This window comes from Barbus barbus (assembly GCF_936440315.1).
Source record: "Barbus barbus genome assembly, chromosome: 50".
Taxonomy (NCBI): domain Eukaryota; kingdom Metazoa; phylum Chordata; class Actinopteri; order Cypriniformes; family Cyprinidae; genus Barbus; species Barbus barbus.
This window is the reverse complement of record NC_136728.1, coordinates 8,972,045-9,041,815: the sequence shown is the minus strand read 5'-3', so window position 1 is coordinate 9,041,815 and position 69,771 is coordinate 8,972,045. Positions and strand designations below refer to the sequence as shown.

General features: G+C 37.1%; 3 protein-coding genes across 4 annotated transcripts; all 3 read right to left on the bottom strand.

Moving 5' to 3' along the window:
• Positions 1 to 9,118: 9,118 nt before the first annotated feature.
• Positions 9,119 to 48,023, bottom strand: dapk2b (death-associated protein kinase 2b). 2 transcript variants are annotated; one of them, XM_079414694.1, is made up of 12 exons: positions 47,918 to 48,023; positions 47,162 to 47,349; positions 29,646 to 29,867; positions 26,828 to 26,966; positions 22,005 to 22,134; positions 21,797 to 21,845; positions 21,664 to 21,690; positions 20,554 to 20,706; positions 20,037 to 20,082; positions 15,102 to 15,191; positions 10,860 to 10,931; positions 9,119 to 10,673 (listed from the first exon to the last, which is right to left on the bottom strand). In XM_079414694.1, the coding sequence occupies exons 2-12, from the start codon at positions 47,236 to 47,238 to the stop codon at positions 10,548 to 10,550; spliced, it is 1,131 nt and encodes a 376-aa protein (XP_079270820.1). In that variant the 5' UTR covers positions 47,239 to 47,349; positions 47,918 to 48,023; the 3' UTR covers positions 9,119 to 10,547. The 2 variants fall into 2 exon arrangements, with proteins under 2 accessions (XP_079270820.1, XP_079270821.1); XM_079414695.1 differs by lacking the exons at positions 47,162 to 47,349; positions 47,918 to 48,023 and adding an exon at positions 41,736 to 41,899.
• On the bottom strand, positions 16,442 to 19,474 carry LOC306868497 (death-associated protein kinase 3-like). Its single transcript, XM_079414697.1, has one exon. It carries the CDS (start codon positions 17,704 to 17,706, stop codon positions 17,176 to 17,178), a length of 531 nt encoding a protein of 176 aa, XP_079270823.1. The 5' UTR covers positions 17,707 to 19,474; the 3' UTR covers positions 16,442 to 17,175.
• Positions 48,024 to 49,763: 1,740 nt separating the features above from the next.
• LOC306868401 (TBC1 domain family member 2B-like) lies at positions 49,764 to 69,422 on the bottom strand. Its single transcript, XM_079414527.1, has 13 exons — positions 69,007 to 69,422; positions 66,570 to 66,714; positions 64,436 to 64,601; positions 63,032 to 63,204; positions 62,705 to 62,931; positions 56,688 to 57,074; positions 56,279 to 56,389; positions 55,876 to 56,072; positions 54,611 to 55,105; positions 54,369 to 54,486; positions 53,710 to 53,895; positions 53,273 to 53,394; positions 49,764 to 51,235 (listed from the first exon to the last, which is right to left on the bottom strand). Exons 1-13 carry the CDS (start codon positions 69,397 to 69,399, stop codon positions 51,040 to 51,042), a joined length of 2,916 nt encoding a protein of 971 aa, XP_079270653.1. The 5' UTR covers positions 69,400 to 69,422; the 3' UTR covers positions 49,764 to 51,039.
• Positions 69,423 to 69,771: the final 349 nt, after the last annotated feature.

The following is a 69,771-nucleotide window of genomic DNA, read 5'->3' as shown; positions in this document are numbered from 1 at the left end:
ATGATGGGATTTTTCATATTGATTTTTCACAGGTGTGAAATTTTAAATTATGTATTGTAGGGTATAAGGAAATGTCCATAAATGTAAAGGTCAGTGTCTTGGCAGAAAATTACCTTTAACGTTTTTCTATACAGAAAAAAGTACATACATGTATAAAAGTACTTTAATAGCTTTTATTAATGATCTTTTTTTAATTCAATTCTTTAATATAAACATTTAAACAACACAATTTTATTTGTTTAAATGTTTGATAATACATTTATGAATTTATGCAATGATGTTTACATTTTCTGAAGAAATGTGAATCATACTTGCCTGACTCATCTTTTCATAAATTCATATGTATGAGCCAAAGTAATTGGAAGCATGACTGTATATCCTGTACCTCTGCTTATTGCACTTCTGGTTAGATGCTAACTGCATTTCATTGCCCTGTACCTTACATGTGCAATGACAATAAAGTTGAATCTAATCTAATCTAATCTAATAATATAGTCATTTTGCAATGTGGTATTTTAATTATAGTTTGTAGAAATGGGATGTATAAATGTATTACACAAACAGACTAAATAGCTAAGTTGTGTTGATAATTAGCTATAATGCTAGCTAATAAGCACTTTAGGAATAAACTAGTCATTATAGTAATTATAATAATAAACATAGTCATTATAATAATAAATAATTAATTATAGGTCAATATTATCATAAATGTAGACGTGTTAGTTGCATCTGTTCTCATCTGTAATTGGTCAAACAAACAATTAGCTCCGCCCCAAACTCACACTGTAGATTACTGGCATGTTGGCTGGGTTGGGATGATTGGGATATCTAACCAATAGGAGCTATGTTTAGGGCCACAGATTCATAATTTTTACATTTGGGGAGAAATCAAGCTCCTAATGGCATATAACAGACGTCTCTGCATATTGAATTGGGATTCTATAAAATAGCAACCTTTTTAAATATGGTTTTGAAGTCCGTTGTGATGCCAGTGTGTTTATATTGGGTTCTGATCCAAAGAGCAATCCATTGATGTGCAAAGAGAATGAAAGAGAATGAAAATATTGGCACAAGAGTTCATCCATGAGACTTCAAAAGGGGACATTTTCTATTTGCAGGAAGGTCAATCAAATGCAGCCTCATTGTAAATGGCTCAAATCCTCCTTTGAAAGTCTTTTGATAATAATTTATGATTTCACATGATTAATTTTTATTATACAAGACTTGTTTATTTCCAATTAAATAGAGAATTCAAGTGGGTAATAAATTAAGATTTTTTTTATGACTTGGACTTTCAAGATTTCGATTTTTAATTATCTAGTCATAGTGCTTTTTTATACACGAGCTGAATGTATTCAAAGTACTGAATGTCACCGGAGACCAATTAACAGAGCACACAACCAACAACTTGTGTCCAATGACAAATGCACAACCCATGTCGGTCATCTCAGGTCTTCAGAAAGAGCACAAAGACACAAAGTCATCTCCCAAAGAAGCCTGAGTGAGGACAGGACTGGGTTGAGAAGGCTGACTCATAGTTATTTATACCAATTTAGCTCTTCCTCCCTTGTGGGAATATCCTGATTGGACTGAAGTTGTGTGTCTGAAAGTCTGATGCTCTCAGGGAGAAAAACAACTGTGTGCATTACTCCTATTATTTCCCAAAAGATCTGAATATCAGGGGGCTACCTATACTGTATTAGCTACAGCTATCACTGATAAACAAGTCACAAAAACATATACAGTATCTGGCATTAAATAATTATTTCACGAGTTTGCCTGCACATCCAGTACTGCTGGTGTTAATGGTAAACGAACTTAGCTTGCTGTCATTAATGGAGGCTCGAACACAGAGTTCAACCCCCCATTTCGATACTACCTAGAGGGAGAAAAACAGGAACAGAGGAGGAGATGGGGAGGTGGAGGGATGCCTGAAGAACTGATGCTGGGATGGTGCAATCAAAGAGAGCTGCTTATATAGGCTCGTAATGATGATTGACAGGACTGAATGATTAGGCTCCTCCCAAACCTACGTTTGGAACTTCATATTTTGGGGATTCACAGATACTGATACGGTTAAGCCAATGATTATTTCAACATTATGGCTGATAACTGATATACAGGTGCTGGTCATAAAATTAGAATATCATGAAAAAGTTGATTTATTTCAGTAATACCATTCAAAAAGTGAAACTTGTATATTAGATTCATTCATTACACACAGACTGATATATTTCAAATGTTTATTTCCTTTAATTTTGATGATTATAACTGACAACTAATGAAAGTCCCAAATTCAGTATCTCAGAAAATTAGAATATCAATTAAGACCAATGCAAAAAAAAATGATTTTTAGAAATGTTGGCCAACTGAAAAGTATGAACATGAAAAGTATGAGCATGTACAGTACTCAATATTTAGTTGGGGCTCCTTTGGCCTGGATTAGTGCAGCAATGCGGCGTGGCATGGAGTCGATCAGTCTGTGGCACTGCTCAGGTGTTATGAGAGCCCATGTTGCTCTGATAGTGGCCTTCAGCTCTTCTGAATTGTTGGGTCTGGCGTATTGCATCTTCCTCTTCACAATACCCCATAGGTTTTCTATGGGGTTAAGGTCAGGCGAGTTTGCTGGCCAATCAAGAACAGGGATACAATGGTCCTTAAACCAGGTACTGGTAGCTTTGGCAGTGTGTGCAGGTGCCAAGTCCTGTTGGAAAATGAAATCTGCATCTCCATAAAGTTGGTCAGCAGCAGGAAGCATGAAGTGCTCTAAAACTTCCTGGTAGACGACTGCGTTGACCTTGGACCTCAGAAAACACAATGGACCAACACCAGCAGATGACATGGCACCCCAAACCATCAATGACTGTGGAAACTTTACACTGGACCTCAAGCAACGTGGATTATGTGCCTCTCCTCTCTTCCTCCAGACTCTGGGACCTTGATTTCCAAAGAAAATGCAAAATTTACTTTCATCAGAGAACATAACTTTGGACCACTCAGCAGCAGTCCAGTCAAGACGCTTCTGACGCTGTCTCTTGTTCAAGAGTGGCTTGACACAAGGAATGCGACAGCTGAAACCCATGTCTTGCATACGTCTGTGCGTGGTGGTTCTTGAAGCACTGACTCCAGCTGCAGTCCACTCTTTGTGAATCTCCCCCACATTTTTGAATAGGTTTTGTTTCATAATCCTCTCCAGGGTGCGGTTATCCTTATTGCTTGTACACTTTTTTCTACCACATCTTGTCCTTCCCTTCGCCTCTCTATTAATGTGCTTGGACACAGAGCTCTGTGAACAGCCAGCCTCTTTAGCAATGCCCTTTTGTGTCTTGCGGCTTGCCCTCCTTGTGCAAGGTGTCAATGGACGTCTTTTGGACAACTGTCAAGTCAGCAGTCTTCCCCATGATTGTGTAGCCTACAGAACTAGACTGAGAGACCATTTAAAGGCTTTTGCAGGTGTTTTGAGTTCATTAGCTGATTAGAGTGTGGCACCAGGTGTCTTCAATATTGAACATTTTCACAATATTCTAATTTTCTGAGATACTGAATTTGGGACTTTAATTAGTTGTCAGTTATAATCATCAAAATTGAAGGAAATAAACATTTGAAATATATCAGTCTGTGTGTAATGAATGAATCTAATATACAAGTTTCACTTTTTGAATGGTATTACTGAAATAAATAAACTTTTTCATGATATTCTAATTTTATGAACAGCACCTGTACAGCTAATACTACATTCTATACTTTTTTTGTCTATGGGCATTTACAGGGATAGTTCGTCCAAAAATGAATATTCTGTCATTAATTACTCACCCTCATGTCGTTCCAAACCTGTAAGACCTTGATTCATCTTCAGAACACAAATTAAAATATTTTTGATGAAATTTGAGAGCTTTCTGACCCTGCATAGACAGCAACGCAACTAAAACGTTTTGGTTTTTTTTACCATTTTAACTATTTTAAATATTTTAACAATGTTGCATTGCTTATGCAGGGTCAGAAAGCTCTCAAATTTCATCCAAAATAAATCTGTATTTGTGTTCCGAAGATGAACAAAGGTCTTACAGGTTTGTAATGACATGAGGGTGAGTAATTGATAACAGAATTTTCATTTTTGGGTGAACTAATCTTTTAATATAAAACAATAAAAATCTAAAATCAGATGTTGTAGGTAAATTTAGGCATCCTGACATAACGTACGGTATTAAAAATGGGTAAATGTCTTAAAGATTACATTGAACAGATATTCAGCAAAAAATCTGATGTTGGATTTAATATCACTATTACGTTTTATTCAGTGTGCCACGTGCCGTTTCTCAAATTATTTTTTTCTCAGAATTTGCTATAATATTTCACAAATAATTACAAAGGAACTGCAAGTAACAAACAAAAAGACTGAAATAGTATTTCCTTGTAAAACATACTCTGATAATCTTTTTTTTTTACAGTGAAGAGAGCTCACTATTGGAAGCAAACTTTAGCCGTTTTACCTTTCTAGGCCATGTTTTGGTGTCTTCACCACAGATTCGCAGTCATGCCTTTAACCCAGATAAAGCCAAAATGCCTAATGGTCCCCCAGAGATCTAATGCCCTAGATATGTCTTCCGCCCCATTTCCGCCAGAACAAGAACCCTAAATCAATGCTATTGAGAAACCAATTAATCACTTTTCCAGCTGGGTCAATAATTTTAATCTAACAATACGATTAGGAAAGGAAGACAGCAGTGTCCTGAGACTGAACTTCTGGACAAGTGTCCAGGGGTTGTTTATCAATAAAGTAAGCTGTAGCTAGATGCTCTCTGGGCTAATTTATTTTATTTTTCGGCTAATCTAAATCCCTGTTTGAGCCAGTACAAGGCAAACAAAACTGATCCCAGACTTGCACATTTAGCCCACCAATACGTGGCGCATAAACAGGTAGGGAACAGAGCGACCTGAGCGGACATGTCCATTAAGAATCTATTCTAAGAATAGGATACACACACAAGTCCTGAATGAATAATGGAGAGGGCCCTCCAGGATCTCATCTCCTCAATGCAGTCATCTGACCAGAAACCAACCTAATGATCACACACACTGAGCCAAAGGATGTCATGCATGATTAATGATGAGCAGCTCCTCATCTTCATATATTTCAGCAGCACTCAACCATCTACAAATCCAATTCTGATATCAATTTCAATCTAACACGTCAAATGTAGATGAAGATGTCAAACACATTATTTCGTCTTTAATAGGAATAGCAGTCCAGTAGTTGTTCAACTACTAATTGGCTGGTTATTGAGATGGACTAGTTGTTGTTTTTTTAAATTTTATTTTTGGTGAAGCTCTAAAGGTTGAAAATTCTTTACCTTCAGTAATACATCAAAACAAAATTATATATATTTTTAATTGATATATTACACATTTCATGTAGTTTTCAATAATTGACCTAGAATAAAATATGCGCTGTTTTCATAAATCTGTTTACCTTATAACATATATGGCATATTAAATAATATATATGGTGTATTTAAATGGACTCACTAATCACGAACAAATATGAAATAGGGTCATTTGTTTAGCATTTGTCAGAACTGGCTGTTCAGTACATCGGTGGGATTTCCATGCTATCCAAGTCTAACATTTGCTTACTAGCATGCTGCCCACGTCCAGATGGTAAGAGTTTGCAGTGCGGCCCAATAAGATCTGGATCACACAAGTGTTTCCCAGAGATCCTGTGTAGTGGCTCCCCATGTTCTGTTCTTATATAAACCCTTTGTTCCATTTTATCTTGTTGTTGCCTTGTTTGAAATGAACAATTCTGAATCAACAACTTACCTGTCAGGCACTCTAAAATGTCACCTTTCCATAAGTACATCATAAAATAATCAAAATAATAGTCTTCTCTGGGCTGAATACAAAGGCTTTGGGTAAGGAGAACGTGAGGCACCTGTGAAATCTTAACAAATACCTCACATTTGTTTGGGACTCTCACTTAAGAAAGAAACGGCTTCGCTTAAACTATAAAATAGCCTATAGCAAAATATAAACATGTCATGTCAAGCCACTTGCTAAATTACCTGTGTAGTAATACTGCTACACACGACGAGAATTAAGTTTTAAAAGCTGAAGTCGTCTCTCACGATGAATGTCCTCGTAGAAATCCGCTTGTCTCGTGACCTGCAGAAATTCGCGAGTTTAAGAATGGCGGGAAACCGAGATGATGTAATCATGCGCCTCTGTTTTGGCCAACAGAGGGAGACATTAGTTATGGTTTCAGTGATACTGATAAGTTACTGAACTGGCACAGGGATATTTATTTTCAAAACGAGCTAATATTTAATATGTGTTTTTACTAGAAAACGTCTTTCCTAATTTGTCATACATTATCACTACGTAGTCTACCAACTATCTTCATATAGGCTAGATATAAAATATATATTAAACTTAGAAAACAAATCTTACAAACATTTTTGATAAAACTAGATTTTCTGTCTGACTCAGTATGGGGACAACCAATAGGAACTGAAACTCAGTTAGAAACCATTATCTATTAATTCATGCATTCATAGCAATGAATGCTAGATTTGCTGCTATTTGTAATATAAATGTGACACTATCTCACAGTGTCTGATTGAGAGGCCAACACAAAAACACTAATTTTGTTAGAAAATGCAAGTAGTAGGCCTATGCGATTGCACCCAAACATAAAATGAATTAATTTGCCCATAAATCAGTTTATTTTTGTCCTAGCACTCAAAAACCAGTGTACTGAAATATGGGAGATACTATGTCTAACCACTAGGTGGCAATGTTATTACAATTATCACACTTCTAGTGTGTGCTGCTGATGTTTGGGTATGATCGTGACTTGAGTGTTATGAATCACTTTAGTTATAGTTCACTGAGAGCTCACACTGGCTATAACATATTTGTATAATTATTAGTATAGACCTAAGGCAATTTGACTTGTTTATCTTGGTAGGTTAACATTTCACTTCACACGGTATGTTAACATTGTTTCAGTTAGTTAGCAAGATTGACTGCGTTTGAATAGAAATAGGCAGGCCTATATCTGTTTTTCACATTTTATGGTTTTTATCGAAATCCAAAGGCCCTTTTAAGTAATTTGGTGTGTTTGATTTATACAAGGTCACATGCAAATAATTGGTAGAAATATGTACAAGTTCTTAAGTAAACAGTAACTCATAGTTTTAGGAATACAGGTTTGCTAAAGACAGTACGCCATGGCCTAGGGCAAAAAAAAAAAAAGATATGTTAACATTTCCACAGAAGCAATGAAATCGTGATCCACCCACCTTAAGCTTACGGCAATATCCCAGCAACTGCAATTCATCTTTTGTTTATAAAAAATAACAGATCAGTTACACAGCCCCCTGTAAACTGATCCGAGACCAGTTAATAGTTGCTTTAATGATGCAATCATTGTTTAAAACAGCACATTGGAAACAGATCATAATTACTGATTTCTTCCATAATTCGACAGAAATATAAGCCGAAGGCCTCTTCGGAAATACTTCTGTGGAAATGTACCGTAGCTAGGGCGTTCTTAAAACTGTAGCATGAAGAATCATTGTCGAAATGTCTGAATGAAAATAAAAGAACTCTTATGAAAGCAAACATGAAATGACACACAATGCAGAAATGCTTCAACCCAAAGCTCTTATCATATAAATAATCATTGATAACATGCCAGGTAAAATACAGGCTATTCTTCAGGAAAGAACTCAATCAGTATATTCAATGAAACAAAAGACACCAACCCAATGTGAGTCATTGTTAATGACATTATGACATTCACAACTTCTGGAATCTCATTGAATAACATGTTGGCTGGGCATAACACGGTACATTACCAGGACAAATTGGATGGGATAATGAAGGATTACTGAATATTTAGGCCAGTGGTCTGAAATGGAACACTATTGACACACTTGACAATATTCAGCTCATTATTAGGAGTGAAATAAGCGAAAATCCATTGCAACACGTAACAAAAACATTCTTCACATAAATAGCAAGGCAAGAATAAGGAAACACTTGTTCAGTTTCTAGAGTACTCCTTTCTCTGTCCAGCCTGATTAGGCAGGTGAGATAAAAACTGGTTCACTTCTTCCGCCTGATGCCTTCTATTACCACTGGCCTACTTCTCTAATGGTAGTTTATTTAGTTCTGGTCTAGTTTGACTCATTCAGCCTACTTGAGCCCAAATAACACTGCTGTTGTGAGACGTGGACAAAATTCTCTCACCAACAGACTGATTTAGACACAAAAGATTTGATTGCAGTCAGACGATGAATGATAGTAGACCAGCTCAGTCAATTCATGTACCATTCCAGTCTTTACAGATCTTAAAAATGAAATGTTTTAAAACGGTGTAGACAAACACACATTCTTTACAAAAAAATTATATTATTATTAATAAATGAAAGTGTATGAATCAAACATTTAAAGATATTATTATTATAGATAAGGTTATTAATATATCAACTAACTATATATTGTACAATTATTAGGTAATAGTCAACGTATTATTAAAGTTTTAATGTAAGGATTATTCAAACATTTAATATTTTAGAAATTATTATTCTTATTATATAATATTAACAAAATACTAAGGATATCTAGTCAGCACACATGAACTCTGTCAATACTCTTTTAAAAGCATCCCATGATGCACCTCATGAAGATTTAATGAAATTCTTATTAAATTACAATTTCCTGACCTCATTAGTGGATCATAAATAACCAAACAAGAACATCAATAAATATATGAATAATTTATTACTTCTACTACTTGAACAAAAGGGGCATTTTTTATTCTTAGTAAACTTTTTCATTTCACATTAAGTGTGAACAACACAAGTACAGTGTCGTATCAAGAGTATAAAATATATGGATATAAGGGATTTCTTTCTTGAGGCACATTTTATGATTACTTTCCACTTCTGGTATAAATCTGGCAGATTTATACTGGTAAACAATACAGTTTTGTCCCCAAACACCTGCAATCATGTGACTGGTGCACTGATGTAATTGTAAATGAACATGCATTGAACGTACAAACAAATGTATTTAAACACTTGTATGGAATGTATAAATATGCACTGCAAAATGGTTTAAAATCAATTAAGGTTTAATACTTTATCAGAAAGAATATTTTTTCTAACAATGTTTTAATGAAATAAAAATAACTTTTGAGCCCTCTCATTTCTAAGCCCATTGTACAGAATACATTCATACAGAACACAAACTCTTCTGATGGTGAGGTATGTGAAGCATACTAACAATCACATTCAGGCTCAAGGCACTGTATTACAAACAATATACATAGAAACAACTATAATGTTCTTTAAACTTTTGACCAATAGGTGGCGCAGTCCTGAAACGTCTCAAGTACCATAATGTCCCAATGATACAAAGTTTCATTTCACAATCTGACAGAACTGCCCACAGTTCCAATGTGTCCTTCCCTAACAGAGGGTTGGACTTTTCAATGCACCAAAAAAACACAATGATGTAGCATTATATCTGCCCTGATTTCAATAAAATACATTTTTGAAATCAAAATGAATGGCACCTAATACATTATTAATTGTATATTATATTACTTTACAAGTCATCGTCAGGCTTGATAAATGACCTAATTTTAATACACTTAAGCGCAAATACACTTAGTATAACACTGGATTTCAAATCCACCCCATTTCGCTCTGACTTCGTCAAATGCTAATTTAAAAAGGTGCAGTCACATTAGTGAAATTTTTCACTTTCAAACCAAGCAGTTTTCGGTTGATTACTGCAGTGAACCCACACACAAAATTCCTCAGCACAGTAGCAAAATTTCGCAAGTTCATTGTGAACTGTCACTAGCAGCGACATATAAAGCTTGGCTCACAAGTCATTTTAAAACCAAGTAGCTTACTTAATTTGCGTGAGAAGCTTGAACCTGTTGCGAAATCTGAAAATCTTTCACAACAGTAAATGTGACCGCACCTTGAGACAAAAATCTGCGCAATAAAACAATAAAATTAACAAATCTCATACAGAATAATGAAGTTGGCTATATCGCTCATGCACTTTTGAAAGGCAATACAATTTGAAGACATTTCAATCAAGGAATACAACTATGTCGTGGCACATATTACACCGCGAAGGCTCAAGGCAAAGTGGCGCGAGTGACGCTAAACGTAATTTTAACATTATACAAGTAAACTTTACTCACTTAAACTTGTAATATATCCAGTAAACTCTTCCTTATCCCGTTATGTACATTAATACATTTATACATGGCTTTAAACAACATGAATACATGTTTTCTTTCTATATTTGCCAACTTTCTGAATCATGTTTACAGACATGCTGATGAATAATAATTGCATCTCTATGAAGACAAACAAGCCACATTCAGACCTCAACATGCTTGCTAAAAACAACTCAGCTTGTGTGCATTTAGAAACGGCAAACTCGCTGCTGGTTCACCTCAAAACCAGCATACGGCTGGGATGTTTATATTGTGGACGTTTGGAGGAGCAGCAGGGGTTTCAGGAAGTGCTACTTCTCTTCCTGGTTCGAGGTTTCCTCATCATCACCTCCTCCTCTTGATCGCTCTCACACTCTCTTTCGAACATGGCCACCGTTCGACCTACATAGCCCATCTTGGGTTTGTCCTGTAAACGATATTGAGATGCATTCTTGAAATGGGATTCGACCGATATACAAACATACCAACACTCTGAAAATCTGGTCATATTATTTGACGATTTGCCTGGCGACTCCTGGATGTACTACAGCCTGACAGTTATCTATTTTGGAAATGATTAATGGAGTATAATTGAGCAGGGTCCATGAAATACCTGTGCTTTGGTGTGACCTTTCTTCATCATGCGTGTCAAGTGGTTGCAGAGGGCCACGATTCTGAAAGAAAGCTATTAGAGAGCAGGGAGAAAACTTAATTTTGGAACTTTTAGACTAAACACAACAAAGGTTCAAAAGTCTGGGGTCAGTAAGTGTCACGTTCCCTCTCGGGACACAAGGAGCGAGGAGACGTAGGGTTCCAATAATCACATTTATTAGGAGAGACACACAAGGAGACGAGGAGCTTGGGGAGAGACGAACATCAACGACGTTTAAGACCGGACACAGGGGCTAGGAAACACAGGGATTATAAACACAGGGAAATACGGAACAGGTGTGGACTAATCAGAACACAGGGCTAGGGACTAATTAAACTAATGGAGACAAACGAGGACAGGAACAGGAAGGCCAAATATGGGCACAGGAGGAGGGGAAACACAAGACAAGGACTGACATTACGCCCCCCTCCGGAAGGCGTGTCCTCACGCCTAACACCATCCAATGGGGAGGGGGGGTGGGCGCTCTGGAGGCCTCCAGGGCGGTGCCCGTTCCAGGGGCCATGGCGGGTCAGGGGACTCGGGAGGCCATGGCGGGTCAGGGGACTCGGGAGGCCATGGCGGGTCAGGGGACTCGGGAGGCCATGGCGGGTCAGGGGACTCGGGAGGCCAGGGCGGGTCAGGGGACTCGGGAGGCCAGGGCGGGTCAGGGGACTCGGGAAGCCACGGCCTATTTTTTTCGGGTCGTGTGGCCTTGGCCCTTGGCCCGGCCACACAGGCTGTGACCCTCTTACCCCCCCCCAAAATTTTCTTGGGGAAGCTCCCCCCTGGGAGCCACAGAGGAGCGGACTCTGTCGGGCGCTCTTGCAGCGCGGACTCTGTCGGGCGCTCTTGCAGCGCGGACTCTGTCGGGCGCTCTTGCAGCGCGGACTCTGTCGGGCGCTCTTGCAGCGCGGACTCTGTCGGGCGCTCTTGCAGCGCGGACTCTGTCGGGCGCTCTTGCAGCGCGGACTCTGTCGGGCGCTCTTGCAGCGCGGACTCTGTCGGGCGCTCTTGCAGCGCGGACTCTGTCGGGCGCTCTTGCAGCGCGGACTCTGTCGGGCGCTCTTGCAGCGCGGGGCTGGACAGAACCCGCGGGAACGTGCGTGGAGCCGGCACTGGAGGGCACGTGCGTGGAGCCGGCACTGGAGGGCACGTGCGTGGAGCCGGCACTGGAGGGCACGTGCGTGGAGCCGGCACTGGGGGGCGCTCTGGAAGCGCGGACACTTGGGGGCGCTCTGGAAGCGCGGACACTTGGGGGCGCTCTGGAAGCGCGGACACTTGGGGGCGCTCTGGAAGCGCGGACACTTGGGGGCGCTCTGGAAGCGCGGACACTTGGGGGCGCTCTGGAAGCGCGGACTCTGTCGGGCGCTCTTGCAGCGCGGGGCTGGACAGAACCCGCGGGAACGTGCGTGGAGCCGGCACTGGAGGGCACGTGCGTGGAGCCGGCACTGGAGGGCACGTGCGTGGAGCCGGCACTGGGGGGCACGTGCGTGGAGCCGGCACTGGGGGGCGCTCTGGAAGCGCGGACACTTGGGGGCGCTCTGGAAGCGCGGACACTTGGGGGCGCTCTGGAAGCGCGGACACTTGGGGGCGCTCTGGAAGCGCGGACACTTGGGGGCTGGACGGAACCAGCGGGAACTCAGGAGGGCTGGACGGAACCAGCGGGAACTCAGGAGGGCTGGACGGAACCAGCGGGAACTCAGGAGGGCTGGACGGAACCAGCGGGAACTCAGGAGGGCTGGACGGAACCAGCGGGAACTCAGGAGGGCTGGACGGAACCAGCGGGAACTCAGGAGGGCTGGACGGAACCAGCGGGAACTCAGGAGGGCTGGACGGAACCAGCGGGAACTCAGGAGGGCTGGACGGAACCAGCGGGAACTCAGGAGGGCTGGACGGAACCAGCGGGAACTCAGGAGGGCTGGACGGAACCAGCGGGAACTCAGGAGGGCTGGACGGAACCAGCGGGAACTCAGGAGGGCTGGACGGAACCAGCGGGAGCTCAGGAGGGCTGGACGGAACCAGCGGGAACTCAGGAGGGCTGGACGGAACCAGCGGGAACTCAGGAGGGCTGGACGGAACCAGCGGGAACTCAGGAGGGCTGGACGGCACCAGCGGGAACTCAGGAGGGCTGGACGGCACCAGCGGGAACTCAGGAGGGCTGGACGGCACCAGCGGGAACTCAGGAGGGCTGGACGGCACCAGCGGGAACTCAGGAGGGCTGGACGGCACCAGCGGGAACTCAGGAGGGCTGGACGGCACCAGCGGGAACTCAGGAGGGCTGGACGGCACCAGCGGGAACTCAGGAGGGCTGGACGGCACCAGCGGGAACTCAGGAGGGCTGGACGGCACCAGCGGGAACTCAGGAGGGCTGGACGGCACCAGCGGGAACTCAGGAGGGCTGGACGGCACCAGCGGGAACTCAGGAGGGCTGGACGGCACCAGCGGGAACTCAGGAGGGCTGGACGGCACCAGCGGGAACTCAGGAGGGCTGGACGGAACCAGCGGGAACTCAGGAGGGCTGGACGGAACCAGCGGGAACTCAGGAGGGCTGGACGGAACCAGCGGGAACTCAGGACGGCGCTCTTGAAGCGCGGGGTTGCGGGGGTGCTCTGGGCTGAGGACAGCAGCAGTGCTGGGAAGAGTTGGGTGGCCGGAACATTTGGCAGGGTATGTGGAGGGTCCTGGCGAGCGGTGAGCTGGTGAGGCCGGGTTGTTCTCGGGTTGGGTTGGACGAAGATCGGTTTGACATTCTTCGACTTCGAAATCAATGCCATGTACATTGAGGACATAATTTATCAGCCCGATAAGGGAAAAACTGCACGTGGGGATATCGCAGCTGATGACATCCTTGTCCAACCCAAACCGAAAACACACACCGAGCGAGGCGTCAATCCAGCTCACCTCGTTGGAAAGCTCAAGGAACTCCTCAACATACTCTACCAACTCCCGACCATCCTGCCGCAGACACCAAAGCCTGTCCTCAGCCATAGTGTTGTTGTAGGTCCGGTCTTCTGTCACGTTCCCTCTCGGGACACAAGGAGCGAGGAGACGTAGGGTTCCAATAATCACATTTATTAGGAGAGACACACAAGGAGACGAGGAGCTTGGGGAGAGACGAACATCAACGACGTTTAAGACCGGACACAGGGGCTAGGAAACACAGGGATTATAAACACAGGGAAATACGGAACAGGTGTGGACTAATCAGAACACAGGGCTAGGGACTAATTAAACTAATGGAGACAAACGAGGACAGGAACAGGAAGGCCAAATATGGGCACAGGAGGAGGGGAAACACAAGACAAGGACTGACAGTAAGATTGTTTCCAATTTTTTTTTTTTTGGAAGAAATTTACTTTTTTGTTCAGCAAAGATGCATTAAATTGAACAAAATTGACAGTAAAGTCATTCATAATGTTGTAAAAATTTCTATTTCAAATAAATGCTGTTCTTTTGAACTTTGGTAATCAAAGAATCGTGAAAATAGTCACAGATTCTACAAAAATATTAAGCAGCACAACTGTTTTCATCATTGATAATAAGAAATATTTATTTTTTGAGCAGCAAATCACAGAATGATTTCTGAAAGATCATGTGACACTGAAGACTGGAGTAATGACTGGTATTTTAAATTGTAATAATATTTCACAATGTTACTGCTTTTTACTGTATTTTTGATTAAGTAAATACAGCCTTGGTGAGCATAAGAGACTTGTTAAAAAAAAATCTTACAGACCCTGAAGTGGTTTTGAATTGCTGATAATGACCCTAAAATGATACATAATTTCAACCCCATCATAGTAAGACTGAAATGCATATGCTTATAACTTTAACAAATACATGAGCAAATTCTAGTAGTATCACAGTTTCCATGTGCCTTATGAATAAATTCACACTTTAAATTGGAAAAACTAAATCCTCAAATAACATTTCTGTCTACCCTGTTAAATTCAAAATGTTTTAGGGCTAAGCAGGGTTGAATGGTAAAGTGTCTTATAACAGCTTTAGCTATAAAATATTATTGCATCTAGCCATATTTAGAGTCTTCTAATTCTAAGTCTAAGTCTTCTTATTGTTCGCATCCAAAAATGCTACAATAAGAGAAACCTCAAAAAGGCCACTGTCCCACTCCCCATGTCCCAACAGAGTTGAACAGAAAGTGCAGGAAAACATTTTGATGGCAAAGTGATGAGCAAGTCCTACCTGCCACCTCCTCCGGGCATATTGTCTCCTGAAGTTATCAATGTTCACCACAGATTGTCGTCGCACTAGGGCTTGTCTGGGGTTTACAGGCTAAAGGAAATACAATCACAGTGTCATAACCGTTCAACAAGAGTCTGTGGATTTCCAGGTGAAAAATCTTAGGTCTGATTGTTTATAAAATGAATAGCACACCTTTTCTCAATAAACCACATGATTTGAGGTATCATAAGCACGAACAGTGTTCACAGTGTCAACAGAATCCTAGCCCTAAGTATGAGCAACAGTAAAAGTGATGCCTTAACACATAATTGCGCAAGTTCCAAGAAACACACACCCCTAAGGGACTGAGTACAGTTCATCTCTTTCCATCCCACAATGCACCACAGCCAGCTGCAGGACTAATGATCAGAGGTATGTACTGTAATCATCATTCCAGTGCTTTATTCAGTATGGAAAGAAATAACATCACTGTTTACGTCAAGCAGCATGTTGGCATGACGTGCTGAAGAAAACGTCCAAGTGCTCAGGTTCACAAATCAATACACATATAACAAACATGACTTTTTGACGAATTTGACAACATGACAAAATTAAAGTATAAAATAACTAAATTACAGGTGCAAGAAAGAAAATACAGTTTAAAAGTTAAATTAAAACTGGCAATGAGCATGTAGTGCTTTAAATAGGTACATTCACAAATAAATCAGAGAACTTATAAGAAAGAAAAAAGAAAATTACAATTTATGGCCAAAATCATATTTCTGGCATCTGTAAACAAAAGAAAAACAACCCATGCATAAAGATGGAATGAAATAAATAATAAAGGCTGACATCATTTCAACTTATCACTATTACTGTTCAAAGAATGCTTTGTAGATGTTTGGTCAGTATTTGACTAGAAATGAAAGAAACACTGACAAGAACAACCATATTGATGAATATGGTGAATGCAATAGAATACTGTTGAATGCACCAGCACATGCATAATCTAATTATTTTGGTATAAAGTATTTACAAAACAAGTTACAAATAAACAACACAATTTTAAACTCTGCCTTTTGCAGGTACAATAAATTGAATACCAAACATGTCTCAAAAGTGTCTCAAACTAATGTTCTGTTGAGGTAATAATCTTTAAACAATAATTTAAGTGTTGGGATATAAACCTTATTAGCCTGGCTCATAAATATTAATAAGGTGGCAATGTTTGGTGCATTATTTGGACTTGCAGCTTGCACATATTTCTATTTCACTGCCTAAACAAATGCTGCTTTGTCTTAAATCATTGGTTCTTCATTTTTGTTGTTTTTTCTCTATTTTTTATTTTCTCTTTTCACAAAAACTAAACTCTTAAAACATAAAAGTGCACTGATGAGCTCAAGAATTTCTTAAAGTAGACCAGACATGTATCCACAGTTATAATGGTTGCCATAGGCATTTTTTTAAAGATTTATTTTTGGCATTTTTTGCCTTTATTAGGATAGGACAGAATATGAGACAGAAAGCAAAGTAGGAGAGGGGTGGGGGGATTAGTAAAGGTCTGCGAGCTGGGACTCAAACTTGGGATGCCCGAAGCGCAACGGCGCTATATGTTTGCGAGCTGACTGCGAGGCTATTGACGCCAAGGCCATATGCATTTTTAGCCTTATTAACCTAGCTTATGAATATTAATTAGGCTTCAGTAAAGGTCTTTAGAATTTAAAGGGAAAGTTTGTCAAAAAATTAAAATTCTGACATTATTTACTTACCCTCATGCCATTTTAGACCTGTAAAGCTTTCTTTCTTCTGTAGAACACAAAAGAAGATATTTTAAAGAATGTTCAAACATTCTTTGTTGCGACTGGACAACAAGAAAAATATCTTCTTTTGTATTCCTATAGAGGCTTGGAATGACATGAGGATGAGTAAATGGGTGAAATATTATTTTAAATAAATCTTTAAAGCTTTTAAAATATTACTATTGCCCAAAATGTTAAGGGACAAACTGAGAATTTTTTTTTACAGTGGTTAATATTTCTACTGAATTCACATCCTGCTTCTAATTCAGTGTATTACAACTGCAGTCTAATCTCCACTAGCTAGACTCAGAGATGTCTGGCTGCGCTTGAGGATGTAGTTCGCCATCACAGGCCCTGCTCAGTAGCTCCTTCAGGGCCTCGTTCACCTCATTGTTCAGAGCTGAGATGGATCCCAACCCGTTGTTCCCAGCCTCTGCGTTTAATGACCCCATAACCTCCTGTAACCATCTGAGTTCTCCGTTCAGCTCCTGTCTGAGGGAGCTCAGGTGGGCTTCTCTAGTCAGGTAGCGACTGTCGATGCTGGCTAAGCTGGCGTCTGTTGTCCTCAAGTCCTCCTGGATGCCTTTCCTCAACGCCTCCGCTTTGCGAAACTCATAGCGCACCTGCGAGAGCTCCTGCCGAATGCTTTCGCTTTCCTCTTTATACCAAGTTTCCTTCTCAATGTAGATGGAGAGAAGAGCCTCAACATCATCCTGAAGGGATTCGCGCTTCTGAGTCACATTTTCGAGACCCGTTTCCACCAACGAGATGTCCTCCAGAACGTTGGCGAAACGCTCAAAGTTGACATAGGTGTTGTTGGGTAGCATGCTGGAGTGTGATTGAATGGTGTACTCTTTCAGACGTTTGGTCTTCAGCTGCTGCGATTCCACTTTTGTTTGCACCTCTACGGTGGCGCTGTTTTCCTCTGGCTGTTCGTGGGTCTTCGCATAGAAAAATTATAGGAGGAAGGAGTAAGAAGGTAGTTCGCTTTTTCACCAGGATGACAAAGCACTCAACTCACGCAACAGGTAAGCAGCAGATCCAGGCAGGAGAAGTTAATGCAGGTCTCAGGATGTTAGGATGAGGAGAACAGCATGGTACACACAGGATTGAGTCGTCGATTAGAAGAGTTCATCAACATGCGATTGCTTCCATGATGAAGACTTGCATGCATACGTGCATCTAGTAGTTGGCCAACATGGTAATAACAGGATTTGCTGTTTGGACATGGGATAGTTCACCCAAAAATGATACTTTTGGCATCATTTACTCACCCTTGTCTCTTTAGGGATGTTTTTTTTACTATTAAATGAAAGTTAACAGGGTCCAAGACAACACTGGACCCCATTGTATGGACAGAAATAAAACACTTCTTAAAATATCTTCATCTGCGTTCCACCCCTGTTGAAAAAAACAGCATATGCTGGTTAGGTATGTTTTGAAGCATGGCAGCTGGTTTAAGCTGGTCCTTAGTTGATCATGAGCTGGTTTAAACTGGTCATGTGCTGGTCCTAAGTAGGGATGCATCGATCTGATACTCAGGATCGGTATCGACTCCGATACGGTCATTTTCTGCAGATCGGGTATGGGTCAGACGAGACCGATCCAAACCGATATTGTGCGTATACTATTGTGTGTTATTGTTGAGCCCCACGAAAGGCACAAAAACATTATAAAGCACCATAAAGTTTTTGTGCACTATATTTCAAGTGTTCTGAAGCTGTTACATAGTTTAATCTGAGGTACAGATGAATATTTAAGTCTTTAAATTCAAGTTCAGGTAAACTCTTCTCTCCGCCGCGGCTGTCTGTCATCCTCCATTCAGCAATCAAACTGCGTGTCGTGTTCGGTTACTACAGTCAAACTCTCTTCAAGAGCGCACAGTTACTGAGGTTTAAAACTGTCAAAAGAAAAGGCTTGATAAACTTAGGCACAGATTTAATACACTACGCATCAATATCTCTTCCCTTTGTACTTTGAACGTTTCTATGCGGACGTTTCTATGCGGACTCCGTGTCGCTTCAAGCGCATCATTCTGCACACGGGATGCGCAGAAGCGCTTTCTGCTGCTCTATATTGGAGCCTTACTTTTGCGCAATGAAAGATTATTAACAGTCTTTCTTGTTCTGTCCTATCTATCATATGTTGCTGCCTTCGTTACTGTGCAATAGATTTAAAAGAAATGCATTTTAATTTTATAGTAGCCTATACATTTATATATAAATGTATTTGCTTGTTTTTTCATGAATGTATTTTATAACAATTCAAAGAGCAATGTGTATTATTTGACCAGATTTAATCCTACACTTATTCACTTTTATTTGTAAATAAAAATGTTTCACTAGGTTTTATAAAATTATTGTGCACCCATGATTTTTCTAGAGTATCTTTTGCTATATTATAAACCAAGTTTATAATAGGATTTTTGTCATAGATTATGATTATATATTTTTTCATTTGTTATTTTTCATTAAAATTAAGTTATTGATATGTAGTAGATTGTGTTTAACACACAAAAGAGTAACACACACAGACACACAGAAGTATAGAAATTCTACATCGATTTAAAACAAAAAAACTGTGCTGGTATCGGATTGGATCGATATCGGCAGATACTCATAATTTTCAGGATCGGATCGGACCGGTTCTGAAAAAATGGTATCATTGCATTCCTAGTCCTAAGCAACTAGCTCCTGCTCAGGACCAGCTCATAAACAGCTTATAAGCAGCTCAGGACCAGCTTTAAACCAACTCATGATCAACTAAGGACCAGCTTAAACCAGCTGCCATGCTTTAAGACATACCTAACCAGCATATGCTGTTTTTTTTCAATAGGGGCAGAATGAATAAACAAAGTCAAGTTGGAAGTACAAGTTTGAAACACATGAGGGTGAGTAAATGACAACAATTTTTACTTTTGGGTGAACTTTGCCTTTAATTGTACAATTCAACTAGAGGCATATATATTACAGCAAGTTTTCCTGCCATTTGTGTGTAAACCCTGAGGTCAGTTCATTGTGTACACACCAGCAGAGTAAAGTTCAACACTCGTGTATGTTATAATGGCAGTAAGAAGCATTCATTTAAAAAAAGCCACATAAGAGTATATAAACATGCTTTCAGCTCTGTATGTTTCCAACTTAATCCAAGTGGTTACCTTAATCCAGGGGTGGCTGAGTGCGTCTTGTATTTTAAGCCTCTTTCTGCAAAGAAAACAAACACAAAGAAAAATGAAGGTAAATGCAAAAGAACTTCAAAACAGAAAAAGGTCAAGGAAACAGAGTACTCTGTAATGTAGAAACTTCATTTGGACATATACGTAGCAAGTCTATGCATGCCTTAATGAACACTTGATCTATGAGACATCATCGTAGAACATGACAGATACAGAACTGGCCTGAGACATTATTTAATATATTAAACGTGACTGTAATGAAAATTGCATGCTCATACCTGCCCAATATTGTAAAGTAGGCTTTTTTAAAGGCCAGTGACAGAATTGTTTTGATGTGTGTGCTTATAAGAAAACTACATAAAACTGGGATTTCCTGCAGTAAAATAATAAGAAATTCCACTTAGACTAATTTCTTTCCCAAAAAAAAAAGGCCCCAAAGTCTAGCTGAAGAGTTCACTGCTGTTTCTCATTTTGGCTGAACCCTGATTTGACCTCTCACCTCGTATCTTTCACCAGCAGCTGTCTGATGAAGCTTTTGGCCAGTTCACTGGTGCTGCCGAAGAACTCCTCATCGAATTCGAAGTCCACGGCTGAGATGTTTGCAAGAGTTTCCTGCTTAGAGTCACCCAGGAATGGCGATGCCCCACTTAATCTGAAACAGAAAGACAAATACTTGACCTGTGTGGAAGCACATTGGAAATTCCTGTTAATTCCTGAAACTGATCCCACAGTGGAATCAAACACGTGCTCCCATAGTTCATGTATCTGCTGTTAAGTGCCATAATTATATTCATAATGGCCATGGGTGGAACAGTATGGGTGCCACTGTCTGATAGCCCAAGGCTCAACCTGTCACTCATTATTCACTTTTATGGTGTATTGCTATATTTATTTACCTTTACAATCCTCTATGAATATATAAGCATATGAACTGTTAATTTCATATTTATTTAATACCTGTCATTCATATATATTAATTTATCTGCTAATACTTTTTAATAATTACATTTAAAATTAATTTAAATTAAAATAGTTATATATTTAATTATTAATATAATCATTAATTATAAACAACTGTATTTCAAAAACATAAAAAAATTCCCTCAAACTTTTGAATGGTAGTGTCATTTTAAACTACTGCAACTGCAAACTGCTGCATAAACCACTGAATTACATGACTAACTAATTTTATAATTGGATGTTGTTTATTCTACTATATAAAAAATTTAGGTGATCTATATTTCAAATAAGAGAAAATAAAATTTTACAAAATTATTGTCAGATTTATTAATCTAAACTAAAACGCCCTACAAACTGAGCATAAACTGAGTATCCTGGGTGTGATCAGATACTCATTTCATTAATAAAAAATAATGTTACACCCTTTATGGGAATGAACATTATTAGGAATAATAAAATAATCCTGATCATATTCACTTTGGCAATGGGTGTAGCATTATAGGTGTCATTGTGTCCCATTATGAGAACCTCTCATTCATTATTCACCAGTGTGCTTCATCAATACATTTGTTCAGCATGTGACTGAAGGAATCTATCAATCACTCTGTGAATGTCTGGATGTCCTGTCAGAGAAAAGATTCACACTCACAGGATGTATGTAATGACTCCGATGGTCCTGGAGGAAACAGAGGGGCGGAAGAGAGCACATGGTTAAGCCATAGCCGAGTATTGACGCTTGCTGTATGTAAAGTACAAAGCGAGATGTGCTTAAGAGTTCTCACCACATGTCTGCCTCTAATCCCAGCGGCTCATAGTTGACTATCTCTGGAGCTGAAAATAAACCAGGTTAGAGGCATCAGCTACATTTCATTCAAAACAACCATGTGGGATGTCCAAAGATGGCATAGAATTTCAGCAGCATCTGACACATCAGTAATATGAAAATGAATCACTTACTTTGCATTTTACATAATAAACTTTTGAACTTACCAACAAATTCTGGAGTCCCAAAAATGTTTTTGAACTCCACTCCGTCCTTAATCCTATGCGCCAAACCAAAGTCGATAAGTTTGATCCGTGGAAGTTGGATATTGTTATCCAGCAGCATGATATTTTCGGGCTGAAAACCAAACAAATTATCAATTAAAAGCCTGAGAAATGAAAATTTAATCAATTTACATTTCCATTGACATCATGGGTGTCACTCTATGACGGCATTGAACTGGTCATTCATTAAAAAAGAAAAAAAAAAGTCATTCGCAATTCTTGTTTATTACAATTATTTACAGTTCTTGTTTATTCCTACATTTGATTACATTTCAAATGATTATGTGAACATGTGAACTGTTAATTTCATGTTTATTTGTTTATCTAATTCATATTCTCAATTATTTGCCTGATATTTAATTTCAAATTTAATTTAATTTAATTTCTCCATGCATGGAATGTTTGATATTTTTATAATTGGATATTGGTTGTTCTACATTATACATTTACATAATCTATAGTTAAAAAAACATCGATTCTACAATCTAAATAGGGAGGAAAATGTAACTGAAATGAGAAAAAGTGAAACAAACATCTTGAGTTCACAAAACACATTGTAGCCTTGCAAACCTTTTTGTATCGTTCATGACAATGAAAACAGCGATGGAAATACAAGCTTTCTATTCTATCTCAGCAAATGCTACTTGTCATATGTGTGTCTGGCTAACCTCCACCTCAGTTTGCATGCTGATGAAGTGGCCAAAGGTTTTGTTTTATTCTGAGGGAAGTTGCGTGGGACTCAACACCTGTTACGTTCCCATATTAATGCCTCTACGTACTCAAGAGGTGAAAAGAGGCATCCAGCTGACTTCAAGTGTGGAGGAGGGCACACATCATGTTCCCGTAGGAGTTGTGCCATGTCTAGGATGTACAAATACAGATTTGCCTCCAAATCAATGTGAAAAGAAAGGCGAGAAAACTATATATATGTTAGCACCCTAAAAATGCTGGCTACTTGCAAAGTCTCTGAATTTAGCTGATAGCTAAATTAGCTACTTTTTAGAAACAATCCTTTCGTGAGCATGATATGGTGCGTTGTGTCAAACTATTAGTAAACATGTTTTTAGTGAGAAAGTTATGCTATGCTAATATCTTTTTGAGTTTGAGACATAGTTGCGTCTCAAGGATGTGTCCTCCAGAGGTCACATTTGAAGGCTGTGTACGTCACCGGGGCAGTCTCATTTAAGAAACGTAACCATTAAATTTCAAAGTAAAAAATAAATTACTGTATTACACCTCACGGAATAACAGTTAATTTTATTACAATTACTTTTCTTAAATAAGACATCCTTGATGATGTATGTAGCCTACACATGTGCCCTCTGTAGGACGCAGCCTCTGAAATGAGATGCAGCTTTTGAATGTTATGCTAAACTAAGCTAATCCAGTGACCTAATTAGTGGTTATATTAAATCTCAGAATTTAGCTGTTAGCTAACATGGATATTTTCTTTTGTGAGGAAGGACATGTTTTGTGTACATAGGCTATCAGTTAGCATATGAGATTTTGAACATGAGACTGTGTTATGCTAAGCTAAGCTACTATCCAATGAGCTGGCTACTTTCTATATCACTGAATTTAACTTTTAGCTAAAATAACTTCTTATAAACAACTCTTTCGTAAGCAGAGAATGACAAGTTTTGTTCATATAGTAGTTAGCATATGTTGTTTTGAGCAAGAGAAGGAGATTTGTTACGCTAAAATATGCAGTTACCTAATTAGTCAATAGCTACTTTCTAAATCTCTGTTAGCAAAATTAGCTATTTTTAGGAATGTTAATTGAAGTAAGCGAAATATAGTTATGAAAGTAATACCACTGAGTGAGCCTATTCACAGATAAAGATAAACAGTAAGATAAATGCATTAATTTGAATGAACAGCTGTTTCTGGTTTTATATTTACCCATCTCATGAACACTTGACAATAAAAGCGCATCACACAACTCTATTATACATTATTTATTCACCACACTTAGCCTACTTATTTTTTATTTATTTTTTTCCTTTCAAATATGCACATATCAGACCTGTATACACATAATTGTCTATATTATATATTGTGTTTTTGCTGTTTTGTACATTGCCTATTTTGGATATTTGTATATTATTCTTTTAATATCTGTGTCCTGTCCTGTTGCTGTCTTTCTGTTGCCCTGTGGAGCTTCTGTCACTAAAACTAATTCCTCGTAGCCTAGGAGTAAACATACTTGGCCAATAAAGCTCATTCTGATTCTGATTTTGTTTACATAGCAGTTGGCATATAAATACATTTCGTGCCAAGCATTCGTGTTTGTGTAAAAAGGCCTTCATGCTAAGAGGATATCCAGTGATATACTGCAATTAGTCACTGTTATGTCTTGACTAATAGGCTACCAATTATTTCAGCATGGTATGTTTTGTTTACATAGCAGTTAGCGTGTCCTGACTGGAGCAAGAGAAAGAGTAAGCTAAAGTAATATCTTTTAGGGATGCACCGATACCACTTTTTCCAGTACTCGCCCGATACCGATACTTAAATTTTTGGTACTTGCCGATACCGAGTACCGATACCGATATTTTTATTGTATTTTTACATTTTTTAAATATTGGGTAAAGAAAACAAATGAGTATGTAAAATGTTAGTTGATTAACTTCATTTATCAAATAGATACTGTCAAACAAAAATTTATTCAGACACCTTCAACATTTCTCACATTTTATTCGCTATAGTTTAGAAAATGCTAATAAAATATTACAAGAACTCCAAGTTAAACTGTGTCAGAACAAATTTAGCTTGATAATACCTTTCTATCAATCAATCAAAATTATTCAGACAGCTGTTGGTATGACAATATTTACACAACTATCAATACTTTGTCGGGCCACCCTTAGCCTTAATGGCAGCCTGTAGTCTCCTGGGCATGCTGTCAACCAGGTTCATGAAAGCCTGAATTTACATTTTTTCCATTACTTGGTCTGAATAATTTTTGGTCTCACTTTTGTATCCATTTTACTGGTAGTCCACTGTATGAAGACGTTTTGGGTATAATTTGTCACAGTTTACTTTATTTATCCTCAGTTGCTTAAATTAACTATAGTGTCCTGCACCCACTTGTAAAAAAAAATAAAAAATTTTATCTTGTCTCTGAATAATTTTTGGTTTGACTGCATATCCTTCGGTTATTTTTCACACTTAATTATGCCCATTAAAATGTAATTTACAATTTTTTTGTTACTTTCACTGTTAATTTTTTATTTATTTATTTGCTCTATGGTACATCATCTTAAATAGCATTAGAGCTGCTCCATTGCAGCGGCTCAGTGCTGTAACCACGCTTTTTGCTGTAATTATGCAGGGAACCACTCGTTATAAATCAATCATTTTCAGATATAGAATTTTTATTTTTTTCCCATCTGAAACATTTAGATTTCAAAGCCATATAATTGCAGAAACACGCATGAAGCAAGGAAAACACGCACAGCGCGCGCACTTATGTGTACCGGAGCAGATGAAAGGGACAGTTACAGAACAGCTTAGCGCATTTCACACAGGCTGATAGTTTCACTTGTGTTTCACCCGTGTTCAATGCTTAAGGTTAAAAATAAATGATGTTTAAAGTGAATGAATGCCCCTATATGTTGTCATATATTTACGATTTAGTTTTAATTCAAATGATGCGTGCCGAGCGAACATCAATAAAGATCACACCACAGAAGTGCGCGCGCGCTCTCTCTATCTCTCTCTCCCTACTGTTAAGTAACTTGTGCGTTGTTTTACTTACTCGTTTTTGACATTTCCGACCGAAGTACAAACTTTCCAGTGATATCTGTGAGAAAGGGATATTCACTCGACAAGCTCGCGCATCTGCGCCGCCGCGCGCTGGATCCACTCAGCGTGTTTTGCTTATCAGCTTGCTCACATCAGCTATACAGGCATTAATACTGAATGTTTAACATTATATTCATTGCATGTACATTTTTAGACATCCTTAATCTCTAATAACTACATTCTGCTGTTTGTTTTTCTGTTGTTGGTGTTTCTTTGTCTGAATATGGCACTGATCACATGCGTGGTATCGGCGTTTAGTATCGGGGCATTTTAACGAATACGAGTACGAGTACATGAGCTCAGTATCGACCCGATACCCGATACCAGTATTGGTATTGGTGCATCCCTAATATCTTTTGAGTGTCTCCGGCTGGCCTTGTTGAGCTCAAGCGTGCACTGGGGACTATGGAGAAGCAGCACTTATAAAAACAGGATGGAGATTATGGCAGAGAACAGCGTGGGTGACATGTCTCATCATGTGCTGCTGATAACCTTGTGTTAGAATGTCTGGACTCGGGCCAGCCGGGACGAAAAACACATGGGAATGGGGTGCAAACACACGTAAGATCTCAGCCCATGATGGGACAGTGATCGACACAGTGATTAGTTAGAGCTGTCATTAGCAGAGGAAGCTGTTGATGAGCTGAAAAGAGTGAAAGGAAGGAATTTCCTGACGGTTGACAGAAACAGGGTCATGTATGCATTCCCAAGAAACAGTACAATGGCAGGTCTTAGAAAAGTGAATAGCTATTTTGTCATGCAAAGTTTCAGGTGTTGCCACGCAACAGACCCGATTGTTCTTCAGAAAAGGCCAATTCACCTCTGCTTGAGGAAGAGCTAAACTGTTGCCATGGCGACCATTATAGCTGTTTCTCGCCTCCACAACCAAGCCATTTATAGGAAGCTATACGACTGACTCCGGATCTCTCAGACAGGCGTGGACAAAACTAGTTTTGTACCTTCAGGTCAAAGTGTGCAATTTTCTTGGAGTGCAGGTACTGAACTCCGTTGAGGATCTGTTTGATGAATTCTGTGGCTTCCTCTTCACTCAGCGACTCCTTCTGAGCCAGAAAGTCGAAGAGCTCGCCTCCTAAAACACTGAAAAATGACATTTCCATTGGTTAGAAATATCACATTGGTACCACAGCAGCTCTTAAAATGGCTTAGTACAGCTCTTTTCACGGTGGCTTCCTTTTTTAATTATTGGATATCATGCTGTATATTGTAATTTAATTATATATGTGATGTATATTTCTAATAAAGTTGGTTGAGGAAAAAAAACATTAAATTTTTGAAGGGTTAATAAAATATACTGATTTATTTATTGACTTATCAATCAATATAATATTTATATAATATTTGTATACAATATGCATTTAATTAATATTTATTTACGTAACTTGACTGATTATTTAATTTAATATTTATTTTTTCATACATTTATAATATTACATTTACTCATTTATACTATTACTATTAATAATACTCATTTATCTGTTTACTGTATGTTCATTCATTCATTCACTTATTCATCAGTCCATTCCTCCCTGTGTGGATCTTTGCTATTTTTATAATTGGACATCATTTGTATATTGTTATTTAATTATCTGAATATTTCTAATAAAAAGATAATCTCAATCCTACAATCATTGTTCAAATCTATTCATTAGTCTAAACTGAAATGGCCTCCTGACAGAGTGTACCCAGTGCACTCAGTTTATCTCACACATACAGAGATGTTCATCTCAATAAAAGGAGGCTAGTAAACTTCCTCTGTGACATTTAACCACAGCAGCTCTTAAAATGGCTTAGTACAGCTCTTTTTATCATTAACATCAGACCACTTTATCGTAGCTCTGCAGAAATCTCTTTCCCATACACTCACAGATATTTCAGTACAGTCACATATCAGCTCAGCTGAACAAGTACACTATGTCTCCTTTTTGAAGCCCGAGTATTTGATCCAGAAAGATCACTTTAAATGCAGAGCAGCTGACAGTCACAGACAGTCCATTCAGTCACAGTTCAGATTGGATTCAGACCACAATTAGTCCTAATTGAGCTTCTACGCTCCCATGCACACATTACAGGTATGGTAAACCTGAGCCGGGCCTCCCAGCATCTCTAGAGCACTGACATTTACTACAGCTTCCCCTACACATTCAGAGAATGACAAACACACAGGCCGTGGAAGTTTAAACTGCTCCCATTCTATAGCACAAAGGGTCATGGGTAATATTCAGTGGAAGTAATATGCCATCTTGGCACCTTTGGCATGATATTTACAATGTACAATGATTTGGGATGCACTAATCCTGATGTCACATACTATTTAGGAATGGGAGGCAGACTGCACCTGATCCAATGAATAAGATGTTCGTTATGGTAGCTGAAACAGCTGTTATAATTCAGGACTAGATGGTAAGCCTTCTTTCGAGAACGTCTTAAGAGACTGAAATAGAGAACTACTGATTCAAACAGTCGTGACAAAAAGCTCTTGGACGAGGGAGGCAGGCATTAGTCAACTAAAGAGCAATGTCATTTGAGGACTCGCACTTGAAATAAAGCAGTAGCTTGCATTGATTTGAAGGTACAAACTAGTTTGTCATAGTTTTAATGGATTTCCTATTACATTTCTGAAAATGGCCTTCAAATCCAGCTAATATTTGATGTTTTTTTCTCATTCACTGTCCATTAAGAAATGTTAAAGGTGCGGTAACAAAAACAGCCTTTTCTAGTTCTAAGGTTCAGAGATATATAGAAGCTTGTTTTAGTCACTGAATTAAAAATAAAAAGGTAATTGCAACTTTTTATCTCTAATTTCTCCCTTACTCACAATTGCAAGATTATATCTCGCACTTCTGACTGTTTTTCTCGCAATTACAAGTTATGAAGCCAGAACTGTGAGATATAAATTAGCAGTTGTAAGGAAATGCCCGAACTGTGAGCTGACTTTATAACAGAATTGTGCAGGATATAAACTTGCAAATGAGAGAAAAATAGTCAGAATTGCAAGACATAAACTCACAAATGTGAGAAAAAAATCCAGAAATGCAATTCTGACTTTATTTCTGACAATTGCGAGTTTATATCCTGCAATTATGACTTTATAACTCGCAATTTATATCACCAAATTCGCAATTGCGAGAAAAAAGACAGAATTATGAAACAAAGTTACAATTGCAAGAAATAAATTCTGAATTGCAATTCTGACTATTTCTGATGAATGCGAGTTTATATTTCACAATTATAGCTTTATAATTCATAATTGCGAGTTTATATTTCACAATTTTGACATTATAACTTACAAATTCAATTAATTTATATCTCGCAATTCTACGTTTATATATTTCTCAGATATATATGTATTTATATCTAGATATATTTCTCAGAATTGGCAGAAAAAAGTCAGAATTTTGAGATATAAACATGACAAACTCACAACTGTGAGAAAAAAATCAGAATTGCAATTCTGACTTTATTTCTGACAATTGGGAGTTTATATCCCGCAGTTTTGGCTTTACAACTCGCAATTGCAACATTGTATCTCACAATTTTGAGAAAAACAATTCTGACTTTATATTTTGCAGTATTTCTCAGATATATTTATTTATATCTAGATATATTTCTTAGAATTGTGAGAAAACAGTCAGAATTGTGAGCTAAGTCGCTATTACCTTATCTTACATTACATTATCTTATTTTATCAGAGGACAGCTGTGCGAGTGGGTAATTGTAGCTCTCACAAACGGCGTGGGAGGACGTGTTCTCACTCACAGCTCCAGGATGAGCACCACGTCAGTGCGGTTCTCGTAAACGTCGTGCAACGTGATGATGTTGGGATGCTGGAGCTCCTGTAGGATGTCCACCTCTCTCTCTATCTCCTCTCGCCGAACGCCTCTCCGGCTCGCCCGATTCTGCCGCTTCTTGATGAACTTTGCAGCATATTCCACACCCGTACTCTTCTCCGTACAGCGCTTCACGATAGCAAACTGCCCACTGAGTAAAAGAGAGAGAGACACAGAAAAGCATTCAGTTGATGAATGATGAATGATCTGAGAAATCACATTTAACATTCATCTCCCCAGCATATGGTTAATAACACAATAGCAGAAAAAGCTGCCACATCACATCTGTCAGTTTTGTAGGATTAAAACATTTTCTAGTTTCCTCAAACAAACTTGTTTGAGAAAATAATCGACTGCACAAGAATAAAACAAAACGAACATTCGGAACAACGTATAAACCATTCATGTATATAAAGTGACAGTGCTCAATACACACACTAGCGAATTTAGTTTCAGTAGAAGCCAGTGCTTTCTTTTTTCTCCCTTGAACTCAATGTGTGCTCATTTAGATCTTTATGTGTGATGTAAATGTTATTGTAACAACATGAATGCATGAATTGTGAAGGAAGGTAGTGCCTCCACATCACTATGACTGGCTGATATCTGAATCAATAAATTAACAGATATTGACTTTTAAATGGATCAGACCGGTGGAAATCAATCTGAAACAAATCTTTATCTGATCTGTAAGATACGTAGTTTTTAAGCCCCACACAATTTGGTTAAATTAATATGCACATTTGGGTCTGCAACTGTTAATATATCTGTGTTGTTTACCCATGCTAAATGTGATATTTTTGCTCTGTGTGTTTTTTTGTTTTTATATATTTAACTAATTTCTTACAAAAATTCACAATAATTTAATAGTAACAAAACATAATTAATTAAACAAGCAGCAACAAAATTTTATCTGTAAGTTAAAACTCTGTGTAAATTGTAAATAAATTCTTTTTTATTTTTTTGCATTTGAAAATTGCAATTTCAAAACTTGCCATTGATTCAAAATGACTACAATAAATATGGAAAAATGTTTAAAAATACATACATTTCATTTTGATGTGACTTGTTTTTTTTTTATAAATACTATGTTAATATAAACATACAAAAATATTCTAATATTGGTTTATTGTTAATAGTCCCAAGACTATTAAAATGCAAGGCTTTATGCTATAAATTGATTAAAAGTAACAGTAAAGGTATTTATAATATTAATGACATTTATATTTATTTTTTTCAAAGTTTTACTAACAAAACAAATAATTAAAGTGACAAAAAGTATAAAGTAACAAAAAAGCATTTATACATTCATAGATTTTATTTCTACATTTTATTTTTTTTTAAATTATGGTACTTGAAGCAATTAGTGCATTAATAATAATATTAATAAAAATGCATAATTAAAAATGCATGAACCTGATGAGACAATGTGATTTGGTTTTAATAAACAGCATATATATATATATATATACACAGTGCCCTCCAAATGTATTGGAACAGTAAAGACAAAATTGCTCTGTTGGCTGTGGAGTCAAGACATTTGCAAATATGATTAAAAGATGAATATGAGACAAAACTACAGAATGTCACATTTTATTATTAGTCGTTTCAACACATAGATGTTTTACCAGCTAAGACGTTCAGCACTTTTAGAGTTTCATCCCTCTATCTGATGTGAGCATAAGTATTGGAACAGTTGCCTCACAGGTCTTTCTAAGTGATCAGCTGGGTCCTGTTGCATTAATTCTTCAGATATTAAAAGCAGGGAATGTGTCGTATCAGTTATATCCATTACTTATGTATTCCGAATCTTGCATTTGATGATGACACACACAAACCAGGATGAAGATGAGGGAGCTGACTTTGAGAGAAAAGTAAGCAATTCAGATGCTAAAAGAAAAGAGGAATTCAATTAGAGCTCTAGCAAAAACAAAGGGCATGGAGAAATCAAGAGTTTGGAAACCACCAGCGACACCAGCAACCAACAACTACCTGATCGGCTGAGAAAACAACAGTAGTTGATGACAGACAAATCATAAAAGCTGTGAAAATGAACCATAAAAGACGTGTCTGTAAAATCACAGAAAGCTGGGGTGATGCTCTGACAATCTACTGTCCTCAGGAGACTTTGGCACAGAATTACAGATGCTACACAGCAAGATGCAAACCTCTGACCAGCACCAAAAATAGAAAGGTAAGATTAGAGTTTGCAAAAAAGCACAAAGGTGAGCCAGAAGAGTTTTGGAACTGTGTTTATGGACCGATGAGACAAAGATTAATCTTTATCTAAGTGATGGGAAAGCAAAAATGTGGAGAAATAAAGGGAACTGCAAATAAACCCAAGCATACAGCCTCATCTGTAAAGCATGGTGGAGGTGGTGTCATGGCATGGGCATGCATGGCTGCCTCTGGAACAGGCCCTCTCAACTTTACTGATGACTTAATGTATGATGACAGTAGCAGAATGAATTTGGAAGGGTACAAAACCATCTTACCTACCAATATTCAAGAAAATGCCACCAGATTCAGTGCTTCATATTGCATCAGGACAATGACCCAAAACACCCTGCCAGTTCAGTCAAGGAATTTATAAGGACAAAGAAATGGAAAGTCTTAGATTGCCCAAGTCAATCTCCAGATTTAAATCCGATTCAACATGAATTTCACCAGCTGGAGAGGAGAGTAAAGGCAGAAACTCCCCAAAACAAACAACAATTGGGATTGGCTGCATTAAAGGCTGGGAAAAGTATTTCAAAGGATGAGAGCAAGAGTCTGGTGATGTCTATGGGTCACAGACTCACTGATGTGATTGTGATCAAGGGATCTGCAAATAAATAAAAGCTTTTAATCTTTTATATCTGCCTTATGTTCAACTGTCCCAATACTTATGCTCACATCAATGAGTGGGATGAACTCTAAAAGTGCTGTTCTTTTTATTTGATAAAACATGTATGTGTTGAAACAGCTAATAATACAAATGTGACATTCTGTAGTTTTGTCTTTACTGTTCCAGTACTTATGGAGGGGACATAATATATACAGTCAGGTCCATAAATATTGGGACATCGACACAATTCTAACATTTTTGGCTCTATACACCACCACAATGGATTTCAAATGAAAGGAACAAGATGGGCTTTAACTGCAGACTGTCAGCTTTAATTTGAGGGTATTTACATCCAAATCAGGTGAACGGTGTAGGAATTACAACAGTTTGCATATGTGCCTCCCACTTGTTAAGGGACCAAAAGTAATGGGACAATTGGCTTCTCAGCTGTTCCATGGCCAGGTGTGTGTTATTCCTTCATTATCCAAATTACAATGAGCAGATAAAAGGTCCAGAGTTCATTTCAAGTGTGCTATTTGCATTTGGAATCTGTTGCTGTCAACTGTCAAGATGAGATCCAAAGAGCTGTCACTATCAGTGAAGCAAGCCATCATTAGGCTGAAAAAACTAAACAAACCCATCAGAGAGATAGCAAAAACATTAGGCGTGGCTAGGGCTGGGTATCGAAGTTCGATACTTTTTAGGCACCGACCGAATTGCCTCGATACCACCGAGTATCGAAAAACGTCTTGTCGTTCGGTACCAAATGTCGATACCTAAGGGGTTAATCTCATTAACGTCAGTGAGCCAATAATCCTGCAGCACTAGGTCGGTGTGTTTGACTAGAAGTGACGCGGTGCTGATTGATCAGTGTTTGACATCCGGGAGAGATCCGTTTCGAAAGTGTACGGAGCAGTCTGCTCTCTATATCGCGCAGTTTGTTTACTATACACAGACTGAAGCTCGCGGTGATTTCAGCGTCTGCCGCCTAACTAAATAAAATTTTACCGTTTGATTCGAGTAAAACTAGCGTCATATCATATACACACAGAACTGTAAAGGTATTCTAGGCAACCCGTCAAAATAAAAGTTTGGTTTAACTTGGAAGACACTGCGGCAGAAATAAATTAATATTGTTCAGCGGACAGTACATACTGCTATTACTAGGCTACTATTAAAATTATTAAACTTTATTATTATTTATTTTTAGCAATGATCACACAACAGTTATTCCATTTTTACATTTTAATAGTAAACCCCCTTTGTTTGCCAAAATAAATAAACTTTGATTTCCAATAATTTAAAGAAATTAAATTAATGTTTTATGTCTTCATTTGAAAACCAGATACAGAACACAGAATTTCTGAGGAAAAATAAAACATTTCATTAGGCTATTTTAAGAATAAATTTAAATAAACTAAGTTGTTTTTATGCATTCAAATAATTAGACATACTACACCAGAATTTAATAACAATAAAACATATGGTGAAGGAAAATAAAACACCCACTTATGAAAGTGGATGAAGATTTAAAATTTCTTGAAGTCTTTAACAACCTAGAAATGATGATGTGTTTTAAAATGAACACGCACTAATGTAAACGTAGCCTAACAGATGTGTAAACTGAAAACAATTTGAACTTTATTAAAATTATTTATTTATTGTGTTGGATTTATTTTGTTCCTTTGTGCAGTGGCTCAGGAGATGAGTCTTTGAGTCTGTATAAATATCAACATTAAAAAATAGTTTTTTGAGATAATGTAATCTTATTAAAACTGATTTCATAAAACTGGTATCGAAAAAAGTATCGTTCAGGAACCGGTATCGAACTCAAGGTATCGGTATCTAAATTTTTTGAACGATACCCAGCCCTAGGCGTGGCCAAAACAACTGTTTGGAACATTCTTAAAAAGAAGGAACGCACCGGTGAGCTCAGCAACACCAAAAGACCCGGAAGACCACGGAAAACAACTGTGGTTGATGACCGAAGAATTCTTTCCCTGGTGAAGAAAACACCCTTCACAACAGTTGGCCAGATCAAGAACACTCTCCAGGAGGTAGGTGTATGTGTGTCGAAGTCAACAATCAAGAGAAGACTTCACCAGAGTGAATACAGAGGATTCACCACAAGATGTAAACCATTGGTGAGCCTCAAAAACAGGAAGGCCAGATTAGAGTTTGCCAAACGACATCTAAAAAAGCCTTCACAGTTCTGGAACAACATCCTATGGACAGATGAGACCAAGATCAACTTGTACCAGAGTGATGGGAAGAGAAGAGTATGGAGAAGGAAAGGAACTGCTCATGATCCTAAGCATACCACCTCATCAGTGAAGCATGGTGGTGGTAGTGTCATGACGTGGGCATGTATGGCTGCCAGTGGAACTGGTTCTCTTGTATTTATTGATGATGTGACGGCTGACAAAAGCAGCAGGATAAATTCTGAAGTGTTTCGGGCAATATTATCTGCTCATATCCTGCCAAATGCTTCAGAACTCACTGGACGGCGCTTCACAGTGCAGATGGACAGTGACCCAAAGCATACTGCAAAAGCAACCAAAGAGTTTTTGAAGGGAAAGAAGTGGACTGTTATGCAATGGTCAAGTCAATCACCTGACCTGAATCCGATTGAGCATGCATTTCACTTGCTGAAGACAAAACTGAAGGGAAAATGCCCCAAGAACAAGCAGGAACTGAAGACGGTTGCAGTAGAGGCCTGGCAGAGCATCACCAGGGATGAAACCCAGCGTCTGGTGATGTCTATGCGTTCCAGACTTCAGGCTGTAATTGACTGCAAAGGATTTGCAACCAAGTATTAAAAAGTGAAAGTTTGATTTATGATTATTATTCTGTCCCATTACTTTTGGTCCCTTAACAAGTGGGAGGCACATATGCAAACTGTTGTAATTCCTACACCGTTCACCTGATTTGGATGTAAATACCCTCAAATTAAAGCTGACAGTCTGCAGTTAAAGCCCATCTTGTTCCTTTCATTTGAAATCCATTGTGGTGGTGTATAGAGCCAAAAATGTTAGAATTGTGTCGATGTCCCAATATTTATGGACCTGACTGTATATATATATATATATATATATATATATATATATATATATATATATATATATATATATATAGTCTCAAGACAAAGGTAAAATTCTTTAATGAAAATGCTGTTTTAATGCATTATATGTTTTTTATGCCTTTTATATGCCTGAACATGAAATTATACTGGACTAAAAAAAATACACACCCACAAAGTGCACTTCTTCATCGCACAAGTTGACCACATGCCACTGAGACATAGTTTATTTAAAAGCATAAATAATTGCTTAATTTCCTTAAAATGTAAACAGAAATGCTTGAAATCCTTCAACACCAACTGGCAGTAACATTAGAAACAAGAGAAAATACTTAACTGGAGCCAAATGAGTCTAAGTATGGTCTCTATACGCTCTATTCAGCTCTATCGTGTGCAACATAAATCACCACGCTGCAGTTTAATTACAGAGACTCTTTAGCAATACTCCATACATCTAACATCCTAAGTAACGCCCACGTTCACATATCAATGCAGATTCAGTATGTAGTAACTTGGCATAGCTTTGCTTTTAGCCTGTGGAACCCATTGGGTTTGTGCTGTTGAACTGAACAATCAATTATGTGTTGGGTTTTTAATGCTGCAATATGTCTACAAGGATGGTTTGTACTCGACCTCCCTATAGAATCTCGGAACAGAACGTTTCTTGCATAGCGAGAGCCTGAGAGGAAATCCTGCTGCAGGGAAGCACGCGCCAACTGGGGTCACAGTGTGGGAGGAAAATGCTCTCAGAGAGGAGAGAGAAAGAGAAGAGGAATGCCACCCACCCACCGTTTCTGTGTCAAAGACGCTTTTGCTTCCTCACACACGCTTTGAACATTTCAAACAATATCTCCCGACACATGCTGCTCATGTTATTTGTTGGTTTGTGTAGACAGCGGGTAGAAAGGATACGTTAAAGTAGGGATGCACAGATACTGATTCATGATTCCAGATTCCAGTCCAGAAAGAAAGTTTAAAAGGTTTTAAAGGTGGGTCATACAATAGAAAAAATGCAATTGCTCTTTTAAATTAAAAAGTGTTCATTTTATCAAGTACTGTAGATGTATTCCAATCAATCATAGATATCATTTATCCTTCATTCTATTCATTCATTCTTTCTAACATTGGGCAATAAATCGCCATGATCTTGGCTTAACACCATATTATCATTAAGTAAACTAAAACCTTAACTAAAACCTTAAATGCTATATCAAACTGTTGCTAAAACAATATGGAATTAAAACAATATGTAATTTAAAACCCTCCGAAAGCCAAAGCACACAGGTACTACCATTCAAAAGATTGAGTCTGTATTTTTTTATGCTTTTGAAAGTCTCTTACACTCATCAAGGCAGCATTTAGTAATCAAAAATACAGGAATATTGTGAAATATTATTACAATTTATAATAACTGTTTTCTATTTTATTATATTTCATACATGCAATTTATTCCTGTGATGCAAAGCTGAATTTTCAGTATCATTACTCCTGTCTTTAGTGTCACATGATCCTTCATAATTTCATTTTTCATTTCAATATGCTGATTTGATTATTATCAATATAAAAAAATAAACTGTGTGGGAACAGTAATACATTTTTTTCAGGATTTTTTATTAACAAAGTTTAAAAAACTGTATTTGAAATAGAAATATTTTTAACATCTGGATATTAAATGTCTTTACTGTCATTTTTGGTCCATTTAATGCAATTAAATTGCAAATAATTGTGAATTTTGTTTTCTCACAATTCTGAAAAAAAAATGAATTGTGAGATGATAACTTCAAATTAAACTCACAATTCTGAAGTCTTAATTGTGCGATATGAACTTGAATTGTAAAATTAAAATGCACAATTATCTTTACGCATGTATATATGTATGTATTAATTTACTGTACAGAAATTCTTGGTGAAAATAAGCTTACATTGAATAATTATAGGTATTCATTTATTATTTAAAAAAATAGTGACCCCAAACTTTTCTACAGTATTATATAATGGCCTTCTCATTATTCAGCAACTTGGCTAATCACAACAAAGATAATGTACTTACAGAAACAAAGTCTTAAAAGTACAGCAACAAAAACAACATTTACTTTTAAATATAACAGATAGGGTGGTCAGTGCCTTTTAAGTTTAAACTCCTTTATTTGTCTTAGTACAGAAATGCATTCCTGATGCACATGGACAGGCAGCACATGAAGTCAACAGATTTAGGAAGTGTCTCTGAGTCACGACTATATCCGACTATGAGTCTAACAAGACCGAAGATCTAGACGGACTGCATGTAAACTGACTAAGTGAGCTGCTCTTGATATCATGCCTCATGTCTGCGGATGTACATTTGGCCCGGCTCATTATCAGCTGTGGCCAGAAAAAACTGCCCTCTCTAGACTCCATTGTGCTCATGCCAGACAAACTGTACCGTCACAGAGAGGAGGAATTAGAGGGAAACAAACAGCAGGATGAGGGGGAAAAGAAAAACGAGGGATGATGTCTTCACTGTGAAATGCATGGGATGTTTAGCAAGGTTTTTAAACATCATCATCTGCCGGACTGTCTTCTAGCAGACCCCAGACTTATAATTGATGACTGTGTTTTAGTCTTATGCCACTTATTAAATGTTACATTATACGTTTCATGTTGACTGTTAGTTCAGTTATAGATAAGAATATCATGCAACAACTTTGAGGGTTTTTGATTCTTCAAAGTACTGTGCTTCTGTGTTCCTGTTCCCCTTTCTCTGATCTCACATGGGAAGTATATAAAAATACGATGCTGCAGACTAAAGTTCTGTTTGTCACCTGCTGTTCTTGTTCATGCATCGAGTTCTGAATGCGCTGTGAAAATAGGCTGTGTGGATTATGCACAGCGAGCAGATGAGACCATGATTGCAGCCAGTTTTATTCCTTGTGTTTCGCATGAAGCGCCACTGAGAGCTTCCATAAGGCTGTGATAGGCTGTGTATATGTCTGTGTCTGTGTTATCATTGGAAGTATCATTAGTTTTCTTTCAAAGAAATCATTTTTTTTGCCACAGGAATGGTTCTTTATTTTTTTGTTTCCAGAAGGCACACGGCCTCAAGGCCAAGGGCAATTTGCCTGACCTTTCTGTTTGTTTTATTGCAAAAACACAGACATAATAAAGACAGAAAGATGTGTGAGCTAGGACAAGAAATACTGATTTAAAGAAAACAACTTTTATTTCACTCAGAGGACATTTTTCTCACTGTGTCTAATGTGGTTTTCTGTTCACATAACACAATGAAATCAAGAGAAGATTGCATTACAGTTCAGTGCCTTTGGCAAGTAGAACCGAAAATGTTTGATTGCTAAATCAGTAGGGACTATTGGCCACATCGATAACTATGTTTGTTTAACAACCCATAACCCACAGAGATATGAGGACGGCAAACACTGCTAGATCTCTGCCTGGAAAAAAGGGTCGGATTGTCCGCAGAGAGCTCAGAGGGGCCTACATGATAAGAGGTTTCCCCCAAACACATACACACACACACAGCGCAAAGGCATGGAAAACTAAAACAGTCTGCACTGGAATGTGTAGCCAGAGGGACGGCCTGGTCTCTTCCAGATCCACAGGAGAACACAAGCCTAGACCAAAACAACTCAGCGTCTCAAGTTTTCTTTCCATTTATCACATTAGCGGCATATTTCACCTCCACAGGTCACAATAATGTCATGTCAGTTTACAACACATGACGGTGCAGGCAACATATGTGTGAAGCGAATCTGTGTATAGCAATTTACTCAAAGCATATGATTTTCCGATTAAGTTCTATTAATGTCTATTCTGGTTAAGTATTATTGTACATCTCAACTTTTTGAGCTGTAATGTCCCAAAATTACATTTGCTTGGACATACACAGTTGTAAATTACGTGGATATTATGAATAAAGGTGTTTATGCCCCAAAAATCTGATTACAACAGAAATATTCCAGTTGTTTTATGCAGATTTTCAAAAAACTATAAACAGTTAAATCTGGTTGTTGTAAATTGACTTACACAACGCTTATAAAATCGGAATAGGACCATTTTCTGATTAATATTAGAATATTTTTGTAAACAGTAGCTAGAAAAATATTTCATATATTATTTGTGTCATAACTGTTACTAGGCTATATCATGTGCTTTTTCACATTTCACTTAGACAATATGACAATATCACTTAGACACAATTAAGGTGTGGTGAAATTAGCTAAATGTATGAAGCAAAGCTCACACAGAAGTCATTTTCATACCAAGTAGCTTACTGTCAGTCAAACAAGGTGAATCCACGTAACCAACTTGAACCTGTAGCACTATTTGCATAGGGAAATATTTCACCCTCACATGAAATTCCCAAAGGCATTTATTTCAATTGAAATGACTGGATTTCACATGCAAAAATTTACTGAATAACAGTAAATGTGGCTGCACTTAAACACTTCCTGATGAGGACAAAGTACTGCTTCACAAACTGACCTTACATTCAAATTCCTTCAAGAAGGTTTGTTTTAAAGCTGTATTACATGCTTTGTCAGAGGTATGATTTACAGACAATCTGAGGGAGGACAGAGGCATCCCATTGAAGGCATGCCACTAGTCTCTGTTCTAAGCCCGCTTGTGTTTCTGACGGCTGGAGGTCTCAGCGGATTTCCACTCCCAACAGCTGCTGGTTATTAGCCGGAGAGCCTTACTGGCCGTGTGCTTGACTAAACGGCGCCAGTCCAATATTCAAATGCAGGTCCAGAGGGGACATTATGACACTGAGTTTCATTGAGTCCATATGTGTATACATGAAAAAGCGTGTCCTTTGCTCTGACAACAGGATGGAACAGACGTTAATGCATTCTTTATCTGGGCTAGGTCTCAGTTAAATAGCGAGTTTAAAACAACAGAGCGTGTTTTTATTTCCACCACAATGGAAAATATGCATATTTCATTTACCAATCAGCTTTCAGGACCAGAAGTATCAATTTTTTGTAAAAAAAAATAAAACATTATTGCATTATGGATGTCACTTCTTTGAAATCCTGCCAGTGAGTTCCTCTCAAACTGAACACACACTGTCATTCCTCCCACACAATCTATCATAACAGCTTTTCAACTCCTTCATTTCACAGCTGCCGAATACTTGCTTTTCAGCACGTTGGACAGATGATTTTTTGCGAATAAAACATTAACAGACGCTTCATTAAAGCATCTTGTTTGGGCAGTATTCGGAAAACAGCAGTGAGGGAAGAATGCGAGGAATGTGCGTTGATGTTTCGACAGATCAACGTCCCTCCAACTCTTTTGCTACAAATAACTTTTTTTTTTTAATTCAAACTTGTTGTCATGCACAAAGAATTGCTATTATTGCACTGGGAGTTTTGTGAGGACTACAACTAGAGGCTTAAAATAGGCAACTTTACCAAGATACCCCTGGATCAGCTCATTGTGGGGATCAATAGCATCTGTCGTTCACTTCAGTAGTCAGACACCTACATATCTGGCCTTGAGCTTTGAAAGAAATGGATTCTTGAAAATATTAAATCAAAAAGTTTTAATGGGAATAGACTAGAAGAAAATATTTAATGCAAATAAAAACATTAAACATTAAACACATTAAACACAGGCAGGGCCAGTTTCTGCAAACATTATTTATACATTTGAACATTGCAACAATTTAGATACTGTTGCATTTATTGGTAGTTTTTATTAGCTGATACTAATATCTAGACATAATGTATACAATACTGTTCAAAGGTTTGGAGTCGATAAGATTTTTTGAAAGAAATTGACACTTTTATTCATCAAAGATGCATTCAGAGCGCAACAACAAAAAATGTAAAATAAATGTTGTTCTTTTGAAATGTCTATTTATCAAAGAATCCTGAAAATTGAAATTAAATTACAGATGGAACACTACAGACTGGAGTAAGGATGTTGAAATTTTAGCTTTGCATCACAGGAATAAATTACATTTTAAAATATATTTAAACAGAAAACAGTTATTTAAAATTGTAATAATATTTCACAATATTGCTATTTTTACTGAAATTTTTATCAAATAAATGCAAATTAACATTTTTCAATCTTTCATCAAGTCTCAGTATGACATATCGAATGGACTGTACCTTTTGTCCTTCACAGCATTTTTTCTGCACACTTCAAATTATATATGACGTCCACTCTGACTAAAGTCCACAGGCAGCTGTCTCTTCTTACGTGACTTGCTGAAATATGAGTCAAAAATGTCTTGACAAGTGTGTTATCAATGTGCGGGCTGATTACTTAGAGTATTAGTCATTGCAGTGTTCACTCTATGACTCATAAAGTTACTTTCACTCTGACATGGCAGAAAAGTTTGAAATGATCCTCCATTAATATCATAATCAAATTATCGGGGGCCTGGAACAACAGCTTTATGGGTGGGGACGTTATTGACATTAAATAGTCCCTCTTGTCCCCTGATTATCCCCATGACGACAGCCCTGTATATAGAGTATATGATGACTCACAGATAAGCGAACAGCCAATAAAGATACAGACCAGAAACATATGTTAAACTGTTATGGAAAAAACCTCACAAACCAACAGCTGCGCGTATGTTGCTATGTGGATGATTTGCACAATCTCTTAAAAAAGATACACATGCAGTACATATATTTATAAAATACTATCTATCATAATGTATCAAGAGTCCTGTCAAAACGTACACAAACACATCAACTCTAAAAAAATACATGAATTCTCTCATCTTCTGAGACTTTCATCACTTCCTCCTACTGCTTAACCTCAAATGAAGGGGAAGATGAAATGAGTTGCTTTTCTCTCATAAAACAAGCGGAATTGAAAGTTTTAAAATGCTTTTCATGAAGGGCTATCCAGAATCATCCGTCTGAGTTGCACATGTCAGATCTATATAAACTGAATGTTTCAGCCAAATATAAGTTTGCTCATGAAAGAGAGATTTGCCAAAGCCCGCTGACTCAAAAGCACAGTTAAGCAATGTTACAGGATCACTATGTACAATGTGTTACATAAGCGCTCTTCCTCTATCTTACCTGTCGAATAACAAACTAGCTGGAACTGGTATCTGTGACATTACTGCACAATATATACTGACTGGATCTTATAGACCTTTAGACATTTTAATTTAGACATTAATATAAATTTTCTGACATTAGTGATAAGAGCTCAGTATACTTCATAGAAAACATTGCGGGGGTTTGTACTATTTTTTTTTAAGCTTCTGGTGGTTGCATAACTATGGCCTAAAATACATGATATAGCAATAGCAATGATGCTATGGTTGAAACTGAGAACCAGTTCTGATTCAGAACTATCAAAAATACCAAAACCAAATACAGAGTTCTGCCATGGTTCTCTCCTGAATCGGTAGCCAATGAGCTCACTGCTCAACATTCAAATATATGACTAGTGCTCACTGTAGCAGTTTGCAGAGTGAGAGGATCCCTCTAACTCCCCCAGCTCCACCTGTATCTGCAACAGGGTGATTTCATGTATGTTATATATGGGAGTTAGTTCCTATATGTTATATGTGCAGCAACAGTATTTTTTACATGCTCACAGCAGTATGTATTGGCAGTAGCAAGTCTCGGTACTTGCTCTGCCACAGCAGCAACAGCAGCAGCAGCAGTGTATCTAAGACCAAATACATTAACATTGTCATGTACATTACCATGCCAATCCCTCCGAGAGTTGTCATGACAGAAATTATTTTAATGACGTTTTGTTCCATTAGCAGTTGTCAAACATCTACATTCATTCGCCAGTTTGGACGAAACATCATACTAAAAGAGAGCAAGTGAATTATTAAATAAAATGTCTACAATATGAATTATTTTCAATTTTATTATTTTTAATTATTTTACATTAAAACAACACAAACAAACAAAATACAATAAAGCAATCAAGGCTGTGTCGTATTTTGAACATATTCTCAATACATACATATTTTATAAGTTAAAGTGGTTAATAATGCCAACTATGAAAAACTATGTAAACATTATTTTTGAAAGTTGTCAATTAAACAAAGTTTATTGGAGCATGTTGTACAAGAAAATACTATTTCAGTTTTTCTACTTCAAAGTTGTTTAATTCAATTTGCAACTTGCCGTTTCTTTGTTTACAAGGCTTATCCTAGTAATTATTTGAGATTTACTAGCAATTTCTGAATGAAAATTATTTCAAAGTAATTTTTACAAAAAAATGTTGGATTTACATCAACATATCTTCCTGTAACAAACATGTACAATGACAAATATAGCCAACTTGCACACTGTCATCAGTCCATTATAGAGATTCCAATCATCTCTGAATAAAGCTCCTGTCACAAACAAGCCCCCACCTCCAGGGAACAAAGTGGTTGCATAAAGGGTCTCATTTGTCCCACACTGTCAACCTTTGAAGCAGGTGATTCATGCGGTGACAGCCAGTCCCTCCAACATGAACGCTGGTGGGAGTTTGTGAGTGTGAACAATTCTTTGCATTTAAGTCTCTTCATTCTTTCCATCATTCTCTCTCTCTCTCACTGTCCTCTTCTGATAGACATGTTTGCAGCTGCTAATGTGTTACAGATCATCACACACAGCTCTGTGAAACCACATTTGAGCTATTTCCTCTTTCACACGCAAGATACGCGTCAGTGTGCGTGAGCATTTCCACCTCAAACGCATCTGATACTCCATGACATGTCTGTGAGGACGTAGGCATCATTTTGAATCAAGAAAACCAAAACATTACCAAAAGAACTTCTAGGCTTTTTGAGTGCGGAGAGGACAGGATTGGTTTTAACACACACAGCTAAGCTAACAACCTTTAGCTCTTGTACTTTGTGCTGTAGTAGTCTGTATGTTCTCTCTTGTAACAATTACTATTGACTCATATTTAGGCTATTAAATGTATACTAAGTATAGATGTTAAACCTAACACTAAAGCTGTGTTCTAAACCCGAGTGAGCTGCAATGCTGTCTACTGCCTTCAACCACATAGACATCAACTCAACACAAAAAAAGAGCTCTGCACAGAAGCTTAGCATGTTGCTAAGCTAACAACACTATACTCAAAAAATAAATAACGCATAAATATTGGGTAAAATACTACAAAAATATTAAAAAATACCCAATGACATATACATATATTATAAATATTTCTCCTGCTTTCTCCACCATCTTGGATCCAGTTTGACTTTAATTTGGCAAAAATGGGGTATGATGAGATGGCCTGTAGTCAAATTACACATTTTGATTGATAAAATGGTCTTGTTATGCCTATTTTACCAATCAAAGTTTGTAATTCGACAGACTTACACTGAAGCAGGAAACCAAGCAATTTCTGGAGACAAGAACATCACAGAGAATTAGTGATTGGTTCTTTTGACTTAAAGAGATGAAAATGAAAATTACCCCATGATTTACTCACCCTGAAGCCATCCTAGGTGTATATAACTTTCTTCTTTCAGATCAATACAATTGGAGCTATATTAAAAAGTGTCCATGGCAGCTGGTTTGAGCTGGTTATAAACTGGTTATGAACTGGTCCTGAACAGGAGCTAGTTGCTTAGGACCAGCACATGACAAGCTTAAACCAGCTCAAACCATGCTTCAAAACATACCTAACCAACAAATGCAGTTTTTTTTCCAACAGGGAAGACCTTTATTAACTCCCCAGGGCTGTGTGGAGCGCTTTTTATGATGGATGGATGCACTTTTTTGGACTTCAAAAACTGAAAACCCATTCACTGCCATTATAAAGCTCAGAAGAGCCAGGATATTTCTTAGAATTGTGATTTTATTCGCCTGAAAGATCATTTACACCTAAAAGTCATATACACCTAAGATGGCTTGAGGGAAATCATGTGGTAATTTTAATTTCTCATTCTGGGTATCCCTTTAAGTGCTAATATAGTTATCATTATAGTTACCACTATAGTTATCATTTTTGGTTTGAACAGGTCAGTAAAGATCCACCTATCATCAACACCCTAAGCATGTTTAGGCTACTTCTGTACAAGCAAACGCCACTTATATTTTCTTCAGAAAATTGTTCAGTGCCTTTAAAGAAAATAAAAAAATCAACATTTTACCCACTATTTGTGCTATTTAAGATTATTACAGTACTGTATTGTTGAGTTCTTCAGAAAATGTAGCTTCAAATTCTAGTTGCATTTAAACAAAGCTGGTCCCTCATTAATATAAAGTAACTCCCCGTGAACGTACAGCGGAGCTATCAATCCCATTCTCAGTTACAGTCCTGCAAGGGAGCTCAGGTATCTCATCTAATCCAGGGTGTGTCATAGAAACTGTTCCTTTGAGTGGGACACAAAGCCATACAGGCAGATGGCTGAGCCTGTTACATATTGCAAACAATATCCAACATCTGTCTTTCTGCCGAAGCCAATAGTACCTCAACTAGGAGGTGTCCATGACAAAAGGGAACAACCTTTCCCAATTACAGAAGGATGCTTTTCCAAGTTTCCCTGAAAACAGTATTATGGCCTTTCTTGTACATATTCAAGTTTTTATATGGCAGATAAGCGCCAAAGGGTGACTTTCACCTGCAACCTATAACAAGGGGAGAGACATGGCAGTAACCTGGGTGTGAGACTATACACCTTTCCTGAATGTTCATGCAGTTTAGCACTTCCTGTCTGGATGGATTTGCAACTTCCTTCTGCTGAAATGGTAGAAATGCTGTTATTATAACAGCTTTTTGTGCATTAGTAAGTGTTAAGCTTGTCTGTTGTGGCAGCTTTTAAGGGGAGTGTGCTTTGTCAGAGAGAACAAAATATGACTCAAGAATGAGAACCGGTGCCAAGGGAAAAGAGGGTGGGGGGCCCTCACGGTTTAGCTCAGTGTACTCTAGATCCTTCCTAATATTCCTAACTAATATGTCCTTTTTAAGATTATTGTAACAATATGATATGCTAAAGCGATTGAAAAATTTCCTTTGTTTTGTAAAATGAAAGTCAGTAGTGTCCAAAAACCTTGACAGCCCTAAAAAAATTTTTTCCAAAAGAGGGTTTTTGCAGCGATGCCATAGAAGAACCATCTTTGGTTCCTCAAATAACCTTTCAGTGAACAGTTTCTAAAAGAACCACTTTTTAGTGTGAAGAACATTTAAAAAAATCTAAAGAACCTTTTTCTCCATAAAGAACTTTTGTATTGAAAGGTTCCATGTTAAAGGTTCTTAGACGCCAAAAAAGAACCTTTATTTGTTCTGCTGAAGAAAATAATCATACAATTTTTTAAACAACATGAATTTTCATTATAGGTTGAACTACATCCTCCATAACAGTTTTGATATACTGTAAAACCTTGGATGCATTTTGTTATTGTCCAGTGACATGACAAATCAGAGAAGCTTGTCAGGTGTAAAGTAAAACTTTTTTTTGTTCTCAAACTCTAGCTCCCCAGCTGTTAACCTGTCCCATAAATACCCTCGGGGGACGGTCCATATAACTTACCGGCACGTCAACAACCCACAAAAGCTGGAAGCGATAACAAAACATCCTGAGGCAACCCATAGTATCACTTACCTTCCGAGATCTTCACCGATGTCATAGAAATCCTCCACTTTTTGTTGCTTGAACACAGCCATTCCTAATGTCCTCATTGATGATGATTGTATCTCGGTAAACAAGGGACAGCAGGTCAAATCTGTCTGAAGGTGTCCCTCGAGAAGCACACAGACTTAGGAAGTTCTGCAGAATTGTAGGGTGCAGCTCTGAAAGTCACAGACACTCACATTAGCACATGTTCCAGCATGCTGCACTACATTCCTTCACTTCCAACAAGGTGTAAGCGCATGCATCACATCTTTCTCACTTGGACGTATAAGGCAATGTGAGAATGTCACAAATTAAGCAGTTTTGCTTACTGGTGATGTAGCCTAAGGTATGAATGCACCAGACAGAAAGAGTCATAAGTAGGATAAAACTGATGTCTCAAGTCATTAAAAGTGATCAAATGACTCTCTTTAGAAGAAAATGAGGGTTCTCAATGTCGTGAGAATTATCCGGTGAAATTGAGACATTTGTTTCATCACATACTGACTTACTGTTAAATAAGTAAAGAATATAAGTATATTGATAATATCATGATAAACATTTACATTACAGGTGTAAGAAAACACACTGTAGGCTACTGTTGTTTGTTGTAGCTACTAACATAATAACCATGAGAAACATTCACACCATAATTGAGCACAAGTTTTACAAGACACACTGAACTACTACAAGAAGAAGTAGCTTTGACACTTTAATGAATAAGAAAATGTGGGTTGTTACACTTACCTTTTCTTTTAAGAAATAACACTTATTTTACTGTATTCCGCTGCAATAAAGCACAGCCTATTCCCGGGTTTGAGCGCGTCTCTCGCGCTGTTGAACTGATGAGACTGGAGCAGCGCACGCGCTTATGTTGTCAATCTCGCGCCACCTGTTGAGCGGTGATGTCAGATTGGCGATTCTTTCCAGTGAATCAGTTGAATCGGTTCAAACCAATGAAGTCTCGTTCAAACACACCGGTGTAAATGAGTCGTTTAGGAAATAGGCATATTAATTAAAATGCACTTAAGTTTGATTTCAGTAGTTCAATTCAGTAAAAAGTATTAAAGAAGTAGGTCTTTTTTTAATCTAATGAATATTTTAGTCTGAGTGTAAATGTATCGACTCAGTATCTCGGCATGTTTAATATTTGGGACATGCTTGGACAGACAGATGAATAAGTAAACGCTACTGTACTGTTTCGGAGAACGGACTTCCGAATGAATGGAGAACCAAGTGAATTGATGTATTTGGAGAGAACCAAGAGTTTGACTAAAAAAAGGTTATTGTAATAGCGGGAATGTTACAAATAACATGTACTGTAAAAAGGGATTTGAGACAAGCTGTTCAAACTGTTCGAAAGAACCGAATTGAGGAAAGAGTCAGGCTTTCTTCCATATTGTTTGAACACGTTAGTCATGTCCGATTCATGTGATTCGGTTCCTTTACAGTGATTCAGTGAAACCCGGTTATCACCTTTGGATTTGGAATTGATAGAACACGCTGTGAATGTTGAGGTCTGGGATATAAATAAAAGTTACTTATTAACTCGCTATTATTTTTGTTTGATCCGTTATGTTTGCACTATTATCGCCATCTGCTGGTCATGGTAAGCAACAACAGAGGTTGCATCTGTGTGAGACAGACTAAAATAGTCGACAAATAATATGGGTATTGTATTTTTTACATGAAAATCACATACAGCCTGTGTATTAACAGTATATTTTAGATGCTGTAGGGTTTTATATTTTAATATTATATAACCATCACAAAAACAGGAAGGATTTAAGATGTGGTGACCCCTCTATTGTAGTGCTTATGCAGTATTTCCTGTGGAAAAGATGTAGAAAGACCTTTGCAGCTGTTGTATTGTTTATGGAGGAGGCTACTGAGATGTTTCAGAACTACACAAACAAAATGAAAATTAGAATAGAATAGAAATTTATTGGATGATCATGCATAAGTAAAAAAAAAAAATCAGAATTGGAGGATTATGTCATAAGACAAGTTTCAGAAACATTACACATAATTCAATTATTTTGTATACACATAAAGGCCTGTGCAATGCATTGCATCGAGCAACAGCATCAAAGACGGTTTGAAATCATAGCTTACTCGCTGAAGACATAAGAAAACTGCTATAATAGCTCATATAACATACGTGATGGCTATATAACATGGAAAATATGAAAGATTATCTGGACAACTAATGTCCCAACAAGTCTGAAAAACAGAATGAAATATGCAAACATGGGCTTAGTTTGAGTTCAAATAACAAAGAATAACAAATTTCTATTATAAGGGAATTGTGGGTGACAAAATCTACATGCAAAACATGTCCATTATGAGAGACCGGCTCTCACAGTAAAACCAAAGATCATGTTTCACATTTTTGTTCGTCTTGACATTTGCAGTCATACTAGCAGGTGAAAAATGTATAATATGCGTATTCAATACCATAATGAAATGGAGTAAAAGATATATAAACTGCACTAAATTTAATTTCCCTGTACAACTTTTTGCACATTCTTTTGGCACATTCCTCTTTATTACTAAGTCAACAACATACTGACCTGCACATTTATATTTATAATTGTTATCTTTTATTTTTCTTAATATTTGTATACTTTATAATTGCACTGTCCTTGGAGCGGACCTGACCTACATTTCACTGCTGGTTATACTCTGTATAATTGTGTATGTGACAAATAAAAATCTTGAATCTTAAATGTACTTGCACTGATATTTAAAAGGGTGCACAGCTTTTCCAAGCACACATGTTTGTAACAAATAACTTTGAAATGACAGAAGTAAAATTGTACACTGAAAGTTAAGAAAAGTGCTAATAATTCAGACATACATTCCCTCATTAGACAGGCCCTTATGGGTTGTTACTCCATTTTCAATTTTAAGGCTTTCCTGTAGCTCAAATAGTGGAGCATGGCGCTAGCAACGCCAAGGTCATGGGTTTGATTCCCAGGGAAAGCAAGAGCTGATAAAATGTAAAAACTGTAACTTGAATGCAATGCAAGTCGCTTTGGATAAAAGCATCTGCTAAATGCGTAAATGTAAAGTGAAGTTCAGTAACAACAAACGCTTTCTTAGAACCTTTTAAAACAACAAACGAGCAAAAACCCCAACTTCCACATTATCTTAATTTTGAGCAGCTTCAGGATTCGCTGTGGATTTTAGACTGACAGCAAACGTGCATTTTGCATCTAGAACCTAAATACACAATAACCGATGCTTGTGAAACATGTTAAAAAGTCATGTGATATGGCAGGGTTTGGTAATCACGTCCTGAGCAGACAGGAAGTACTGTTAGGTAGATCTAACGCATATGTGCGTTTTTCCACTCCTTGACTGGACAGCGAATTTAGTTAAACTGAGTAAAAGTACCGAATGTTTAGAAAGAGGGCAGGCCTCGTAAACTTGAATTTGATTTATATCAAATTATCATTCAATATAATACAAGTACTGATATGATTATTACAAGTAAATAAACAAACAAAGTTCAATAAGTGCGGCTGAAAGAAAAAGTGGTGGTGTCCAGGATTGTACATCCTAATATGTCCTGCAAAATATAAGTGTATCAGAATTTTGACACTTGTGCAATCCGCACCAATCATGACTACCTAAATGCAAAGTATTTTAGTTACTTTAAGACTGATTTTGGTCAACGTACAAATGGATGAAATACTGGACAAGACGATGAAAAAATACATCCATTTTGATTAATCAAAAGGAATACTGTTCTTTGGTCTCTCGAAGTCACAGTTTGTTGAGTGAAATACACTATAAAAAAAAGAATAAGACACAATGTGATTGGCTAATCATCTTTGCAGGTCTGGTCCCTTATTGGCTGTGGTTCAGCTGTCCTCCTCGTCGTCACTGATGAGTGTGCGGCCGTCCAGGGTGTTGTCTCTCTCCCGCAGGAAGGTCTGACGGATGGCTTCCAGCTCGGTGAGCTCCAGACGGACCTTCTCCAGGTGGAATGTGCGACGGTTCTGGATCTGCCTCAGTGGGAATGGGTTCATGTCCACAAAGGCCATGCTCATCAACTTCCTGTGAGAAAACGCAAGATCATATATAACATAGGGTAATAAATCATTTAAAATATAATAAATAATAGATAATGTTCCTGTAAAATGGTAGCTGACATGAAACAAGTTGCTTTCCCAACTCTGAAGAATCAAAACAGCAAAGTACAATAAAAAGGTAATCATAAACAATACCTGAAACTACAAATAAAATACGTCAAAGCATTTAAGAAAAAAAAAAAGATATATAATAATTCTTTACAACAACAACAATAATAAAACTATTATTATTATTATTATTACAAATATTTAATAATAATATAACTAATAATTTAATAATAATGTATTACTTTATTATTTATGATAGATAGATAGATAGATAAATAACATTCCTGCAAAAATACATAAAATTGATTATATATAATAAATATTTACAATAATAATAATAATAATAATAATATCAACAATTATTATTACAAATATTTAATAATAATATAAATAATTTAATAATGTATTACTTAATATATTATTTATAATATATATAGATGGATAGATAGATAACCTTCCTGCAAAAAATACATAAAATTGATTATATAATATTTACAATAATAATAATAATATTAACATTTATTATTGTTATTGCAAACATATAAATAATTTAATGATAAATTAATAATAATATATTATTCAATTTATTATTTATAATAGCTAGACAGATAACGTTCCTGCAAAAATACATAAGATTGATTATATGTAATACATATTTACAATAATAATATCATCAACAATTATTATTATAAATATTTAATAATAATATAAATAAATAATCATTTAATAATAATGTATTACTTAATTTATTATTTATAATAGATATAGATGGATAATGTTCCTGCAAAAAATACATAAAATTGATTATATATAATAGATATTTACAATAATAATAATAATAATAATAATAATATTAACAACAATTATTATTATTATTGCAAATATTTAATCATATAAATAATTTACTAATAAATTAATAATAATATATTAATACATTTATTATTTATAATAGATAGATAGCTAGATAGCGTTCCTGCAAAAATACATAAGTGATTATATATAATAAATATTTACAATAATATCAACAATTATTACTACAAATATTTAATAATAATATAAATAATTTAATAATAAATTAATAATAATATTATTATTCCATTTATTTATAATAGATAGATAGATAGATAGATAGATAGATAGATAGATAGATAGATAGATAGATAGATAAATAAACATTCCTGCAAAAAATACATAAATTATTAGATATAATAAATATTTACAACAACAATTATTATTATTACAAATATTTAATAATAATATATTATTCAATGTATTATTTATAATAGATAGATCGATAATGTTCCTACAAAAATACATTATAAATATTTATAATAAAATATAAATATTTTCTGTGTACTGCATCCTCATTATTATTATTAACTCTATTATACATTATTCACCACACTTATTTATATTTTCATTTCAAATTTGCACATATCAGACCTTTATACACATAATTGTCTATATTATATATTGTGTTTTTGCTGTTTTGTACATTGCCTATTTGGATATTATTCTTTTAATATCTGTGTCCTGTCCTGTTGCTGTCTTTCTGTTGCCCTGTGGAGCTTCTGTCACTAAAACTAATTCCTCGTAGCCTAGGAGTAAACATACTTGGCCAATAAAGCTCATTCTGATTCTGATTATTATATCAGCTGCGTGTAAGTTGTTTTCCCAAATCTGATGAATCAAACCACAAATTGAAATGATTACAAAATTTAAAAACATTTAAAATAAGAGAATATAATTAATATGTATAATAATAATAAAATAATATTATTTGTGTATTTGTTATTATTATTATTATTCCAAAATAAATAAATAATAAATAAAGCCACTATAAATTGTATAGTATAAGAAGTGAAATATGATTATGTGAAAATAATGTTTTTTTTAAAAGTCTCTAAAAGTGTATTTCATGATCATTGCTATCCCTTACACCAGAAGCACAAACCTGGCATCCAAGATTGTACGTGTGAAGTACCGAAGGTACTTAAAAATGGTCATGGGATCCTGGAGCTTTAGAAATTCCTCTTCTTTGTATTTGAAGAGTGCAAGAGCAAATCTGAAAATGATCTAAAAAGAGACATCAAAACATATCAGCACACAGAGTACTGCCACCCTGAAACAACCAGACAAATATGACTCATTATTAATCATAAGAAAGGCAAGTATTAAAAAATTAATATCTAAGTGTCTGAGGATTTACAATGCTCAATTTTAGATGTGTCAGTAATCTCATGTCATCTTATTGTGGTTATATAAAACATTAATTAAACTAAAACGAATAACACCCAGGCTTCAAGGGAAAAGTATGCATGATTGGCAGCAGTTTGATTTATAAGTTCAGTAGTATTCTATGTTGAAGGATGTCAACATAATTCGCCATACCTTGGGTCCCTCATAGAGAAAAGCGTCCCAGATCTTGAAGAGGATGTCACTGACCACGCTGTCCACAAATACAACCAGGAACCAGTTGAAGGTGATGAGAGAGGTGTCCACCTTATAATGCTCAAAATGACCATGAAGCCTGGGTAACTTCTCGTACATCAGGTCCTTCAACACACGCTGATCTACCTACATCAAAAACAAGACACAGTCAAAAACAATCAATTCAGTCACCATTAGCAGGTCTGGCAAAAGCTCATTTTGGACTCTGCTGCAGTCACATGTCAGCAATGAAAAGCTGTAACTAGCAGCGTGCCAATAATGTGGTTTCAATTGAAAAGCATTTGGCTACTTACTCTGCATACAAACATGCGGTTAGTAAACGGAAACTAAGTTAAAACATGACACTGTTTCACGTTGCATAAGGCCAAAATGTGGTAAAGTTTGCTCAACAAGCATGTTAATGTCTTGTCGATGGAAAGGAGCCTGAAAACTCAACGCCATTGTGACAGATGACAATAAAAAAGAGATGTGCTGTTAGCCAGCTGCTAGTGAGTCATATCCAGCAAACAAAGACATTGTCAAAGCCCCGTGCTCCAATCGCCAGATTTTTAGGGGAATTTTTCTTGACTGTGAAAGAGAGAACAATCTTGAAACAGTACCTGCGAGCCTAGCAGTGTTTTAGTGTAATAATCACGTGGCATGAAGACCTCCACAATAGCCACGAGACACCAGAAAGCGTCTTCTTGGTCCAAATACAGAAGAGCAATAGCTGCCAGCCTGAAAGAATCAGAAATCTCTTTCAGATCTATAGATTTTAAGATGTTGACATAACTTTAGACGTGAGGAAACAAACACCCCACCAATGACCTTGAGAGCTGATGGAATCACTTGGACCTGATACCTGTTGAGGCCTTGGCAGTAGCCGATATCTGGATTCCTCCAGGAGAAAGCCAGCAGCACGTTCCTGAGTTTCTGGATGCCATCCGAGTCAGGAGAAGCATAGTGCTTGTTGTTAGGAAGCGTCCGGAGAAGATCCAGCTCTATCTGCTTACAGGCCGGGTTTGGTTTTTCGTTCACCGTGGACAGAAGGGTCTGGTAATAGTCTTTTGGCACGTCGTCTCGCATCTTCTTCACATGGAAGTTAACGCACCAGCTCCACACCTTGGAACGGTGGTTATGGGGAACGCCACTTCGCATCAGTGCCTTAAGCTCTGGAGATCGAACCATCTCTCTGTTCATGGTGATGGCCAGGTAGTTGTCCCACTTTACCCTAACTGAGGTCTCCTGGTCTGTTAGGGAAAGGGACTTCAGGTCTAGCGCTCTCTTTTTTGCTTCAAGTTTTTCCTCATCATCCTCTTCCTCTGGGACAGTTTTGAAGCCATAAATATCATACTCACTAAATGAGAAAGTAAACAGTATCACAGGTTATATGGTTTACAAGCAATTTGTAACAAAAGTAACAAAGCCAATAGTTAATTAGCAACTAGTTGGCGTAATTGAAACCAAGCATGCATGAAGGTGGATCCACTCAAGAACAGCATGACATGTTCTGCAGAACCAGGAAAACATCCTGTTCCTGTAGTCAAGAAGCATTTGAAGAATACTAACAAGACCAGACATGATTGAAGATGGGATCTTCAGAAGGGTGGAAGCACAAAAATGAAAGTAAACAAAAGAAAAGTCAAACTGGATGGTGACCGAGCTAGTTCTACTGTTGTTTTGGTAACAGAAAGTTTGAAGTGGCCATATTCTATAATTCTGTATAATTTTTACCTACAAGTACCTACACATGTAATGTTAGACAAGGTTTCTGGTACCAGCAATCAAAATTTTCCTTGTACATGACCATGTATAGCTTTCTCCCAGGCTCTTACAATAAAACCTCAATTTTTTTTTCTACTGTATCTTTAAGACTGCAATATGTAAATGACCAGTGCTATGACCAATTGCAGATGAAATTAATAATAATTCCTGAATACTGAAAACGTGTTTATATCTTAAAAAGTCAACATTTTCATGGTTGTGATTTTATTATCTTGTCAACTTCTGTGTAACTAATTTTTGCTGCTAAATTTGCATAAATAATCTAGATTGCAATAGGGAGGTATACACTGAGGATCTGTACATATAAAAGCAAGGAAAATACTATTTTTCGCGACATGATACCTGACAGCATTGGGTTTGAGGATAGGATGTTCCTGTTGGTCTGCGCTCTCCACCTGTAGTGCATCTTCTAGTAAGCGGGTGATGACCTCTCCCCTATGGGTCTGCTCCGAAGAGGAGCAAACGGGAGACTTCACTTCCTGTAGTAGAACCAGGTACTTACTCTCCACCTGACACAGCTTGGCCTCCAAACTGGTGCACTGTTGAGCACACAACAAAGGAAAAAAGAACATGTGAAGAACAAAAAAATGATCCCTCAAAAAATCAAAAACATGCACAGGCAGCCTTGCAAAGGTTGGAATGCTAGTGAAAAGGAAAAGGAAATGCTAACATGGCACATAAGAAAGAATCTACAAACATAACATCCAGGGTGGTTTGTGTGCAGTGCGTAGCTAAAGTCACAGACCTTTGCCTCCAGCGCTTTCTCTCTGGATTCAGCATTTCTTCTTAAGACCATCAACTCCAGAATTTCTTTGTTTAAGAAGTTATTTTGGGATTTGTAGCCCTGAAGGCTGTCCTGGAAAAGTGTGAAAACACAAAATGTTATATGTTAGACACCAAAGATAATGTACAAAACAGTCATGAAGTGTTTATAAATCTAACCTTCAATATATAGACAACTACTACCAAAAGTATCCGAGACTTTAATTGGTCTTGTGACAAAAGAGTTGACTTGGACTCAACGTCAACGACTTCTAACATGCCTTAGTCTTGCATGCAGCTCTTGCCTATGTAAGATATTTTTCACCTCAGGCTCCCACTGATTTACAATCTCACAAATACAAGATACATATATTAGGATGTTCTTGTCCTACCTTCAGGATGTCCAACTCTTGTTGTTCCCTAGTTGCACTAGGTGAGTTGCATTCAGCCGACTGGGTTCCTTCATCAACACTCTGCTGGGAAAGTTTTATGATGACTTCGTCCTTGGCCTGAATGGTCTCCATGAGCATGCCCAGCTGTTCATTCATCTCCCCAACTTTGATCTTCAAACTCTTCAACTCCTGTTGAAGACTCTCCTTCTCCAAGGCTAGCTTCTCCATGTGCCCACAAAGGTCTTTGATCTGGGTGTCTCTCTCTGCTAGGGCTTTGTCCACCTCAGCTTGGTTATGACTGTGAGGCTCCATGTTCCCAGGAGACACTGTGGAACGCCAGTCGCATTGGGAGCTACGAAGTGTTTGTTGTAGAAGACGAACCAACTCCTGGTAGAACAGAATACTGTGTGAAGCTCAAGCCTATGAGATGAGTGACCTATCAATTACTCAGATAAACTACTCAGAAACACCAACTGCTGAAGCAAAATGGGAATTCTTTTTAGTCATTGATTAGTCTTTAAATCCTGAGGTCAAAGTTCACAATGGTAGCCAACTCTGCTCCTGATGGCCTACTACCTAAAGCCCAAAACACACTGCACAATTTTAGTAATCCTATAAGATCACTGCATGTCACACTGTGCGACATGGATCTAATAAACTTGGCTACGACATGCGTGTAGAATGTATGATGATGACACCTATTGACTCGTACGCTACAACACACGTTACTATAAAAGAATAAAACGTCACCAGCATGCGCTAGTGGTAAACAAAAAGAGCATGATAAATCACTTTAACAGTTGTATTTTTTACGTGTGCTGAAAAAAAATTGGAAGCGGCGAAAGAGGAAGGGATAAGAGCTTGAGGTAAGAAGTTTTATTTTTTAGTGCCATGTCACGATTTCATGTTACATTTTTATTGGTTGGCCAGTAAACGTGGATCATACCAGCAAAAACACTGTGCGATGATCATGTTGTGTATCGTTGGCTATCTTTGATCGCTAGACCGTGACAACGGCCATCTCTGAACCTCTCTCACTGTACGACACAGGACCACTGATTAGGAGACACGATGACAGAAATCACGACGATTGCTTCACAATGACAATCTTTCGTCTGGGACAGCCGTTATTAGCGAGGTAAAGTCTTTTTATAAATGTAATGTTTTTTTTTTATATTATTATTAGCCTATTGAAAATATTTGTAATAGCTATATAAACAAAATGGATCTGCAGTCATTTAATATCCCCTATGAAATTTAAATAAACATGATGGATACAATCAAAAAGACAACTAACATAGAAGCTAACTCTGTCAGAGTGATGCATATCTTTATAATTAGCTATGTACAGTGCAACATCTGCATATGAAGAGTTCATTTGCAAAAACAGATAACTATGTTTTTAACAATTCTCAGAAATCATGTTTCTTCACTGTGCATTTCAATTAATCTCAATCAAACTGCAGTTGGGTTATTTTGACTAGGTTAAAAATAAATAAAAAACAGCTAATTAACACAACAAAACACAATAAAAACAAATAAAAACATGATTTTTGAAAATGAAAAAAAAAAACCAGAGGTATCTGTTTTTGCAAATAAACTCTTCATATCATGTTACAGTGCTTGTTGTATCCTTATAATAATGGATACAGCACTGATGTGGGCATCCTGGCGATAACATATGAAAAAAAAAAAAAATGTAAAAACTTTGAAGTCGCCAGTAAAGACAAAAACATTGTGGATGAATTTAGACATTAAAGTTTTTACATTGTAATGTAATGTAGGTCATCGCGTATTGTAATGTAGATCAAAAACCCTTAATTGCTACATGTACTGTTAGACTTCACTTAGACGAAGTCTCTTTGGATAAAAACGTCTGCAAAATGATTAAATGTAAATAAAAACATGAATTTTAGACCTACACAGCACATGTGCGTAAAACATCATTATGTATTGGATCTTATCCAGTACGTCATCGTGCTACAGGCTGCAGCGAGGACCTCTTGACATTTCCATGCCCCTAAACATGACTCGGCACAAAACGAAACATGATTGGTTGCTTTAACTGTCAGTCATATGGCCTCTTGGGCAGGCCTTGGCCATTCAAAGCGGTCAAAGTTCCCTGACTACTTCAACCCTAATCAAACACACCTGCCTGTAGCTTTCTAGTGATCTTGAAGACATTAAATAGCTTATTCAGGTGTGTTTGATTAGGGATGGGGCTAAACTCTGCAGGACAGTGGCCCTCCAGGACGGAAGTTGCCCAGCCCTGCTGTAGAGTTTAGCTCCAGCCCTAATCGAACACACCTGAACCAACTAATCAATGTGTTCTGAATTACTTAACAGGCAGGGGTACTAGAGTAGAACTGGAACTAAAATCAACAGAAACGTAGCCTCCAGGAGCAGGGTTGGCTACCCCTGCACTAGAGCCAGCTGGCACTAAGTCTTTACATAAGATCGACTAAATTACTCATTCATTGCTTTTTACTTTGCTTGGCACAATAAATATCAAGAGAACTCAGAACACTTGCTGTGGTAGCACTCTTAACTGGGGTCAAACTAAGTTGGGGGTTTGTCCGGGATAAAGACATTTGTGTTACATTCTGACCCTAGAATAGTTTGGTTTTGTATTAGGTATTATTTTCCAAATCAGATCAACATTTTGGAGAAAGGTTTTGATAACCTTCAGCTATCAAATGTCATTTATCGTCATGGACTGGTGAATTATCACCAAACTGATATAACAAAAAAGAGACCTGGAGGATCAAATAAAGTTAACCATTATTCTGTACAAACATTCAATTTACTACTTTCAAAAGTCTGCACATGATGCAACCTGAACTATGACAAGGAACTGAAATGCAGGTTCAAAGAAAGACCCATTGCTCAGTTTGTTGTCTCTGGATCAAGTTTTAGTTTTCATTTTTGACAGATACTTTTCTCAGCATGTTTTTATTAAGTTGTAAAATTAAATTTTTTGTAAGTTTCTCAGCATGTTTTAATAAAACAACAGTATTTTCAGTCAATAAGTCTCATCACACCTAATTCAGTGTGTAACTGAACACATTTTTGGGGGAATTAGCAAATCGTAAAGAAAACATGTTAATAAAATATTATCAATAATGTTGTAATGGTAGCACTTTATTTTACAGTACGTGTACATCCCTGGTACATATTGGCCAATAAAGCTTATTCTGATTCTAACAAACAAGACACATACTGTACTTGGTATACACATGGTAAATATGTAGTACTTACAAACAAGTGTGTGTTAATGTTAAATTGCTCTCCACAACAGTGCTTACAAAGTTTGAAGAATTGGTCATTTCTGTGTAATGTTTATGTAAAATGGTGCACTTTATTTTACAGTCCTATTTCCGTATACTTACTCTGTACATCTACCATCAATTACTCAATAAGTACCTTGGTCCATGTTTATACCCCAACATGAGTACCGCATAACTTATTCTGTACATTAACTAATAGGTACATACACCGTCGTCGTCGGCATCCTTCCGTCTACGTGAGACGATGGTGTAGTTTCCAGTGCCGCCACCTTGTGGCGACGCTGGAGTGTCCTCTCCAGTGGAAACTACGAAGCCTGGGCAGGGTAGTATGGAGAATCAGCTGTTGCCCATGCAGCAGACTCCCCCTCTCCGCGCAGCTGGTGGATCCAAGGGAAAGGCGAATGCCGATACAGCTTGGCACCAGCGGCGTCGCAGGAGTTGCCGGAAGAACGTTGAAGACAACGTCGGACCGCCTTTGGGACTCCATCTCCGGATTTGAAATCGGGGTTTACTCCCCTAGCCTTCCCATCGGTGGGTATAGCCGCAAGGCAGCGGAGGTTTAGGATCGGAGTTTACCTTCTCCTAGATGGGCTACCAATCAAGGTTAACGAGCCCCATCTGCCCGAAGCAACTGGTTTTGAGGGGCCAGAGACCCGCCTTCACCCCTTCTCCTGTTAGTTAAAACGTACATACACCAGTACTTACATAATAAGTATATGGAAATAGGACTGTAAAATAAAATGCACCATTTTACATAAACATTACACAGGAATTACCAGTACTTCAAACTTTGTAAGCACTGTTGTGGAGAGCAATTTAACATCAACACACACTTGTTTGTAAGTACTACATATTTACCATGTGTATACCAAGTACAGTATGTGTCTTGTTTGTTACCACATAATAGCACATTTTTCCATAGGTGCTACACATTTACCATGTACATACAATTAGTATGTACAATAATGTGTTTATTAGTTACTATATACGGATACTGTAAGGACCTGCCTGTTTGTACCCAATTGTCCGTAAGTACTACATATTTACCATGTATATACATTAGTAAGTACAGTAAAGTATCTAATTAGTTACCATGTACGGGCACTACCTGTAAGTGACCGTTCTTACCCACACTTGTCTATATGTACAAACTAATTACCATGCATGTACGACTGTTAAGTACAGCCGTGTTTTTTATTTGTTACCATGTACATGCACTTCAGGTAAGTACCTTGTGTTTCCACTCATTTGCCTGTAGGTACAATATATTTACCATGTATGTACCAGGGACGTACACGTACTGTAAAATGAAGTGCTACCGTTGTAATTATGAATAAACATAGTATTGTTTACATGTTATACAGAATCATTATCTAGAGTTGTTAAAATGTTAAAAGCACAGCCAGGGGCCAAAGGGGAAGTTTAAAGGGAAAAGCACAACAACAGTACCCATTTTGTGGTTCTCAAGGCCCATGCTTAAGATGTGCTGACACCTTTATAGAAAAGCACACAGAAATATACAGCTGATGTAAGAAATGGCTTACTGCACCAAAACTTGAAGCTACTGTAGATATAAGAAAAGTCTTTGAATTATAAATGTAGAGGACAAGTAGAATAATCAGGCACTGTGTCAACATTCAGGAAATCCCCATGTATGAGTACTTCAAGGAACGAGGAACTATTAAAAAACAGCTATGAAATTCCTATTTTAAAAATCTGTTTTGAACTGCTGCCTGCCTTTGCAGTAAGACTATGTCAGCATGGTACAACATGGGGGAAGTGAGTCATTTTATTTCATGGTAACAATATATATCACAATATAGTTATCTATGCTTTAATTAAAGTATTTATGATATCCAAATTTTGATAGTATAGACATTTCATAATTCTTGTCTCCAGTGTCAATATCACAAAAAAAAAACTAACACTAGCCTAGATTAAAAAACAAAACAAAACCTAAACTCAACCTCACTAAGGACAAGTAAACAGTCAGCGATGAAATAAGAATACAAAATAATTACAAGCAATAGGACAAAAAAACGACAGTAGAACAAATAAATAAGAAATGCTACATACATTGTGTAACAATCAAATGTATAAAACACTGCATTCTTCACTGTGTACATTAAATACATATTCTTCTTATTAAAGTTACAAAATTTATTTAGTCAAGAGCAGTGAGAGATTTTCTCTCTTTTGTCGTTTGATTAACATGAATTACACACAGCAGGAATATTAGACTGCTGTCACTATAAGAGCTGCCTGGATCCAATATACTGTTACACATGTTTTCTTTCACTGAAGACCTAAATTACTGTGTTTACGAGGATACTTGCAAAAATGTGCATTTTGACACATAGAAGTGTGTGTATTTAACCGTCAAGGCCTACAAAAATAACTCCATTCAATACTCCTCCATGTACGCACGCCTCTCTGACAGCAGTCAGAAACAGTCTCTCAAACAGTCCGCACATTTAACAAAATGACTTCTTTCACTGCTGATTGCATTTCAACTGCTTCAAATCACTTGTTTTTAAACCGCAATGCTTAAAAACGAATTGCAAACGATACGTTTTCATGACCATGTAGCACAGCAGCGTCACGTGAGCGTGTAGGTGCGATAGAGACGATAGTCCAAAATCTCTACCGGTTGACAAATTTCTACTGGTTAATTGGGTCTATTGGTTTATCTACCACCCCTAGTCCCAACCTGATTTACTCATATCATACCTTCTGACCGGCGAGCTCTTCTCTGAGCTGGTTTTCCTGCTCCTGCAGGTGGTTGATCTCCTCCTGCTGGCTCTGAATGCGGAGATGAAGTTCGGAGGTCTTGGTCCCGTTACATTCAACCGGTGAGCTCTCCGCACTGCGGCTGGGTTTCCCAGAGCCCATGTGAAAGGGCCGTTTCATTCTCGAGGGGTTGCGGAAGTCAAACGTAAACGCTGAGCCAATGGAGTCTGTGGGCAGTCAGGAGTGACAAGACAGACACAGTTTCAGAGGCCTTCAGTTTAACTGAATCATTTGTATGTCATTAAAATATCTGAACAATCATGTTACATCGTCGGAGGTGAGATGGGCTTTCCCTGCGCTGGCCGTCAGATGGAGGTTTGTGTTCTGGTGTGTCTTTGCTTGGAGGATCCACCATCTCCCAGTCCTCACTGCTGGCTGTGTAAAACACACTGCGCCTGTTTTCTCCTCCTCTGCCGGCCCGTAGGTGAGACATGCTATTTCTGATAGAAGGTGTTAGAAACAAGGAAATGTTATCATGCAATATAGGTACAGAGAAGCAAAATTCATGTAATGTGTAACAGTATTAACTTAACCACAGTACATTGCCAAAGACTGAACTCGCAACTACTGTTGTCAAATGTTGTCAGAGTTAATTCAAAACCTGGCGATGGTAAAGACCTTCCACTCAAACACGTAATAATATGGCATATGTGCTACATTTGTCTTGCTGTCATCATGTTCTGCGATTACTGTTTTTTAACCTCTCTCACATGACATTTATAAGTCTTCTTTTATTTGCATAAAGGGTCAAAGTATTCTATTGCCAGCCTCTTAAAAGCTAACATGGAGCTGCTGTAGAATTTCCAGCTATTTTAGTCTGTTTATCTTTGCTGAAACCCAGATTCAGTCCTCTGGCCGACTTCAGCATTACGTCATCCAAACAGATGCGTCCAAAGTCTTTTGAAAAGTTTGAAAAAGTTCACACATGCCAACAGTTGGGAAAGTAGTTAAATATGAATCATTCTAAATCAAGATACAGATGTACCTGTAATTTTGTCCATTTATAATTAGACATGCATACATAGAGTATTAAAAGTGACAAATTATTCTGTCTCAACCACAATACTCAAAATACTTAACCATACTGACTAATTGGGATTTACAGCATAACTTGTCAATTATCAGACTATAGTCGATTGCATCTGCCTACATTTTTATTATTTATAAGTTTCAATCTAATTAGGCTAATGTTGAAAGCAGATAATTATATGAATTGTATTATATGAATATAATATTATGACAATATTTTAAAAGAGCATATTCTTTTCTCATTACAAAGTACTTAAGCTGCAACTAGCACTTATTTTGATAATCAATCTGTTGATTTTTCTAATATTTGGTTTCTAATATTGTTTTCACATTATCAGACCAAACAACAACAGCTTTTGTCCACAGTTTTAAAGCATTAGGACAGTTAAATTATGACTGAATAAAGAAATATAACCCCCCCACCCCCCCAAAAAAACCCCAGACAAACTGTAATTTCTTACATAAAACACTTACTTCATTAACACCTACATAATTTCAGTTGTCGTTCTTTTATAAATATCTTTTATCTTTTTAATTCATAATACTTACTCGACATGCAGGATTTCAATTAATACAGTAAACCTTGATGCCACATGATGCCCAATAGCGGTCCATCCTAGTGTGAGTTTCCCAGCCTCCTACCTGATCTCAGAGCCCCAGTGTCGGAGGGAGTTGAGAGCTGCATTGGGTTGTGCCACAGGGTTACGCAGCGTCTGGAGCCCGACCAGCCCATCACTGTCCATCTCCACGGCAAAGTCATTCCGAACACTTTCCATGCTCTTGTTGGGCTTCTCACAGAGCATTGCTTCTAAAACAACAGTCACAGTTTGCGTTATCAGTGTTCATTTGCATTTCTCAGTCACAGTTAGAAAATCGGAACTAAAGAGAAACAAGTAATTTCATCCTAAAAAAGGCCTTCTGTATCCCTCATTAACATATGTTGAAATAATGACTTTATTCGTAAATAGCCAACAATTTGTTTTTCATCAACACTCGTCAATGTTTCTCGATTGGGTTTTTCCAACTAACAGCAGTAACAGGGTTGACAGTTTGTTGCATGAATAAATACTGTATGTAGATTCTGATAAAAAGACATTTAAAATTATGAGTTATACATAGATTACATAATGCATTTAAAAAAAAAATTAAAAGGTGTTTCCCCAGGTTATGCAATCATGTTACAATTAAACATCCCTTAACTACAATTGTTTATACTGGTCAAAATTGCATCCTTTTAGGAAGTGAACTGTGCAAAGACAAATGTCTTCTCTCTTTTTAATATAGTTGATAATCTCTGTGTTTTTGTATTTTTGTCCATAGTGGACAATCTTAAATGATCAACCCTGTTACTGTGATTTTGTACAGTAAAGAATGGATTATAGTAAAGCAGATATTTATAGAAACATCAGAAATGAACTCTATTTGTAATAAACACCATGTAGTTCCATGCACAAGGTTAGTAATGTCTAAAACTCTAAAATTGTCAACCCTGTTATCCTTGTTAGTTATCTTACAGCATATATGTGTATTAATATGCTGTCAATTCTAAACAAATATGTTGGTGGATTTTGATGTGAGAGGACAAGAGAGACTTTTTCACCTACAGGAAGAGTTATGATGTATTATGGACGGAATGGTATTTTGGCCGGAAGTCATGTTTTAAAGTTAAAACCCCTTAACGATGCATTTGTTTATGACAAACATGCAGCCTTTCACTTCACTAGACGTTAACTGATGGACTAGAGTGGTGTGGAATACTTGTGGATTATTGTGATGTTTTTATCAGCTGTTTGGTCACTCATTCTGACGGCACCCATTCACTGCAGAGGATCCATTGGTGAGCAAGTGATGCAATGCTAAATTTTTCCAAATCTGTTCTGATGAAGAAACAAACTATTTGCTTAAAACACCCCACTAAATCAGTCTGTTTATATGCGGAGCTATAATCTTCATATAATGAAAATATAGTATTTTGGATGTATCAGAAACCACTACATAAATTACTCTCTGACTCTGGTGCAATAATAATGTTGCTGAAATATAGCTGTACTACCATGGGACAAACATTAATGTGATACCAAGAAAGTTTACTATAAATTAGCTTCACATTACTATTGTTATCATTACAAATTTCAGTAACAACTATGTTAATTAATTTCATTAAATGACTACTGCATAGAGGTTCACAGGTGCATTTGTTAATTAAAAAATGGCTTACTAAGTAACAGGAATAAGGAGGAAGCACACTGGCTTTTTATTTTGGTTCTGCCTTTTCAACTTCTAAAATAATACTAAATGCTACAGCTATTCTCAAACAGCAGAAACCACAAAACTGTCTGAAGGATAAAAGAACATTTATAGTCCCTCATTAAAAGGAAACAGAAATCAAGAAAAAAACTTGTGCATACATGTGTGTATACAAAACTAATATTCATGCAATTTGAGCAAGACCAAAAAAATAGGTTATCAGAAACCTCAATTTAATAATACATATTCACGGATATAAAATAACCTTCTACTAGTATATTTACTCGCATGCTTTCTAAAAGCTGGAGACTATTTAAAACAGTGTCACATGGCCTGAGGAATCATGCACATTTATGATCTTTGACTCACCTCACATGACAAGCAGCAACAAACTACAGGTTGACATTACGACAACATCAAAAAAATCCACATATGAATAGAGGACATGATCAACAGCTGATTTTTATCGTTCTTTCTTTCAGTGCTTTGTGTGTTTGTCACAGTCTGCTTATTTCTCCATATCTCTCACCTGCATCTTTGGCCACCAGGCCTGTATGTGGAAAAAAAGGGGTGGGGGAGCACCAGCTGTCTCGGTGGCCAGACATGTTGCAGAACTCCCATCGTTTCTGCTGTAACTGCTGCAGCCAATAATGCATCACCTGCCTGTTGGGCGCCTGCACGCAGAAAGAAGAAAGAAAAGTAGTGTGAAACCAAGGCTCTATTTTTGTTTTGTGGTATAACAGTAGTCTAGGCAGGAACAGGGACAGGTGTGACTGTGACTGTCCCCTTTGAGAATCATCACGCTTGTTTCATTCTCAGTTCCAGTTTACGGTTCGGTGATGAAGTCGCTCTTTAACTGTGAGAAACAAAATATATTTCAAAACAGAAAAAGCTTTAAACGCTAATAAATAGTCAACGACCTTATCCACAATAATAAAAAGCCTAGTCCTAGACTAAAATGTAAATCTGAGCTGTTTCAACTGAAAGAAACTTGCACTGACTGATCTTAAAACATGTCTGTCCCTTTGTTTTGTCTTAAGATGCACACCAGTAATGCTTTTTTTTTAAGGGATGTTTATAAAAATGACTTAAATGTCCTAATTCAACTATGGCCTAATCCTGGTTTAGGCTAAGTCATGTCTATGAAACCGGGCCAAGGTTTTAGAAACATACTCTTTGTATTCCTGTTGGATTCATATGCCTTTGAAAATCTTTACATTTAATGCACCTTTAAATATCATCAAGTGAAAACTAATAACATTTATTTTCCTTTAATCTTAAATATATGTATATTACAAATTATTTCTAAAAAAAAAAAAGTTCTGTTAATTTTTTTTAGTGTAAAATGTACTGCTTACAAATATCATGAATTATTAATTCATAAATACGATTACATTTTGGGGATCATGATATTTTACATAATCAAATTTATAATTTATCAATAAATATTGCTTTATAAGGATTGTATTTCTAATAATTATATTTATGTGTGTGTATATATTAATTCATATTTCATTAAATATTTTTTAATGATAGATAGATAGATAGATAGATAGATAGATAGATAGATAGATAGATAGATAGATAGATAGATAGATAGTCTCTTAATATAATCTCTATTATATAATTGAATGATTCTTTTAATTATTTATTGGTCAATTGCACCACAAGATTTTGATTTGGTTGAAAGACCAAAAATCAATCTTCTTTTCAACAATTTCCTTCTTTTAATTAGGTTTTTTTCTTCATTGTGATATCAGGAGAGTTGTATTTGTATTACCTTGACATTTTCGACTTATTTAGGAAAATATAAATTTGACTTCAGAAGTATAATTCAGATAGAAACATGCTTTTTACATGCATTTTAATATAGTTTTGAATAAATTAATAAAGCCAACAACAGCCTTTTAGGGTACACACAGCTCATCTTCAGCATGCTGGGAACTGCGCCAGACTCACTGACGATCTGTTTGAAGACATTCCCTTCAACCTAGATCCTGATCACAAATAGTTACACCACAGCGTCATGAGGGCCCAAAACTACATGTAGTGTGAAATACATTTCCTAGAAAATGAACTTGAAGTTGAGAAAGCGACATGCTGTTACATTACTAAATAGATTCAGATATGATGAACCTGTCCAGCGAGAAGACCAAGCTACTGCAGAGCTTGCATAATTACAACAGCAATCTTGTGTTATAGTCCTACATTCTCCAGTCACGAGGCAAGATGTTTACAGCATTGATGAGTCCAATATGCTATATTGTATCCTGACAACAGCTGAATGACTGAGACAGCATGCTTTGTGTAAAGAAACATTCCCTTCTCAGAAGAAATCTGGCTACACAATTTTATATTATAATTTTAAGGGCTACACTTTACATATCCATATACAAATGTACATTAAACAATTAAATTAAATTAATTAAAATAAAATATTTAAAATAACATTTTCAGTTTTCGTTTTAGTTCCAATTTTGTTGTGCGTTATTTTCATTTGTTTTCATTAATTTTAGTATTATTTTTTATTTCGTAACATATTTTTGAAATACATTTTTAATGTACAATATTTATAATTGATCATAATGACCCTTATATATATTGGATTTGTTTAATACGTCTATATATAAATATATATATTTTAACTATAATGACCCTGATAATAGGAAAAAGGAGTGAAATTATGCATGCATGACAAAATCGTGCATAGGCCTACGTTAAAATGGAAAATATTAATTTATGCTCAAACATTAAAACACGCTTTTGAGAGTATAAGAATGGTCTGGAACCACTTGTTGCAAGTACAGTCAGTTCACAATATTAAAATGCACTAAGAAATTTCTAAGAAATTTTAAAACATCTTTTAAAATCAAGGCAATAAATTCAGTGCATTTAATCTTTATATGGAAAACGGTCTCATGCATTTGATTTTTATTAGTATAAGCAGATCTATAATATCGATATACCTTCAGCAGGAACTCCTTCCCCTCGGTGTGGATCTCAAAATGCCCCTCTTCCACCTCCACATCATAGTTGAAACAAGCGTCCGCTATTTCAATGTGTCCCAGTGGAAGGGCGTCTTGAGGAGTCTTAAAATAATACAAGTAACATTTCCTGGGATCGTACACAAACCAGCGCGTTTTGAAGCCTCTCAGGGGCCCTTTCCCTGTCAGTTTGTTCAGGTAGCCGCATAATTTGGCGCTCTGCTCCTTCGTGCCGTCGCAGTCGGACACATCTAAAGACCTGGCCGCCAGGATCCGGGAGTTCCTGCTGGGATTGGCAGCGCTGTCATCCTCCTCATGCATCTTTCTCTGGACTTTCTTCTCCTTTAACAGCGGATACAAACGTTCCATCCGCATGACGTCACGTGACTGCTCGTGCTGCTGCCGCAGAGGATGATGGGAGATGTGGTTTTACTGTAGTTAGTGTGCCAACACTAATGTATCTACTTGAAATATGGTTTAATATGGGATATTAGATCGAGATCCAGCCAACACTGAATTTGTATTTTAGTTATTGGTTCATCTGAAAAATATAATTAAAATGATAAAGCAATACATAACAAAATGATAATATTAATAATAAATATAACAAAACTAGAGCTGTTAACGATATGTTATGTTTATATATTAAATATATTTATATGTAATATAAAATATACAAATATAAATGTATATACATGTAAATATTTTCAAAATATATACTGTATGTTTGTGTATTTATATATATAC

Bases quoted from the DNA above. Each gene is read 5' to 3' on its own strand.
- LOC306868497 (XM_079414697.1), bottom strand. From the start codon at position 17,706: ATGCTACCCAACAACACCTATGTCAACTTTGAGCGTTTCGCCAACGTT.
- dapk2b (XM_079414694.1), bottom strand. From the start codon at position 47,238: ATGAGGACATTAGGAATGGCTGTGTTCAAGCAACAAAAAGTGGAGGAT. The intron at 26,967-29,645 runs GTGAGTGAGAAC...GTCATTTTTCAG, and splicing joins GTGGTGCTCATCCTGGAGCT to TGTTTTAGGAGGCGAGCTCT. The intron at 21,846-22,004 runs GTAAGTTCAAAA...GTTTATTTTCAG, and splicing joins TGGGACTCCAGAATTTGTTG to CTCCAGAGATAGTCAACTAT.
- LOC306868401 (XM_079414527.1), bottom strand. From the start codon at position 69,399: ATGCGGATGGAACGTTTGTATCCGCTGTTAAAGGAGAAGAAAGTCCAG. The intron at 56,073-56,278 runs GTCTGTGACTTT...TGTGCTCAACAG, and splicing joins AGAAAGCGCTGGAGGCAAAG to TGCACCAGTTTGGAGGCCAA. The intron at 54,487-54,610 runs GTATCAGGTCCA...TGATTCTTTCAG, and splicing joins TACTGCCAAGGCCTCAACAG to GCTGGCAGCTATTGCTCTTC.